At 34.8% G+C, this 70444-nt stretch overlaps 9 protein-coding genes, 1 non-coding gene and 1 pseudogene across 19 annotated transcripts; 4 read left to right on the top strand and 7 right to left on the bottom strand.

Annotated features, from left to right (window-relative positions):
* The first annotated feature begins 4661 nt into the window (after window positions 1-4661).
* LOC103839908 (zinc finger A20 and AN1 domain-containing stress-associated protein 7) lies at window positions 4662-6105 on the top strand. The gene is made up of 2 exons (XM_009116393.1): window positions 4662-4919; window positions 5362-6105. Exon 2 carries the CDS (start codon window positions 5404-5406, stop codon window positions 5929-5931), a length of 528 nt encoding a protein of 175 aa, XP_009114641.1. The 5' UTR covers window positions 4662-4919; window positions 5362-5403; the 3' UTR covers window positions 5932-6105.
* Window positions 6106-21224: 15119 nt separating this feature from the next.
* LOC103839907 (ATP-dependent Clp protease ATP-binding subunit CLPT2, chloroplastic) lies at window positions 21225-22643 on the bottom strand. The gene is made up of 5 exons (XM_009116391.2): window positions 22258-22643; window positions 22145-22183; window positions 21969-22078; window positions 21712-21891; window positions 21225-21527 (listed from the first exon to the last, which is right to left on the bottom strand). Exons 1-5 carry the CDS (start codon window positions 22626-22628, stop codon window positions 21370-21372), a joined length of 858 nt encoding a protein of 285 aa, XP_009114639.2. The 5' UTR covers window positions 22629-22643; the 3' UTR covers window positions 21225-21369.
* A 100-nt stretch (window positions 22644-22743) lies between these two features.
* LOC103839905 lies at window positions 22744-31686 on the top strand. Of its 2 annotated transcripts, XR_004450901.1 has the most exons (6): window positions 22744-26955; window positions 28182-28334; window positions 28461-28597; window positions 28689-28919; window positions 29013-29751; window positions 31351-31686. XR_004450901.1 is itself a non-coding variant. In XM_009116390.3 (5 exons), the coding sequence occupies exons 1-5, from the start codon at window positions 26538-26540 to the stop codon at window positions 29520-29522; spliced, it is 1449 nt and encodes a 482-aa protein (XP_009114638.2). In that variant the 5' UTR covers window positions 22744-26537; the 3' UTR covers window positions 29523-30838. The 2 variants fall into 2 exon arrangements, 1 of the variants encoding a protein (XP_009114638.2); XM_009116390.3 differs by lacking the exon at window positions 31351-31686 and having other exon boundaries at window positions 29013-30838.
* TRNAK-CUU lies at window positions 31374-31446 on the top strand. Its single transcript has one exon. It is a non-coding gene; the product is annotated as a tRNA-Lys (tRNA).
* Window positions 31510-36405, bottom strand: LOC103839904 (protein transport Sec1b). 7 transcript variants are annotated; one of them, XR_004450898.1, is made up of 21 exons: window positions 35729-35801; window positions 35414-35545; window positions 35254-35332; window positions 35124-35174; window positions 34937-35033; window positions 34806-34838; window positions 34542-34667; window positions 34258-34449; window positions 34095-34178; window positions 33900-33998; window positions 33706-33782; window positions 33523-33619; window positions 33294-33419; window positions 33111-33206; window positions 32890-33012; window positions 32709-32786; window positions 32441-32619; window positions 32278-32368; window positions 32112-32201; window positions 31866-32028; window positions 31510-31597 (listed from the first exon to the last, which is right to left on the bottom strand). XR_004450898.1 is itself a non-coding variant. In XM_009116389.3 (20 exons), exons 1-20 carry the CDS (start codon window positions 35799-35801, stop codon window positions 31972-31974), a joined length of 1977 nt encoding a protein of 658 aa, XP_009114637.1. In that variant the 5' UTR covers window positions 35802-36405; the 3' UTR covers window positions 31747-31971. The 7 variants fall into 7 exon arrangements, 4 of the variants coding, with proteins under 4 accessions (XP_009114637.1, XP_009114636.1, XP_033134822.1 ...); XR_004450897.1 differs by having other exon boundaries at window positions 31510-31598; window positions 31879-32028; XR_004450899.1 differs by having other exon boundaries at window positions 31512-31595; window positions 31878-32028.
* Window positions 36406-36828: 423 nt separating this feature from the next.
* LOC103839963 lies at window positions 36829-43560 on the bottom strand (annotated as a pseudogene).
* A 236-nt stretch (window positions 43561-43796) lies between these two features.
* On the top strand, window positions 43797-45759 carry LOC103839903 (putative transferase At4g12130, mitochondrial). 3 transcript variants are annotated; one of them, XM_009116387.3, is made up of 6 exons: window positions 43797-44313; window positions 44461-44687; window positions 44757-44855; window positions 44927-45085; window positions 45157-45422; window positions 45532-45759. In XM_009116387.3, exons 1-5 carry the CDS (start codon window positions 43862-43864, stop codon window positions 45402-45404), a joined length of 1185 nt encoding a protein of 394 aa, XP_009114635.1. In that variant the 5' UTR covers window positions 43797-43861; the 3' UTR covers window positions 45405-45422; window positions 45532-45759. The 3 variants fall into 3 exon arrangements, with proteins under 3 accessions (XP_009114635.1, XP_033134833.1, XP_009114634.1); XM_033278942.1 differs by having other exon boundaries at window positions 45157-45442; window positions 45476-45696; XM_009116386.3 differs by having other exon boundaries at window positions 45157-45667.
* Window positions 45523-47607, bottom strand: LOC103839902. Its single transcript, XM_009116385.2, has one exon. It carries the CDS (start codon window positions 47555-47557, stop codon window positions 46793-46795), a length of 765 nt encoding a protein of 254 aa, XP_009114633.2. The 5' UTR covers window positions 47558-47607; the 3' UTR covers window positions 45523-46792.
* Window positions 47581-49131, bottom strand: LOC103839901 (E3 ubiquitin-protein ligase SDIR1-like). Its single transcript, XM_009116384.3, has one exon. The coding sequence runs from the start codon at window positions 49082-49084 to the stop codon at window positions 48422-48424; it is 663 nt and encodes a 220-aa protein (XP_009114632.3). The 5' UTR covers window positions 49085-49131; the 3' UTR covers window positions 47581-48421.
* A 137-nt stretch (window positions 49132-49268) lies between these two features.
* LOC103839960 (disease resistance-like protein DSC2) lies at window positions 49269-53870 on the bottom strand. Its single transcript, XM_018654752.2, is given in 9 exon segments — window positions 49269-51073; window positions 51075-51186; window positions 51189-51429; window positions 51511-51671; window positions 51674-51797; window positions 51913-52638; window positions 53505-53532; window positions 53629-53692; window positions 53807-53870. Coding segments are annotated over 9 exon segments (2646 nt in total). The 3' UTR covers window positions 49269-49947.
* A 4268-nt stretch (window positions 53871-58138) lies between these two features.
* LOC103839899 (UDP-glucuronate 4-epimerase 5) lies at window positions 58139-60147 on the bottom strand. The gene has a single exon (XM_033278939.1). It carries the CDS (start codon window positions 59777-59779, stop codon window positions 58472-58474), a length of 1308 nt encoding a protein of 435 aa, XP_033134830.1. The 5' UTR covers window positions 59780-60147; the 3' UTR covers window positions 58139-58471.
* Window positions 60148-70444: the final 10297 nt, after the last annotated feature.

Raw genomic sequence — 70444 nt, 5'->3', positions numbered from 1 at the left:
GACTTCATTTTCGAGCACATATTGATCGTTTTCTGGTCAGCTATGTCTGGATTGTTTATAGTTTAGTCGTTTCGATTCAACAATTTAAACAGACTTATATAGATTTTACAAATCAAACAGTTAGTTTTGTATTCATATGAACAACAAACGACGTTTAGTTTCTTGCACTGTGTGTGAAACTGTATGCTTTTGAATTCTACGTCTGTGGTATATTAATAAACACTGATCTGTTGTAATTTCTCATCAGGATCTTTATACCTTCCATATAACTTGCAAAGGCTAACCATTACTCTGGTTCCAAAACTATCTTTACCAACTGTAAATAATCCGTTGCAAATTTAACAGTAGACTGTCTTAGATTTCTCATGCATTCCATTTTCCAAATAAAAAAATTTATCTTCGAGATAAAGTAGCGACAGACTCGACCGTGTATTCCTCGCTCCTTTTAAACTGAAGTCGCTTTGATCAATTAATTATATAAATTTACTGTTCTTAGATCGCTTTCTTCTCCAATCTAAACACAAATTTAGTTTGGCATTTTGGGCTTTTCTTCTTCTCTACACGCTATGATTTCAGCATCGGTTACAGACTCTCTTGATTCTACTATCTCCAATATTATTAATCTTTTTAAAAAAGATTGTAATATTGACCTTTATCATAATGTCTTTATAGATCCAAATCTCCACGGTTTTAAGAAGTTCAAAATCTAAAAATGCATACACCATGATTGATTGGATTACAGTTTTAAATGAAACTATAAACCATCTAAAATCGACATTTAACCAAATTAAGACTATTATCAGATCCAACGACGAGTCTAATTCATGTCATTTGTATTTCAGAATATTTTTTTAAATCTAATTAGGGTCTTAGTTTTTGTTTAATGTTGATTTAAAATAATTTATAGTTTAATATAAAAATAATAAACCGATTAGGCCTGGGCATTCGGGTCTCGGTTCGGTTCCGGGTCAGGTATTTCGGGTTTCAGGTAATTCGGGTTTCGGTTATTCGGGTTTTAAATTTTAGTAACCAAATAGGAACCAAGGTAAAACCGGTTCAGATCGATTTGGTTCATCTTCGGTTCGCATCGGTATGGTTACTAATTTAAAGAACCGACATGTAACCGAAAAAGCCGATTAAACCGAAAAAATTTTGGTTCCTAGACTTATTGGGTACTTTATATCCGAAATAACCGATTAAACCTCAAGTCCTCAAGATCTCAACCTCAACGATAACCTGTTACCAAATTTTAGACTGTAAAGAACTAAAGATTACTAGGTATAATTTTTAAGTGGTGATGTTGAGATTTGAGAAGTTGAAAAATGAAATAAAAGATGTACCTTAACCTTATCAGTAATCAATCTTCAAAATATTCTTGCGGCACTGTATCCTCTGCTTGTCTCTCAGACTCTCCTAGTCCATGCTCCTCAAACTCTGTCATATTGCACAATGCACATTCAAAGTCTCAGACAAGACAATGACATAACTCATAAGCTAGTCGTAACTCATAAGTAAAGAAATAAAGAAATAAAACGTTACTTCTGAATAGTTTATCTTGCTGCTCAACATCAATCATGAGTTGATTATTGAGAAAAATTGATGCTCTCTCACGTAAGTGGATATCACTCCTCATCCACTGCTCAGTACACAACAACACCTCTATCATGTAATGAGTTAAACAGCTTCTATAAGGGTCTAGGACTCGACCACTAGTGCTGAAGGCAGATTCAGATGCTACTGAAGACACTTGCATAGCTAGGACATCCTTAGTTGCACACAGAACTGGGTACTTGTGTTCATTTACCTTCCACCATCCCAACACATCATATTTGGATCCTGGAAGACTATTCCTGGTAGTTTCCACCTTATCTTTCAGATAGATTTCAACCTCATTTGATTCATCTTCAATGCCGATTTCATCAATCATCTCTTTGTAGACAAAGTCCATGCGCTCATAACCCACATCAGTATCTAAATCCATTCTGTTAGAAACATCTTGACCAGTACTTTGAGATGATGTTGCACCAGACTGAGATTGTGTCCCAGCGACCTCATCCCCGTTCGCAGTCACATACCTCAGAGTATATTCCTCAAACAAACTCTTCAAGACATCCGCAACTGAACTTTGCAGAGCTTTAGTTTCTACACTGTCTTTACAATAAACCCACTCAAAACAAAGACTAGCAAACCTCATTTTGTTCCTTGGGTCTAAGATTCTAGTAACTATCAACAACCTATTGATTTTCTTCAACTCTTCCCAGTACTTATCAAACTTTTTCCTCATAGCCATTGCTCTCTTTCTTAGCTCCACATCAGGATCATTGCTCAACTTAATCAGGTTTCTCTCGATCGTGACAATCTCAGTATAACATTTGTATGAGTTAACCGAGGTTGAAGCAGAAACTACCAAGGTCGAGTTGTAAAATATTACAAGAAACCTTACCGTCCTTTCAACTGCATCCCAATCATCACTTGTTGGTGGTCCTATGATTTTTTTTCCACTCACCGTCTCCTCGAAATACTCATTATACAGCTTGTCCTCAGCTTCCATCTTATCAAAGGCCAACCGAAACTTAAGTGCCTTGCTCAGCATGAGGTAAGTCGAGTTCCATCTCGTTTTACAATCCAAAGGCAGGCTCCCTCTGCTCATCTTACCAGATAGAACACGAAACTCGAACGAATTCAACCTTGGAGTAGAAGACCTTACATATGTGATGGCGTTTCGGATTGCACAAACATCAACTTCTTTTAATCCATCTCTCACCACTAAGTTCAGAATATGAGCAGCACACCTCATATTTAGGAATCGACCATCCAACACCAAAGCATCATTCGCAATTGCTCCATACGATTCTGCAAATATCTTCAAAGCATTCGTATTGGCTGTTGCATTGTCGACAGTGATGGTGAAGATCTTTTTTATACCCCATTCAGCCAAACACTCTTCAAGAACTCTTGCTATTGTAAGACCTTTGTGATCTATAACATTCTTGAAGCCGAGAATGAGCTTCCTTAGCAGCCAATTTGAATCAATCCAGTGTGCGGTAATGACCATATAACTCGCAGCTGTAGATGGAGCAACCCAGATATCGGTGGTAAAAGACACACGTTGCTTAGAAGAAGCAAACATATTATGCATGCTTGCTTTGCGCTTGGCATACATCTTCACAATTTCTCTTGTTGCTGTCCTTCTAGAATGTGGTGGCTTGAACTTCACACGGTTGCAGAAATGTCTCCATGCAACACTCTCGACGAAACATAGAGGCAACTCACCCAATGCAATCATCTCATTAGTAGCCTCCTTCACAACATCGTCAGAAACTTTCCCCAACACCAATGCACCCTCATCACCTTCTGACTCTAGCACATGTTGAGTTTGCTTCTTACTACTAAGCCACGTCAAGTGTAGCCTGCATACGGTGAGATGTTTCCTCAGGTTTGATGTTCCAGATGATGTCGGACAAGTCATTTCTCTAGCACAATAGTTGCATTTGTACTTGTCGTAATTCGTGGGCAGCCGCGTATAGTGTTCCCAAACGTCTGCACGAGTGCTTGTGTTCTTTTTCTTTCCCTTTGAGGCTCCACCACCCTTCCTTTTGATACCAACGTTAGGAGATGGAGTTGTGGCATTTTCATCGTTTCTTTGTTCATCAGTTCCATGGACAGGATCATACGGAGATGAATCCATCTTAAAACAAAACAAACAGAAGTACAAAACCCAAATCAGAAAATAGATTCCAAAATAAATCAAAGATAATGATCGATTTTAATTTTCAATTTTCAAAGTTCAGATTTAAACAGAACACATAGATCGATTTTAAAGATTTAAGAGAACAAACTACAAACCTGTGAACAATTTCTCGAAGAGACAGAAGGAGGAGAGTGAGGACCGTTTTAAAGTTTTAGGTTTAGGGTTTCCAGATTTTCGACTTGGGCAAAGCTCTTTTAGGATGATTCTGGTGAAACCGAAGAGTCGAATAGTTACTTTAGTCGTTTAGGTTTGTCTACTCTACGATGCACGAGCTACGAATCAATGTCTCGAAGACTTGAAGTCTTGAATTCTTGATTTCTTCGAGAGGTTATATGAGTTCCCGAGACAAAGTCGGATCTGTTCGGGTTGTCTTTCGGTTTCGGTTATTAACCGACTCGACCCGGAAACCGATCACAAATCATATACGAACCGATCGGTTATTAAGGCATAACCGAAATTCAATCAGACCGGGTATTTCGGGTCAATTCAGGTCGGTTTTTCGGTTTCGATTATAAATGCCATGCCTAAAACCGATTATAATTATAGTCTATATGGGTTTTTAGATTTCACACCTTATAACCGTGGGAATATAAATCTTAATGTGAATAATTAAATCTAAAACTATTATTTTTTATAAAAGAAAGATTGAAACTAATGTTTCTATAGAACAAGATAGTAAGTTTCTTCTATGAGAAAATATTTCGAAGAGAGTAGAAACTGTGGATTGCGGGGAAAATGGGAAAAGATAAGTTTACTTTCTAACCTCAAAATGGATCGGTAATTACGCTTATATCCTGACCAAGGCTAACCGTTTGATTAAAGTCGGCGTACAGATCCAACGGGTAAATAACGATTCAAAAGCACGCCAAGACTGACGTCAAAAAATGAAACCCAAGACCGACATAACCGTGTCTCGTACCCAAATTATATAAACGAAACATTATTCTAATCAAACCAAGTTGCGTGTTTGGTTATCTTTTCTTCCGTGTAACCTAAATTAAGGGATTTGTTCTAACAACAAATCTCTCTAGAATCCAAAAGGAAGAATCCCGTCTCTCTCTCTCTCTCATCTTCTTCTCGGGAAGATCAGAAAACAGCTTTTTGTGAAATTTCATCCTCAAGCTTTGAAGATCGCAGGAAAATTCTCGTTTTGATCTGACCGTTTCTGGTACGTAAACTTTCTCTTTTTAGATCTGTTTTGTTTGTTCTTCGACAGATCTGAACATGTTTTGGGATAAAACTGTCTTAGGTCATGCGTAGAAATGCTTCTTGGTGTTTGGGTCATTTCCTAACGATTGAAAGCTTGAAACTTTCGTGTTTTTTTTTCCCTAGAAATAGAAGCTAGGTTGAATCGAATCGAATCAAATTAATTATAGAAGTTGTGTTAATCGAATTGAATCGGAGCTGGGTTGAATCGAATTAAATCGATCTGATTATATGGAAGTTTGGTTGAAATGGAATCAAGTCAATTTGATTATATCTAATCTGGGCTTAATCGAATTGATTCAAAATGATTAATTTGGAGCTGGGTTGAATCGAATTGAGACAAAATAACATTCTTCTGTTGTTGTCAGAAGTTAATTTTTGTTTTTGTTCTTTGTTTAATGAAGGTGAAGAAGACAGGATTCTAAAAGACAACAACAACAACAACAATGAGCTCTGAGCAAAACAACAGCACGAGCTTCCCACCAACAGAGCCAAAGCTCTGCGACAACGGGTGCGGATTCTTCGGGTCACCCTCCAACATGAACCTCTGTTCCAAATGTTACCGAAGCCTCCGAGCCGAGGAGGATCAAACCGCAGTAGCAAAAGCTGCGGTGGAGAAATCACTTAAGCTTCCATCGTGCAGTCTCATCACCGCACCAGAGCCAAAACAGCCTCTGGAGACCAAACCAGCCTCGGTGGAAACCGTTGTGATTGCTGAAACGTCTTCTGTTCCTCCTGTAGCTACGGGACAGGACGAGGGAGAGCCTTCGAAACCCGCACGGCCGAACAGGTGTTTCAGCTGTAACAAGAAGGTTGGAGTTATGGGGTTCAAGTGCAAGTGTGGTAGCACGTTTTGCGGGAGCCATAGGTACCCGGAGAAGCATGAGTGTAGCTTCGATTTCAAAGAGGTTGGACGCGGTGCAATCGCAAAGGCGAATCCTGTGGTCAAGGCGGATAAAGTCCAGAGGATTTGATTTGATGTGATCTGTTATCTTTCAGTTTATTCCGAGAATGTTGATGTGATGTGGTCATGTTCCATGTTGGGTTTCTATGAATCAAAATGAAAATTGCTGCTATTGGTTTTCTCATGAATCCTTTTTAGTGCTTTTTAAGTATATTGAAATGGAGTCTCTCTCTGCTTCTCAAAATTTGCTTCTTGGTTATGTTTTGATTCGCAGGTTGATATAGATGAGTTAAGAGATTAGTGCCTTCGTGGTCGAATACCATTTACTAGATAAAATGGGGTCTCAATCAGTTTGATGTATTGTGTCGGTGTGAGCCATCAGATAACAGCTGTGACCTGTGTTGGAAAGACGATACAATTTGGAAAATGGAAATATATTTTTGAGATCACTTCATTTATGTCTACTGAATCCACTATTACATTTCGAGAAAAGTTTTACCATCTTACTGGAGAGTTGGTATACCAAATATCGGTGGTGGTGAAAAATATTTGGATCTGTTTGAACAGTTTGGCTGGAAAAAAAAAAACATGTCCATCTACGTGAAAGAAAATGTCCAGAAGAAGGTTAATGGGTGATAAACAAGATTTTTATCCAAAGCTAGGTACTGTTATGCCGGTGTACTATAGAATTGTTATCTACTGCCTTCTGACTCAAAAAAAAAGTGAAGGCCTAGAATTTAGAGATCTCTTGAAATTCAACCAGACCTACTAACTAACCAGATTATCTAAAAATCCAAACCAAAATCCGATCAAAAATATGAACCAAAACTCAACCCATTTTTTAACCCTAAATCATTTTTTCTCTTCTTCTTTGTCTTCTTCTTTTTTTGGTCAAACTATGATTGCATTGCAAAATAAACAGTTTAGCCTCCACTATAGGAGGACGAGTTTACACCTAGAGACACTTTCTCACTTTATAATTACACATCAAGACACATACCACTTGAGACACACTTTTCCTTGTATAAAAGACTCTTATGACCTTAAACTAAAAAGAATAGATTGTCATAAGCTTTTTTTCTCATCACAAGAATTTCTACTCTTCTTATTTCACTTTATTTTTTTTCTTATTCCACCAATGTTTTCAATTACTGTTATCTCAAATTCTAAAATATATTAAATAAAAATAATTATCACAATAAGTTATATATAAAATTCTCTATCTTTTAAGATCCATATTCATATATATATTTTATATATATCAACATATAAACAAAATTAAATGTGGACGTGGATATCAAAACGTGGATAATAAAATTACAGATTACTTGTGGAGATTACTTGTGGACATGGACATCTTGGTTGATACCTTTAATTATTTTTTCTTTGGCATAGTCTCTCATAAGGAAAAACCCACAAAACCATATTTCCACCGTTATTCCTATCGTCACCGGCACCGCTGTCGTCACCACCACTCCAATCCGTTGTGGTTCTTCTTTTTCTTCATTGTGTCGAACTTGAGATTTCAAGCTTCGTCGTTGTCTGTTCAAGCTTATCAAGACATCGTGATTTCACATTGTTTATACATAAAATTATTAAATTTTAAATTGAAGAACATTAATGATTAACAGATGAAACATCATCCACAAAATTTTGTTCACGTTATGGAAAAATAATGTCCACGTGAACTTGTATTCATATGTATATCATCCACGTTTTTTGTATTCCCAACCCACATTTTTTATTTTTCATTTTGCTATTCATCCACATATTTTGCATACATGTCAAAAAGAAATTGTGAAAAGTGAAATTCTCTAAGCATAAGTGGACACTGAAGTAGAAGAAGTTCTTATAACTAGAGTATTTAAACATGAAACTGAAAAATGGCTTTACATACTTGTAGACTTTGAATACTACTTATACGTGTGTTTATTTTCACACCTACTAGCTTTCTTGGTCAATGTCTGCCCCTACTTGTTTACATATAGCTATCCACAAATGTTCATCCACACATCATATGTCCACGTATACTCCATCCATAAATCATCCATCCACACATCACCCGTCCACAATTATCATTTCTATTAAGGGCAAAATTGTCCAAAGTCCGTAGCTGGCCCATAACAAAGTGTGTCACATGTAAGAAGTGTCTCTATGTGTAAGAGAAAGTCAAAAAGTGTCCCTTAATGTAATCAACTCAAAAGTGAAGGCCTAGGATTTAGAGATCTCTTGAAATTCAACCAGGCCTACTAACTAACCAGATTATCTAAAAATCCAAACCAAAATCCGATCAAAAATATGACCCAAAACTCAACCCATTTTTTAACCCTAAATCATTTTTTCTCTTCTTCTTTTTCTTCTTCTTTTTTTGGTCAAACTATGATTGCATTGCAAAATAAACAGTTTAGCCTCCACTATAGGAGGACGAGTTTACAGGCACAAAGCTTATTTTGCCACTAGATTAGCCTCAACATTACATGACCGAGAATTTTTTTTCTTCTTCATTGACGCTTCTTCCAACGTAGAAACAAAATCGAAAATAAACAATCATTCACCAGGTTTTTGTTTTTTTATCCCAAATCGATCAACTCATAGTGTTTTTAATCAGTTATTTCTTATATGAAATCAAATTTCATCATCTACGTATAAGATTCATGATAAGTAATAATGCAAAATATTACTAGTACAACTCCAACTAATACAATTAGAACAAGTATAACTATTACAAATAAATTATATATAACTGATACAACTAGAACATGAATAACTAATACAACTTTGCAATTAATATGGTGATATTTGATTATTTTCATCGCATGAATGATGTTAGAAAAAATGATGTTGTAGAATAAGTGAGACATGTTGGTCTAATCTTTACCCGCTTGCATGTCCCAAAATTCATGAATAACCCGTATTTAATAATATTTGATTTGATGATTATTTTTTTATACGTTGTACTAGTTATACTAATTATACTATTTTTAGAAAAAATCATCTTCATTTTTTTTTGTTCTAATAGCCGAAGAAAGTAGCTGCGTAGCCGAAAGAAGTTGCAGTAGAAGAGGATCTAGAAGATTATATTGCAGAAGATGATGTAGAGGCTATCACGAGTTCGAGAGGATGCATAAGAATTCATGTTTGGTATTTGGATTACGACAATAATGGCCTAAGTGGGACAACTGGTTAAACAAGGTGGTAATATTACCAGTTTAATTGTTGCAACAATTGAGTTGTGTTTTTTTAGTATTGGGTGGAAGGCTTCTCGCCTCAAAGTCCAATATTATCTTGATATCCGCATGAAAATAAGATAAGAGATATACATGTAAACACATATATAAGAAGAACACGGTGAAACTTGCATGTTTTAATATATTTGCATAAAAAGCAGTGAAAAGTGATGATATATATGATTTTCTATGAGATGTTGCACATGCTTAGACTTTTTTTAAGATTACCAATAGAAATATACTTCCATCAAGAGAAAGAAAGCAAAATTAGAAAAAATAAATTATGTATGACATGTATAACTGGTACAACTAGTACAACGAAAAGAAAAATAAGTAAGATTAGTAATTGGTACAACTAAGTTATTTAAATAATACGTATTGTACCAAATTTGAGTTGCAATACAACAATACATCAGGAGTTGCAGTGTTTGTCAGCAATGCAAATATGATACTTCAGCTTATCCAGGACTATTGGAACCTTTGCCGATTCCGGAGTCAATTTGGTCTGATATATCGATGGACTTCATCGATGGCCTTCCTCTGTCTTGCGGTAAATCAGTCATTCTAGTGGTGGTTGATAGTTGAGTAAAGCTGCTCATTTTGTCGCTTTGGCTCACTCGTATTCTGCTTTTTCAGTTGCTCAAGCTTTCTTGGACAACGTTTTTAAACTCCATGAGTTTCCTCAATCCATTGTCAGTGATCGTGATGCAATCTTCTTGAGTGACTTTTGGAAGGAATTGTTCAGCTTAAAGGGCGTGGCGCTGAACATGTCGAGTGCGTATCATCCGCAGAGTGATGGTCAAACGGAGGTTGTGAACAGGGGAGTGGAAACGTATTTGCGTTGTATGTGTAGTGACAGGCCGAAGTTATGGAGTACGTGGTTGCCTCTTGCAGAGTGTTGGTACAATACCAACTTCCACTCTACGATTCAAACTACGCCTTTTGAAGCAGTCTATGGTCGTCCACCACCTCAACACTTGCCTTATCTACCGGAAGAGTCGAAAGTAGCAGTGGTTGATCAGTGTTTGCGTGACAGGGAAGATATGTTGTTGATGCTTAAGTTTCATTTGTCACGAGCTCAGCATATGATGAAGCAGTTTGCGGATCAACACAGAACTGACAGGAGCTTTGAATTGGGGGATTACGTATACATGAAGTTACAACCTTACCGTCAACGCTCTATGGTTGTTCGCTCTAATCAGAAACTTTCTCCGAAGTATTTTTGTCCTTACATGATCGTGGACAAGTGTGTGAGTGTTGCTTATAAGTTGAAGTTACCGACGGGTTTTCAAATTCACCATGTGTTTCATGTTTCACAATTAAAGGAGGCTGTGGGTAATGTGGAGACACTACAGTTCTTCCTTCGATCGTTTCTGATGTGTTGATCAAGGACCAGAGCTCGTTCTTGAGAGGAAGATGGTCAAACGCCAGGGTAGAGCGGCGACGAAGGTCTTGATCAAGTGGCGTAATCAACCGGAGGATGAGGCAACATGGGAGTTTCTGTTTGACGTGGAGAGGAAGTTTCCTGCTTTTAAACCTTGAGGTCAAGGTTTTGCAGACCGGGACTGTGACACCCCCGATCTGGTCTAAGTATAAGTTGACTCGACCAGCCGTGCAACAATCAAACAAGAACATGCACAGCCGATCACTCGTAACTGAAACCAAACCGAGAAGCCACAATGTGTACATAAACGACTAACCCGAAGTTCCCGAAATAAATCCAGGTACCTTAGGCCAACCGCCTAAGTACACATATCCTATTAGGTACAACCCGAGGCTTTACAACCTTAAGAGTAATACCCAATAGTTGGTTCGTCCGGACAAGGACTAATATCATTTGGAACCCGTACTTTAAAAACATTCTTTATACACTATATACTTATTCATTTAAAAGAATCTTACAAAATCTTATAGATTAACCTCGAGGTTTTCGGTCAACAAACCTTATACATAAAGTATATCAAAACGACTGCAAGGATAATAAAACTACCGCTGGCTAATGTCGTTCCTTCCCGTCCTAGAGTAAAGGTCTCCCACCTACTGGTTACCTGCATATCAAATGAGTCATGAGTAACTAGTTTACTCAGTGAGTCTAATCCCACACCCAAACACATATCAATAGTATCCCGAGCAAGCGACACCATTTGAATGCAGTGGAATTATATTCCATAATTAATATAATTATAAGGCCTCTCAATCCATCCATGTGAATCTATCTTAAATATCACCTCCACGATACCCGCCAATCACTCACTCTTAATATATATATATGCTAAACCCGGAAAACCACCAAGGCTAACCGAGCTTAACGGGGAATAAATATAACCATCATCTCCATCAGATATTCCAAGATAGAACATCCAACACTGCATGCAGTTACACGGCCTCCAGGGTGCGACCCCATCATCGTGTCTTCATGACCTTGATCCATATCGCAGGACCAATTCACGGCAATGCGGGACTTTCAGGAGAGTGAGTATACAATAAGACTTCACATGATTCACACTTATTAATAGAATACTTATAGATTAGTACTTAGTACTTGAGAACAAGTACTAAGGCTCGGGATAACCTCAAAGACTTATTCTTATTTATTCTTAAGTATTTAAACTAGATAAATAATTCATATATAAATATAGATCAAGGGATAATACTTAATCAATCAACCATAATTACTCTTTAATTAATCCATGATTAATCCTCAATTAATGAATGATTATCCCTTAATTAATTCATGATTAATTCCTAATTAATCAACCATATTCAATATGCAATCATGCATACTCATTCATAATTCATTCATCATCTATCTAGACTCACCTTTAAATCCATGAGATTGGCTAAGAAAGACTAGACTCGAGCTCAAGCTAATCACACTTCACTTCTGGATCACTCTCGGTTCAGAACCATCACAAGGATCCGGCTGATCCGAATACTCTCCTTGGCCATCTGAATTCAAAACATAACAGTTGGAACATAAGGTTCACTAGTCTGGTTCAAGAAGAAACTCAACTCAGTTCATAACATTTCAGTTCAGTTCTCTCATACCAGTTCGGTTCAAGACAGATTGATACCATGTTCAGCTCGGTTCAAACTTTAACAATTTAACTCGGTTCATATCAGCTTAGTTCATGCTCAGCTAACTCCGGTTCTAATCAGTTTCCAACAGCTTAACTCGGTTATACTCAGACGACATCAGTTCAAGACAATTTCAGACCATAGACAGCTTGGCTCAGATCAGATCAGATCATACTCAGCTCAATTCAGTTCTAAACAAGATCAAATCAGTTCGGTTTAATTCCCATAATTCTTATCAGTTCGTCTACTGGTTCTATGAGACTGATTAAATCATAGACCAACCAAGACTGAAGAGAACAAGACCTTAGACAACTGATCCTGACAGGTTAACCAACATACAGCAATTGGTTCTCATCAAAACATGGCTGAATCAAGAAGCTGAAGCTTACCGGTTTTACTCAACTAATTAAACTTGACTGGTTGTCTCTCTTCAAGCTAACCACGAATTAACCTGATCAACACCACAAGAATCCATGGTTGGATTTATTCAGAATTTATCTCCAGTGTAGGCAAACAAACAAAACTTCTCACAGAAACTGATCCACAACCATCTTACCGATCAAAATCAAAGGCTGAAGAACATGGGTGATTCTCAACTTCAGGACACCAAATCTTCAGCTCTTAAACACTCCAAAACTCACTGATTAAAGTCACAGGATGGTGAGAAAGAGTTGTCCATGCTCACTCCTCTTCTCTGAATATTTTTCTGAATTTTTCATGAATCTTTTCTCACAGATTTTTCTCTCTTCTTTCTCTCTTTCTCTCTGAATTTTTCTCTGGTTTTTCTTGCAGGTTATGAACGTCCAGAGGAGAGAAGAGGGGTCTTTTATATCATAAGGAGTTGCTTCAGATGAGGGTTTGCTCCCACAAAAGACAAAGATGAGGTTAGACAGCTGGTGACATACACTACAAGAAAACGTATCTTTACCGAGGAAGTTTAACGAGGAAAAATAATCCTCGTAAAAAAACGTTGATTTTGCGAGGAAAGTACGTTGAGAAAGAAAAGCATCGTTATTTCGTCGTAAGTTAACGACAAAAAATATTCGTCGTAAAGACGATGTAAATTGACGTGGCTTTTACGAGGAAATAGTTTTTCCTCGTAAAATCCACGTAAATTTCGCGAGTGCTCTACGACGAAATATTTTACGTGTACTTAACGAGGAAATTTTGAATCCACCAACTTGGTAGGTGGCTCACGTTTTTTTTTTGGCCATACAATTAATTTTCGTCGTAATTTCATAGTAAAATTACAACTACCAGATTCGAAATTTTCTATAAATATGGATGTTGGAACATCATTTTAAACACACCAACAACAAAAAACGTGAAAGAAAAAAAAATGGCTGGCTCTGGGACTATTTACGAGTTGCGGAATTGGATGTATATGCATAGAGATGCTAACGGGAGAGTGACGAAAGAATACCTTGCGGGGCTGGAGACATTTATGCACCAAGCAGATTCAACACCGCTCGCCCAAGAAAGTGGTAAGATGTTCTGTCCTTGTCGGAAATGCAACAATTCGAAATTGGCAAACCGTGAAAATGTTTGGAAGCATTTAATAAATAGAGGTTTCACGCCAAATTACTATATCTGGTTTCAACATGGGGAAGGTTATAATTATGATCAGAATGAAGCTAGTAGTAGTAATAGCAATTTTCAGGAAGAACCGGTTAATCATCATTTGCATAATGAACATAGTTACCATCAGGAGGAGATGGTAGATTATGATAGGGTTCATGATATGGTAGCTGATGCATTCGTAGCTCATGATGAAGATGAAGAACCTAATATAGATGCAAAAAAGTTTTACGGAATGTTAAACGCGGCGAATCAACCACTTTACAGTGGTTGTAGAGAAGGTCTCTCTAAATTGTCGTTGGCTGCTAGAATGATGAATATTAAAACTGATCACAATCTACCTGAAAGTTGCATGAACGAATGGGCGGACTTGTTTAAAGAGTATTTGCCGGAAGACAATGTGTCTGCTGATTCTTATTATGAGATTCAGAAATTAGTTTATAGTCTTGGGTTGCCTTCGGAGATGATAGATGTCTGCATCGACAACTGCATGATCTATTGGGGAGATGATGAGAAGCTAGAAGTATGTCGATTCTGCAAGAAGCCACGATTCAAGCCGCAAGGACGGGGACGTAATAGGGTACCGTACCAAAGGATGTGGTACCTACCAATTACAGACAGATTGAAAAGATTGTATCAATCAGAGCAGACTGCTGCAAAGATGAGATGGCATGCCGAGCATACTCAGACGGATGGTGAGATGACTCATCCATCAGATGCAAGAGCCTGGAAACATTTCAACAAAGTACATCCGGATTTTGCTAGCAATAGCCGGAATGTGTATCTCGGATTATGCACAGATGGATTTAGTCCGTTCGGAATGTCAGGGAGACAATATTCATTGTGGCCAGTCTTTCTTATGAATAAGGTAATGTGAGAGTTTGTTTTATGAATAAGGTAATGTGGGAGTTTGTTTTATGAATAAGAAATTGTGGGAGTTTGTTTTATAAATAAGTAAATGTGGGAATTGTGGTTTGGAATGAAAATAAAGATGGGGTTTGGAATATATGAAGTAGAAGATAAGGAATATGGGTTTTGGGGTTTGGGGTTTCGGATTTTAGGGAATTAAAGGTACTGCTCGTTAATTCCTCGTAACCTGACGTCGAATGTACGACGTAATCCTCGTTTATTCCACGTAGGACAGAATCGTCGTAAAGACCTCGTAATGTAAATTGACGTAAATGCCACGTAAAGTAAATGACGAAGGAGGCACTCGTTTATTCCACGTAGGAAAGAATCGTCGTAAACACCTCGTAAGGTAAATTGACGTAAATACCACGTAAAGTAAATGACGAAGAAGGCACTCTTTAATTCCACGTAGGATGATTTCGTCGTAAACACCTCGTAAGGCCACGAGGATTTTACGACGAAATTAAAAAAGAGGGGCACGCTAATTCCACGTAAGCCAAAATCGTCGTAAAAGAGTCGTAAACTAACAACGATATTACGACGAAAATATTAAAAATACTAAAAAAAAGAAGAGAAGAAAGATGCTTGAATCACATTTGGCGAGACTTACGTAAGTCTCGACCACATGAGTTCCAAATATCTTCTTCTCTTCTTTTTTTTTCCAAATTTTCTAAATTGGTGAAAAGCGGGACTTGCTACTTCCTCATAGTATAAATACTAGAAAAAAAGAAAAAAAGAAAGATACTGGAATTATATGTGGCGAGACTTAAGTCTCACCCACATAAATTCTAATATCTTCTTTTCTTCTTTTTTTTTTCAAATATTTCTAATTTGAAAAGTATTTTGGTGAGGAGTGTGATTTGAGATAGGGTGTGTTTTGTGAGTTTGTGTGTGTGGTTTGAGAAGGAAAGTTGTGGGTATTTATAGAAAATAAAGGCTCGCTAATTCCTCGTAACTGGTTAACTCGTTAATTCCACGTAACCCTTTTCGTCGTAAAAACGTCGTTAACGAAAACGCGGGCCTTTGTATTTCGTCGCTATTTCGTCGTAACTGAAAACGCGGGCCTCTGTAATTCCTCGTAAGTTTACGAGGAATTTACGAGGACAAGTAATCTTATATATATCCCGAGCGAGCTCGCTCCGTCTTTCCTCTCTACTTCCTCTCCACTTCCTCCCTAATTCGTAGCAATGGTAAGTCTCTCTAATTCCTCTCTAGTTTGATTAGTTTAGGATAGATTAGGTGGTTAGTATAGGGAATTTAGATAGGTTTACGGATCTTATGTTATTTAGTGTTGATTAGGTGGATAATGTTGGGAAGTATATGTTCACGAAAATTTAAAAAATTAAATTTTTTTCTCAGGTTCGAAAAGGTAGACTTACTGCCCATTACAGAGAGATGTTTGGTGAGCCGGGTAGTCGTTTAGACCCGTCGTCTTCTTCAGCTCCCGGTTCTTCGGGTCAGGAGACTGTCCCCGAGACTCAGTACACTCAGAGAGTCATTGGATCTCCTTCTTCTAGTGCACCATCGGTTCTTCACGTGCCTCCCCAGATGCCTCCTCCTCCTCCTGTGCCTCCTACGATGCCGGCACCTCCGATGCCCGCGGGCGAGATTCATCCCGATTTGATGGTGCCTCCGAGTGCTCCTTACTCGCAGTACACCGTAGAGGACATTCTCCGTCTGCCAGGCAGAGAAGGTTTACCAGTCATCGACCCCGACCGACCGGACGGAACTTTATGGTATGTTTCATTATTTTTTTATTCTTTTTAAATTCTTTTATAACTTTAAAAAATAATTTATATTTTAAATTTGTATTTTTCAGGTGGGGGATTGACGGATGTCTTGCATCGGACGTAACCGATACGATAAAAGGTTACTTCTCCATGGCACATCCGAACTGGAAAATGACGCCCCACTACGTCAGAAAGACGTGGTTCAAAATTTACGCTGTAAGTTCTATTAATTAAATATATATCTTTAAATTTTTTTATTATTTATATATATATTTTTTTCTAAAAAACTAATTATAAATTATTTTTTCCAACAGCAAAAATATAATTGGGCCTTGGGGATCACTGAGAGGGTGAGAAAGAAGTTTGAAGCGAAGGCGAAAGTTCGCTTGTTGGACACGGTCTCCAACTGGAAGGGTGACTGGATCGTGAAGGGGTATGAGCGTGGCAAACCCGCTGAGCTCACCACGGATGTCTGGGATGGCCTCATCCGATATTGGCGTCTTCCTGATTCCATTAGAATCGCCCAGTCTTGCTCTAACTCCCGTAACACAGTCGATGAGCACGGGAACGGGCCGATGCTTCACACTACGGGCCAAAAACCCCACGCCGGTGTCCGTTTGGAAATGGTAATTAAAAATTTAATTATATTAAATTTTTAGTATATTTTTATATATATTCTAATTAACAACTTTCTTAAATGTTTTTTTAGGCCAAAGAGACGGGAGAATTCCCGTCTCTTATGCAACTTTACGAGAGGACCCACAAGAACAAGGCGGGCCGATTTATAGATGGCAAGTCCGAGCAAATCTACAACGATTTGGCTGCTCGGGTTGAAGAACGCCAGACCCAGCTGACCCAACAGTCCACCGATGGATTACCCGTCACCTTATCCACACCTGAAGTGGATAAGCTTTACGAGGAGGTAAATTTTCTAAAATTTTAATTTTTTTAAATATTCATTTAATTTAACTTTAAATTTTTACTAACAAAATTTATTTTTTGTTTTTAAGGTTGTCCCTAAAAAAAAGGGACGGACGTTGGGGATTGGTTCCGTCAACGATGTTCCGAGAGCGACATCGTCTTATGTTCAGCGACGGGATGAGGAAGTCTCTCAGCTGCGTAGGGAGTCCGAAGAGCTGCGTAGAGAGTCTACTCAGCTGCGTATAGAGTCTACTCAGCTCCGATCTCGTATGGGTGGACTCGAGGGCTTCTTGGACGTTGTAGCGGCCACAAATCCGGAATGGGCGACTTTGTTGAGGACCATGCGACAACAAAATCCTATCCCAGGCCAGTCACCGACCGACGACTCACATGCCGAGGCGGATGTTCAGGCGAGGAGTGATGAATTCTACGAGGCGATTAATTAACGACCACCCTTAGTTCTTTTTAATTTCGGTTATTGTATTATGAATTCAAAACTTATTTCTATATAAAATATTTTGGTTTTGATTTTTTTAGAATTTTAATTTTATTAATAATTTAAATTATATTTATAATTATATTTATAATTATAATTTTTTATATTTCTATAAAATAATGAAACGAAGTAAATTCGTAGCTAATTTTGCGGCTTCTTTACGTGGAAGCTTAACGTGGTTTTTACGAGGAAACATTTACATGGAAATAACGTGGAAATCTATCAAGGTTTTTACGTTTTCTTTACGTGGAAAGCTCTCAAGGTATTTACGTTAATTTTACGAGTATTTATTTACGTGGGTTTTACGAGGAAAGCTTTTCGTGGTATTTACGAGGAAACTTAGCGACGTCCTTACGTGGAATCTTTACGTGGTCTTTACGACGAAATATCCTCCTTCGCTTTTACGACGAAATTATTTCCTCGCTAACTTACGACGAATTAGCGAGGATATATGCGTTACGACAAACGTATAACGACGAAACGCGTTTCCTCGCTAATTCGTCGTAACACTGCTTTTACGACGAAGTAACGAGGAAAACTGCCCTCGTAAAACTTGTGTTTTCTTGTAGTGCATGCTTCAGCACACCAAGCAGCACAAGCAGCTGAACTTTTCCTTCCCATGAAGAAAGCTACAAGCAGCTGAAGCAAGTAGCTTGTGACCAGCATGTGACTTCTAATGAGCAAGCAGGCAAGCAAGTAGGTGCAGGTCATGTGACCTAATTACTGAGGAAGCAAGTAGGCTAGAAGGTGCAAAGCATGTGACTGTTCAGAAATAATTTTCAGAGTTTTGTCGATATTTTTTTCGGACTGTTTCGACTAAATATTTTTCATCATTCGAATCTCGTTCTGCTCTGAATAAACTCACCCAGCATGAATAAAAATCGACAATAATAATTAACACTTGACCAGAACCATCAAGAGATGGTTTTTCGACCAAAAGACAGCCCCGTCGAGATTAATTCACCGTGTCGATTTTTATTTAAATTCTGATCGATCAATCTTCAAACTGATCTTAAAGAATTTTCTTGACCAAATATATATCTGCTCGTGAGGGTTATTACAGGGATGATTTGTTATAGTAAATGAAGTAAGAAGACACGTCACGGGGGACACGTCACAAGGAAGAAGAGAAATACAAAGATATAAACCAATTTACTTTTCGTTTTTAGATTCATTCGAAATTTGTAAGAGTTTGTTACACTTTCTCTCTTATCTCTCTCTGTGGAACGATTCTCATCTTTGTTGATTTCCATTGTTGGAGGATCATCACTGTGAGTAGGAATCGGTGTTTACGAACGTTGGATTCCATTTCTATCTTTATAATACAAAAGTGACGTTTATCTCTTATCAACCAACAAGAAACTGAATCTGGAAATCGAGTTATATGTGGAACCCCTGGAACACAGGAGGTCGAGACGTCGAAAATTGTAGTTTGAAGTTGTGCTTGCGGTGAGGTTGGAGACGGGTGACGGGAGGTTCTGTTAGCCGGAAAAGCACCAGAATGGAGACGTTGAGATTTGCAGATCTGAGGTTTAGACACACAGATCTTAGTCGTAGTGGGGACGGGCCAGAAAGGAGGAGACAGTGAGCAAATGATGTAAATAGATTCACATATCGGGAGCCTCCATAGAAGAAAAAACCGGTTGTAGAAACCTTCGACCAAGTTGGGATCCATCGGAAAAATGGTGGACCGAAAACGTGAGCTTGAAACGAGAAGAGCTGCGAGAGGAAGACACGGAGGTGGAGAAGCCCGATGCCGGCAAGCCGTGGCTCTACCGACATCATAAAGCAACGGGCGAGCTTGCACCAAAATATTCGGACCTGGCAGAGAGTGTATGCAAGATGATTGATTAGATCTAATTGATCTTGATATGTAATTGATCAATATTTTGGACATGGTCGATGGGTTTACTCGAAGGACCCTTGATTGTAGCACGAATTCACTTCCCAGGATGGTATAATTAAAGTATGACATCAACTTTTCCATACTAACTTGTCCACGCGATTATATCTACACGGCCTGTCAAGATGAACTTGTTTACATGAATCGGTTCACAAGAACCTGTCCATAAAGATACCAAAAATTTCTCAACCCACTGTCTTTACAAACTGATAGAAAACATATCAAAAATCTCCCGATCACTGCCCAGATCCACAACAACTATTATGTACAATTCAGCGTCCATAATTTTACTGTCCATATTTTATTTGTTCACAACTTCTCCATCCACAATTAATTTGTCAAAATTCTTCCATATACACACATTATCTCCAGTAAATTATTCACACTTTGTCCAATATACGATGTTCATCGTATTTTAGTTTTTTACAATATTAATTTATATTTTTAAAATATGAAAGTAGATATCAGTTAAAGATATAAGAGCATCTCCAACCCTACTCTATTTTTCACTCTAAAATAAAGTTTAGAGTAAAAAATGCTCCAATGGTACTCTATTTCTCACTCTATAATAGAGTAAAAAATAGGTTTACTCCAAATAGAGAGTAATTTTTTTTTTTTTTTTTCATCACTCTATTTTCTAGTCTAAAATAGAGTACCATTGGAACAAACTCAAACTCTATTATAGAGTTACTCTATTTTAGAGTAAAAAATATAGTAAACCATTGGAGATGGTCTAACAGGAAGTGTAGCTCCATTATTACTTTGTACCAATTATTTTATTTTTATTTCTATTTTACATCTTAGCCACACAATACTACTAACTAATTCTAAAATCAAGGTTTAAATCTCTTGTTACCTTTTTTGAACAAACCTTCATTAAATTAAAAAAAAAACTCAGACAGAGTGATGGAGCTCTAGCAGAGCTACCTTATCTAAAGCATCTGCATTGGCATTGTTAAGTCTTGGTACATGATAAAATGTAATAGGTAAAAGAACTTACATAGTTGAGATATATCAAATATTATTCCTTGAGCTTACATTATTCAGTTAAAATTTAACTACAAAATTAATGATTTTTCACACAATGTCTCTAGCACAAAGTGACTATAAATGTAAACTCAAAATGTACGTGCACTTTTTATGTAGTCATGTTTAATTTCAATTGTTCGGTTAATTTTTATTTTTGTAATGATTCGGTAGAAATTGGTATAATTTGGTTAGAATAAATTGAAAAAATACAAAACTAACCAAACCAATAACCGAGTTAATTCTATAAACTTTCTAATCAGTTCACAACCTATAATCCAAACCTAATAAGCCGTAAACTAAAAAATTTGGGTTCCTTTCCGCAGGTTCAGTGGGTTGGTTCATAACCGTGGGATTAGTAGTCACGTTTACATTGTGCAACTGTTTCTAGTCTTAAAAAAAAAACAGGCTGCAGAAAGAAATGGCAAAGGCGAGAAGATTACACTTAATCTCAAGGATCCAGTGCTCGTAATTTTTGTGGAAGAGCTTAAAGTCTGTTAGGCAAAAGCAAAGAAGTGAAAATAAAGAATCAGTAGGATGAACCGATAAGAACATCATTGCAAACTGCAACCATAAATTTGGAGGCTTTAGTATGAAAATTAAGATGGCATAAATGGAGGATGATAAATGTAACAAGACACTATTCATCTAGAAATCCAGATTCAGAGGCAAAGGACTCTAACTCTTTAGCTTTTTCATCAGTGAAACCAAGAGTTGCCAGTATCTTGTGACCTGGAGATTCAACTTCAGACCAGACTCCCAGCAATATATGGGCTGGCATGATTTCCCCAGCACCACCTGTAACAAAAGAGCAATGAAACAACGTTACTTAAGATTGTCTTAAAATCTTGCGGCCAAGATTAAATTATCTAAGGACATGAAGACTTGTAAGCTAAGAGATAAACAAGTAATGTTGGTGTCATAAAACTCAGCTGTCATAAGAGGAGATTCACCAAGTTTGAGTAAGAAGGGAGAACAAAACCTGCTTTGAGATTCTGATTGACAGCTGAGTCAAGAGCTCTTTGAGCATCGTGGGTTAAAGGAGGATGTTCAGGGCTGAAGGAATACAAATCTGCTTTCCCTAGTAACTTGATTGTTTCTTCACGAACTTTGTAAAGCGTTATCTTATGCGCCCTCAAAAACTTGGAAGTAAAACTAGTTCCTGCCCATCAGATTCAACACTAGTTTTAACTCCAATCAAGATTCGATTCACAACTCAAGAAGAAAACAACAAAGTACCTTCAATCAAGATACCCATGAGAAGTGATTCAGTACCAGTGTTGGGATACTTGAGCTTCCTAGCTTCGAGCTCTCCCATTGCAAATGATTTGATTCCTCTCCACGACCATCTACATCATGAACTTTCTTAAATGAAACCCTAAATCAACCTCACGAACTTCAGGAACATGACTTACTTTGGCTTTTTCGCATCAGAAACCGCAGATTCTGGATTCCTGTAATCATAATAAAGTCTTGTAAGTTAGGCGAGGGAGAACTAAGATTGATCAACGAAATCGAAGAAACCTACGCGGTGGGTAAGCTGGCAACGACGGCGATTGGGATCTTTCTGCGCGTTGTCGAGTTAGTTCGCAAGACGGAGGCGGAATAATCGAGAGAGAGAGAAGAATCACCGGCCATCCATGGATTCGTCAGGTTCAGGGATTTTACTGGATTTCTAGTGGAGAAGAAGTGTATTGGAGAAGATGGGTTCTGACTGTAGAAAGAACCGATTTGGGAGATCCTTAGATTCGCCAAAGTAAAAGATTGAGAAGCCATTTCTATCGCCAAGAAAGGACTGAGAAGTGTGTGTTTGGATAACGCAAGATACCTGGGGATGAAGAAGACCACTAAACGGTGGCGTTTCGAACTACCACGTGGGGGTGGGCGTTCGGTACCCATTCGGATTCGGTTTAGATCTATTCGGATCTTGAATTTTCGGATTCAAAGATTTTATCCCATTCAGATATTTCTACATTTTAGTTCGGGTTCGGTTCGGATCTTTTCCGTTCAGATAACCCATTTAAATTTTTTTAAAATTTTAAAATTTATTAAATACTTTAAATTTTTCAAAAGATATAAATGAAATAATATATTAACTAAAATTAACATATAAATTGGTTTGGTTTGAATACTTGGATTAAGAATCAATAGTTATTTTAAGTATTTTTGTTATTTTAAATATACTTTAGCTACTTTAGATATGTACTTTTGACTTTTTGTATATATATTTCAAGTATTTTGGACAATTTAAACATATTTTATATATTTTGAATGTTTTTAATATACATTAAATATAAAAATAATTAATATATATAGTTATATAAATATATTTTGGGTACGTGAAATATTTCGGTTCGGTCGGATTCAGTTTCAGTTTTCTTTTTTCTTTTGTCATCAATAATACAGACTCATAACTGAAATTTTGAATCTGTTTAGATATTTAATGATATTACTTTTTCGAATTGGGTTCGGTTCGATTTTTCGGATTTGTGTTTTCTGACCAGCCCTAACCACGTTATATAGTTTGATTTTCATAAACGTTTGAAAGCCCAAAAAGATAAATAATGTTTCTTATTAAGGTTTAAACAAACCCTGAAACGGCCCATTTAGTAGAGCATGATCCTTTGATACTCCGGCGCATGGCACATTTTTTATACAATTTCAATCCTTCTTTGAACAATTTTGCTACAATGTGTGTGAAAAGATTATGTCGCAAACAGTTATCACATGTGGGTATAAAAGTCTTTATTTTAGACGAAAATGAATGCATGTATTTTCAAATACTAATGCTTTCCATGTGTTTTCCCCCTCTGTCCTTTAGAATACTACTCTTCATTTACTAGCTGATAATAAGTCAACGTCTAGGGAGACAAAGCATGAGTGAGAGAAGTTCATCACCTCTTTATCTCTGTCGTATGTTTTACTAGATAGTGGTGTTCATGCATGATCTGTTAAGTGAGAATAGAGAGAAAAACAAAGAAAAGTGCTATTTAATTAAAGGTAAATTACGTTGAAATTTTTCATTTTTTGCTGTCGTCAGTTGCATAGTCGATTACTCATCTGACTTTTCATCTCACCTTAATTTAAATAATGGTCTACTGTCTATAATGGATACATATATGAGAATGAGATCACAATAAAAAAATTATATGATATGACGATTTTTCTTGCGACACAAAAATCTATATGAAACATGTTTCTAATTACACCTCATTTATGTACACACATAACCGAACCGGTTTTAATTGTTCTAATTAAACCAACATTTTCAATGAGTTCAACAACTTGCATCAATACATGTGAACAAAATTATGTAGCAAAATAAAATTCAAATGTGGGTATAAGAGTCATCATATTAGAAGAAAGTGAATGCTGCATTTTAAATACTAATGCTTTTCATGCTTTTTTACCTTTGTCCTTTGGAATAGTTCTCTTCATTTGTTAACTACTAAGTCATTGTCTAGGGAGATCGAGCATGAGACAAGTTCTTATTTTCTCTTTACTCTTTAATTCTTTATCTCGGTTGCATGATATTAGTAGATAATGTGGCTTTCCATGCATTTTCTGTTAGTAATTAAGGGACACCAGCCGGGACTTTTGCAGATCCAGCATCGGAGAAGCTATTCAACGACGTCGCTGCTTGAGTTAAAGAGCGTGAAATGCAGTTAATCCATCAGTTTCCCGATCGATTATCCATCCAATTGTCAACAGAGGAGGTTGACAAGATCTTCCAAGATATAAACTTTTAAAATATGTTTATATTTTAATAATTATTTTATAATTACTTAAATTAATTTTTTTTCTTTTTGGTGCCTCCTAGAAAGAAGGGATGGACAGTAGGCATAGGCTCCGTCAACGAAGTCCCAAGGGCAACTTTGTCCTACGCTTCGAGACGAGATCATGAAACTTCTCAGATGCATGCTTGGATGGATGCCAACAGGTCCGTTTGGACTCCCTTAAAAATCTTCTCGACGTTATGGTGATTGAAAAACCGCTTCTGCATAGAGCGTTGGAACATAGATGACAGACTCTCGGGATGGGACAGCTTCCCCATAATCTAGGGATCAAGATTCTCCGAAAACGAGCGGGCCCAACAACTACTTCGATGGTGTGTTCCGTAGTTTTTTCATTTTATAAATTATAAATTTAAATATTATTTTATGACATTTGTCTCTTAAAAATATATATTTCAAATTTCAAATTTTCGTTTTCTAATTTAAATACTTTAAATTTTAAATTATAATTTTAATTTCAATATTATTTCATACATATAATACGACAATGAGTCGTATAGTCCTCGTAAAATTAACATGGAGTTTACTTGGATTCTTTGTAAAATCTTTGTAAGTTTTACAAGGTCTTTTCAACGAAATACTTGTAATTTCCTTGTAAATTTTACAAGAACATTACATGCAAAAATTTGTAAATTCGTCGTAAGTTTAACAACTATTTAAATACGATATTACAACAAAGTTTAACTCTAACACTTACAACGCGTTTACGACGAATAAGTTTTCGTCACTTTTACGATGAATAAGTTTTCTTCTCTCTTTCGATGATGAATAAATTTTCTTCGCCTTTAGGACGAATACTTTTCCTCGTAAATTTTACACGGAAATTATGATGAATTTTCCATTATGACGATCGTTTAACAATGAAATGTGCTCCCTTGTTAATTCGTATTAACACTCCTATTATGACGAATTAACACAGTTTTCTTGTAGGGTAAAAAAAACAAAGAAAGTCGTATCTTAGATGTTTACATTAAAATCTTTGATATTTTCAAAATTGAGCAACATGAAAACAACTTCATTTAGTTTTCATAGTTACGTAATCAATTAATCATTTGACTTTCGGTATTACCTTATTACAAATAATAATATATTGTCTAAAATGGACACATTGGTACGATCACAATAAACAAATTCAATGACAGACGAAATCTTGATCAGTTATGAAAGTGGCTTCCACAAAAAGAAAAGGTATTTCTTTGACAATTGTTTTCATTATTTTTTATTATAATTTTTAATGATAATTTTACTATAAATTAGAAAAAAAAATACAAGAATAGTTTTTTACAACTAACAGTTTATACTTACTCTATTAAAAAGGAAAGGTATGATTTAAAATTTTACACATCGGAAAATATATCTTTAGTTTTGATTATAGTGCATTATTTTATGAGATTATCTATTTATTATAATTTTAAACTAATAAAAAATCATTATTTACAATTAACTTTTTGAAGGTTACACTTTTTCAATATCACCTTATAAAATGCATAGAAATTGTATATTTTTGAAACAATTTTTTCAAAAGTTGTATCTTTCTAAAGTGGAATGAATATATTTTACGAGAATTAATAGAACTAAACTCTAAACCAAAAGAGTTTCCACCACAACAAGTGACAGTGATTAAGAATTAATCATTCCAATAATCTAGTAAAGAATAAGGCCACTTGGCCTACTGTGTTTTAACGCTGTAAAACATTTGAGTTCTCATGCAAATTTAAATCGAATATCTTTTTACAAAAAATAATAATCTAGTAAAGAATATAAGCTATTAAGCCAAGTACGACTTTGTATATTCACTTTGTATTGTCTCTCAAAGATTCCGCATACTGAATCACTTTTCAAGAAAAAAACACCTTCTCTTTCGTTCTCTCTCTCTCTCTCTCTCTCTCTCTCTCTCTCTCTCTCTCTCTCTCTCTCTCTCTCTCTCTCTCTCTCTCTCTCTCTCTCGTGCATAGTTTGCATACAGCTTCAACAATATAAAGAGTCCAAAGGACAAAACCCGGTTACATCTCCAATGGATCGCACCCACCAATCAGAGTCCACGACCCGACCCGAAAACACCGTCGTCCTCTCCATCGACTGTCTCAAAGGAAGCTCAAAAAGCGAGGAATGGAGCGGCGATATGCTTCAAACCGGAGACATAGTGGAAGAGATCCGGATCGGTTCAGGACCCGGTTCGGCTATTTTCAAAGCTCCGTTTAAAGGAGGTAAAGCTTGGCTCCAGAAGGTTCTTCACAATTCGTACAGGAACAAAGAAACTTCGATTGTTGTCAGAGTCAGGCGTGGCTCCGAAGATCTCTCTGATCTTTCTGCTTGTATTGTTCCTAACGAATCCGCGGGTAAGAGACAGTACATGCTTAGATCCATTGATGACCCGAATTATACAGTTGGGTTCTCGGATCGTACTGAGTCTGTTTGCCTCGGTATACAAGGTGAGTTCACTCGGTCGGTTAATTATCTTTTTGGTTCTTGTGTTGACTTTTCTGGCTTACTTTTTGAATTTTGCCTTGGCATCGTACGTAATCGTACACTCTCATGCTTCTCAGTAGGTGAAATATAATTAATGCAGTTATTTTTAATACGAGTTTTTTGTTTTTTTTATATTAAAAAGTGTACCAATTAATTTTTAACAGTTACTCCCTCTATATTATTTTTGGTGGTTTTTAAAGGTTGTACACAAAACTTTAAAAAATACAAAATTTTATGTAATTTATTTTAGTTTCATAAATATAAAATTAAATAAAACTAATTTAACCAATAAAAAATTACAGAATTTTGTTATCAGTTATAAATTTTAAATGATATTAAATTTTATCTAAAATATTGAGAACATCACTTATTATATAACAAAATAAAAATTCTTAAACAGCACTTAAATGATACGGATGAAGTATTAAAAGTGTACCAATTTGTTGTTTATCAAAAAAGATGATTTTTTTTTTTTGGTAATCAGAAAGATGAGTTTAATTCTAAATTTTGTAGTAATGATATTTCTTCCAAAACATACACAAGTTTTGTGAGTTAAAACAACAAAAAAAAACCGAAACACAGAATATTTTTACATTTAAGAAAAAAATATTTATACATTATAAGAGTTATTATTTGATCATTAACTATACACTAAGAATGTTTCTTTTTCGTGGTCCTACAAAATAAAAATAAACTAAAGAAAGCTTCCACTCAACCAAAATTTGCTACTTTGACGCTGGGTAATATTATACGACTCATATTATACTAGCGATGAGTTGATGTAGTGGCTAAAATTCTGGATTATTCAATTGATGATTTTAGCAAATAACTACTTAAATGTGATAAATATTATAGATTTAAGTTTTATTGGAATACTAAATTAGTTGTCACTAAATAAAAGACTTATAAAACAGTTATTTCTTAAAACATCTCTAATGGTTGCCTCTATTTTTAATTTTAAAATAGAATATTCTAAAAATAGAAGAAAGTTTTGCTTCAGTGATTACCTTAATTTCTTAGTGTCAAAAATATTTCAGAAAGATTATTTATTTATTTATTTAAATATTATTTTCACTTTTTTACTTTTAATATATTACACTTTTAACTAAAACCATAATTTTGAAGAATTAAAAATTCTATAACCTCGCTTATTGGGAGTACAAATAAGAAATGTTAAAATGATTCACAGCTTCAAGAGGGTCAAGAATGGTGGAAGCATTGGGGAGAGCTAAGCTTCATGATGGCTATGTTTCATATCCATGGGAAAGGCGGATGCAAGAAGCTTTACCAATCTCTGGATCCAGCAACTTTCTCTCCATTCTTTTTCTTCCTAAAGCTTCTGGTAAGAAACATTAATTAAATTTTCGGTCACATATTCATTCGATGAAATTCTTTTTACCATGTATCTTGTTTTTTTTTTAATTCATGTATCGTACATGTGTGAATGTTAATATACTTTTAAAAATAGTTCATGGAAGGGCGGGTTCTCGGTATAATGACTTGGAAGACACACTTGCTCGTGCAAATGCTTGGCTAAGTTGTTCACAAGCTAATGGCGTACCTATCGTCTTTATGAATATTCAGACTGAATCTCTGCTCACTAAGGTCAGATTATGATAGTTTGTGTAATATTTTTATTTGTGCATAGAGAGTTTGAATATGAAAAAGTTTTTTTTTCTTTTTTTACATAGTAAAGATATCGGGAGAGACCGCCTCAGCAACGGTAAATACGATGACTTCGCTTTCTGACCTGTCGAATCTCGCAAACGTGAGTTTCTATGGGTTTGAGGATTATCATGGAGTTGATATTGGTGTTGTGAGAGCGGTTCGGCTTTGGTATGCTCCTCTTGGTGTTGAGTTGCCACTTGAAATCAAACTCAGAGATGATGACACCAAACTTGGTTTCTCCATTAGCCGCACTGAAGAGGTGAAAATATCTATTGAGGTTTTTTTTTTGTCAGCATCTCTTCCAAACAACACTTTAAAGTTTAAACTTTAAATTGGAATATTTCTTCCACAGGGTTTCGTTTATGTCTCCTCAGTAACGGACCACGAAGATGAGAGTGCACCAGCTGCAAGATCGGGCCTGAGCTCATTATACAGAGGTGCAGCCAAGGCCTCGCGTCGTCTGGTTGTTTCACGTGTCGGTAGCCAGAAGGTATTGCCGTGGATGGTTTCCTCTACAGGAGCCATTCGCTGCTACGACACCGTTTCGCTCAGCCAGAAACTGTCGCTTCACCGTCACGCAAAGGTTTCCATCATCCTCTACGTTATCCTCTGGGATACCTCTGCCACCGCGGCTTTCTCCTCACCGCCAAGGAGCAGCAGCCACATGTTGTTTAGTAACCAAACACTCGACTCGAGCGAGTTTTCGTGGCATCGAATGGCTTCGCCACCACGACAGGTCGGTGACAGACAAGTGATGCCATTGCCCGATGAAGAGGATGATGTGTTCAGGTTGGAACGAGAGAATGTGGGTAATGCTTCGTTTAAGTTCCAAGAGATCCCTTTTACTAACGAGTCCTTGTGAGTTGTGATGAGATACTCGCATTTTGTGTGCTATATTTTTGGGGATATGTATTTGTACGTGCATGTAAATAATTGGAACACACTAGGGATATTATACATAAAAAAGGTCACGCTGTGTAGATTCAATAGTGGCTCACATTTTTACAATTAGGATTAAGGGCTGGTTGAAAGTTGAAACCATTGTTCGTATCTCTCTTCTTTATTACAAGTTTAGTATATTAGTAATATAAGTTACCCGGGGAATCGGCCATTTCCTACATCAACAAGGACCAACGGTCCCGATCAGTACATAAACATGTTACCTGTGCGAAAACATACATCAACTACTAGAAAGTTTAATTTTCATACGCAAACTTTCAAAATTTAGTTTTATCATACATTGACTTAATTTCCGTTAGTCAAACGTTGAGCTGTCGTTAACCAGTAACAGAAAATCGGCTAATTCCTACATCAACAGTGATCAATGGTCCAGATCAATACATAAACACTTCACCTGTACAAAAACATACATCAACTAATACAAAATTTAAATTCAATACATGAACTTTCGAAATCTGTTTTTAACATACACTAAAGCTTGACATGCGCGTCCGTGCGGATATTTGTTGTTAATTTTTTTATAAATTGTTTAGTGACATTCCTAAATATATAAATTTTTGTTAATTATTATGTGCCTATACATAAAAACCAAAGCCATCCGGATCTGAAAGACCCTATTCGAATCTCACCCAAAATTTTATAATACCCGAACAAAGCATAATTTCAAAACCTAAAAAAATTTGATATCCGAAAGAACCAATCCATACCCAACCGTATACTTGATATCCATATCTTAATGAAGTAGTTAAGAAGTATAAAAAAATGTAAAAGATATAATAAAACACTTAAAAATAGGTAAGTTCTGTTTTATATTTTTATAAGACATGCTGTCAAATTATTTGAAAAAAATACAATTAATAAAGTAGTTAAGTTGAGTGAAAATAAGGAAAGAAAATATGTAATAAATCTGTTGAAAATAATGTTAGTTTTATTTTGTAATTAAATTTAATAAAATAGATTTACCTAATTTCCACTAGTCAAATAATACCGAAAATAAATGGTATGTCATGTATTGATTAAGTAAAGTTTTTTATTGTATTATGTGATAATTAAACCATAGTACGTAGTAATTGACAGAGAGAAATGAAAATGTTTAGCTTATCGAAGAAATTCTCTTTTCTCTTTGTTCAATTTTATCTTCTTTCATTTTTTTGGTGTTAGTGTTTTCTGTTGTCGTAAAAGTTGAAGAAAAAATTAAAGAGAAAAACTAACTAATAAATTACACACAAAAAAAATCGTTTGACATACATGATTTATTTTTCTCATTCAATTACCGCGTAATACAGTTTAATTACCACATAATACATTAAAAACCTTACTTAATCAATACGTGACAGACAATTTATCTTCGATATTATTTGACTAGTTGAAGTTAGGTAAATATCAAGCTTTAACGTATGTTAAACCAGATTTCAAAAGTTCATGTATTGAATTTGAATTTTGTATTAGTTGATGTATGTTTTTGCACAAGTAAAGTGTTTATGTATTGATATGTATCATTGGTCCCTGTTGTTGTAGGAATTAGCCGGTTTTCTATTACCGGTTAACGACAACTCAACGTTTGACTAACGGAAATTAGGTCAATGTATGATAAAACCAAATTTTGAAAGTTCATGTATGAAAATTAAATTTTGTACTAGTTGATGTATGTTTTCGCACAGGTAACATGTTTATGTACTGATCGGGACCGTTGATCCTTGTTGATGTAGGAATTAGCCGATTTACCAAAGTTACCCACAACGTAAGTCATCAAGCCCGTCTAGCTCAGTTGGTAGAGCGCAAGGCTCTTAACCTTGTGGTCGTGGGTTCGAGCCCCACGGTGGGCGTATTTTTGTTTTTGTTTTACTTTTTCCTTATATTTTGACGGACAGCACTTTAAGAAAAAAACAAATAATCAACCAGTTTCTTTTGTTCGTAGTCAAACTAAGGAATCAAACAAAATGTGTTTATTACTTTATTTACATAGTGAAGACATATCGGGGGTGGTTGGTAGTTGCTGTAGGTGCTGTCCACAGCCCTATTTATTTCCACAGCACCAAATTCAGAGCAATCAAGCTTTAAATTTTTTTTTGAAACCACAGCTCTTAAAATATCCTACAGCTGTACAAGTGCTCTGCAGAGCCAAATATCCAAAGCAATTTTTTAGTGCTTCAATAAAATTCTACAGCAATAAAATCTAAAGCCACAACAAAAAGTCTACAGATTTTTTTCTACAGCAAAATATTTAAAGCTACAGCCATTACCAATCGGACCCGATCATGTCACAGTTTTTTATTTCCAAAAGCACAAATCAATACCACAATAAGTTGTCTAGATGGACAGAGAAACCTCTCCAAAACAAAATCAAGCGATTAGATGTCAATATCATCCAGTGAAATCTCCTCTTCTTCATTAATTTGTTTCATTTTCTGCATACACCATAAACACATTGTTAATCATTAGTGAAACAGAGACACAAAGAAAGCTTCTGGGCGTACGAAAGAGTTCATACCGTAAGGAAAGTTTGGGGATCAAGGAAGCTGGAGGAGCCTAAGATAACTTCTCTGTCAAGCTTCTCCGTAAGTTTGTGGCAAACCCTTAACTGTAACAAATGTATCACTAATTAACCCATTTGGTTACCAATTGACGAATCCTCAGTCCATAATAATTCACAGTACCTCAGATCTCGTTGCTCCTCCAACTATGAAGACGAAAATCCTCTGCCCCTTTTTCTTGAATCCGCTAGATGTTCGTCCTAGAAATGAGTCACTGAAACACACATAGAGAAGGCGAATAAAGTCAATGTTTGATTTCACCATTATCATCAAAATAACATCTTACCTGAAATATCCATCGTCAGAGAGATGGCGTCTTGCCCAAGTTGGCGTCCGTCTTGAATGAGGTAATACTGGACTCCCTGATGGAGACTGAGAGGCTGAATAAAAGGTTGGTTTTGGTTCATTCATACAAGGATAGTCTTGCTTTGGCAAATGACCTTTGTTAAGTTTCTCAACAAGTTCCTGAATAAAAAAGAGAAAGAAACCAAACATGTTACCGTATCTGTCTGAACAAACACTGCTGAAAGTGATATAGAGATGAAATTTAGAACCTCTACGATTGGATAAAAACGAGACAGTTGCCATGTTTGAGTTTCACCAACCCGGTCTTTACGAGCAGCTCGCTTCTTCTGATTCACATAGATCAAAAGATTTCCAGTTATTAAATTTTCAGGTAAGGTCTCAGTCTTAAGACACTGTGATAAGAAAACAAGAATGAGGAAGAATACGTACCTTAAGGACATCAAACTTGAGAGAAAAAGATCCTGTTGTGCTCCTTTTAGATTCTGTATGTACTGGTCCAAGTAATCTCAAATTGTTCACAGCTACTACATCATCCCCCGACAATTTTGCTAGCTGAAGGATTTAATCAAACATGTAGAAAAGCTCAAAAATCATAATCAATCATCCTTAGCTTCCATCAAGCCTTTTGAAGGAGGAATAGTGTTCTATACCTCCATCATCTTTCGCCCCTTTTCACCTTCAAACTTCTTGGGGTATATTGCGGCAAGAATCATCATTAACCGTAGCTTGCTTTCTTGGTTTATAACCTGGAAATGTTGAACATTTTCAGCACAACATCTTCTGATGTCTGAAACTAAAAACGAAAAAAAAAAAAAAAAAACAGAGAAGTTTACATTGTTGGTGCTCAAGAATTTGATAACGTCTTTTCTTCCAGCATCCCCAAAAACAAGGTCCTGCTCTAGCTTCCCGAGTTCTCTTAGACCTTGCTCCATTATTGTTCTGTTAATTGTTCTAGCAATCTGCAGTGACATTAACCTTGTCACGTTAAGCTAATCAACTTGCAAGATAAATATATTTAGTCAAACTTTCTTCAATGGTTTATGTTATAAGCTTAAAACTGACCTCTACATGAAGTGAGAGCTTGTCAATTTGCTCACTGTACTGTGGCAGAGCGTGAACCACCTTCGTCAAATCTTTTGTTGAAATGTCACCAAAGTCTCTGGATACAAGAAGCCAATAAATTAATCAGAATAGTTCTAGTGGATCACTTGAATCGATAAAAAAAAAAGTCAAACCGGTAACTACTTTGAACTGTGTTTCAATTGCGCGGCTTTGTTCTTCGACACGAAGTTTGTCATCTTCTCATGCAATCTTTCACTTGCCTGAACAAAAAACAAGAAGAGATTACTCCCAAACAAATCCAAATAAATGACATTACCCACATGTGAAACATAAAAGTCTGAGAAAGAGGAGGAATGATAATATAGCAAGAGAATTACATCTGCAATATGAACATCACGAAGCTCCACCCAAATGGGGTCTTCTTCATCTAAAAAAACCTCTCTCATTTCAGGATCACCACCACTGTTACTCGGAACCTATACACTAAGAAATAAAAGACAAAATTACCATATCCTGTAGTGATGAGCTCCAACAAAATTTTATAAGATCTGAACGCAAAATCAAAATGTCACCTCGTATGTATATTTATTTCCTTCCATCTTAAGCAAATCATGGCACATTGCATCATATGTCCACTCATGAATGAGAGGTGCGATCTAAGAAACAAAAAAAAAGGAATAACAACAACATTTCAAGTAAAAACTGAAAGATAATTGTCTCAGTGAAGATCCAGACCTGGTCTATGGATCGATCCAGGATAAGTAGTTCACATGTTTCAGTCTGAGGAAAATCTTCGATTGTCTGTTTGTATCTTGCCAGACAGTTCCATACACCAGCAGCAAGCTTTGTAGGAATCAACTCTCGGTAAGTTGTCATTGTTGAGGCATCAAGAGCTTTGGCTCCACGGTAGCGCACAAAGGGGTATTCCTGTATACCAGACGAGTTTAAAGATAAGACTGTCTTAGTAAATTCATCCTAAATCAAACAAAGAAGGTTTTGATTTTGTGCCTCGTACGTACCTTTAGCGAAGCCAAAACTGTAGCAATGCGTTTAGCTACCACATTCAAGCAAGCATCTGCTCTCTGATGGTTCTCCTCGTCGCTGTAAAGATCTTCCAGAGCGTTTTCGTTATTCGTAACGAACCCCTGAAAAGACAATACATAGAAATGTAGTTAAAACACATTCATTTTCCTGTAGACAAGTCAGTTCTAACTTCTAAGCTGTGTGTAAGTTTGGGCTCACGAGAAGAAACCAAATCAAGATTATAAACACTGAAGATAAACCTGAATGTCCATGCTAATGTACTCCAAGTTCATCTGCATATAATGAAAATCAAATTTACGCAATCTTGTGAGATTGTACGTGACTAGTAAGGAAAGTGAGAACAAAAGTAGAGGTGGCATATAAAGTCGACCTCTTTCAATGCGCTAATTCGTTTCATCGCTCTCATGTCCTTCCGGATGAGAGTAACCAAGCTTCTCGAAACAGGAGAGCTAAAGAAAACGAAAGCCCTAAAGCAACATTAAAAAGAAAAAAAAAACAGTTAAAATCATTTCAGACGAGAAAGTCCATAGGTATAACTGAAAGACTTGGTCACATACTTTTTGTAAAGCGGTGATTTTCCAGTCATATCAGACAAAAACGCATTGACACTGAAAAAAAACAAAGAAAAACCTTCAGGAAATCTAATTTAATTTGCTAGAAACTGATCACAGATGGAAGAGGTTTTACTTTGATTCGGACGGTTGAATAAAGTATATGGCATCAAAGGAAGTCATAGGTTGCCTCCGTCTAGTTATGAGCTCAACCACTAAAAAAAACGAAACAAAAAAAACATGAAAAAAAAAAAGCAAAGCCAAGAAGATTAAAACAAGGGGGGTAATATACTAACAAGAAACGCCTTGTTGTGAGATCTCAGACATTTTGGCAGCAGATGACATAATCTTCACTGTGAACTTGTCCAGAACAAGCACCTTCCTGGGGGTCCCATTTTTCTCTGGCATAAGCATTTCATACAGTAATCCTGAAATCAAAATACATTACAAACCAGAAAAAAAAAAATGACACACGACTTGTTGTCTTGATTTAAGGTTAACAAAGCATCCTAAAAACAAACATCTAATTCGAAATCGATAAACCCTAAAACCCGAACACTAGAAGCTTCCAGATTGAAACACAATAGGATTGGTAAGAGAAAGAAGCTCACTCTCGCGGGTGATTTGCCTGAAACTCTTGTGATCTCCGCCATTTGAGTAGGATCCAGAATCGGAGAAAGACATGGCGTATGATTAAAAAAAAAAAAGATTTTGATCGAGGGAAAATAAGAAAATTACGGTTGACTCGAAGGTAAGAGACTCCGAAACAGATTCTCGAAAGATGAGGAGAAGATAGTGTTTGATTTTTGTAGATCTTCTGGATCGAAGAAAAAGGGGGGAGAATCTAGGGTTTACTTGGTGATGAAGAGAAAAAGTAAAAAGAAGGAAACTTGGCGCTTCTTCTACACTTTCCGGGTCGGCTCCGGCTCCGAGAGCGAGCCCACGATTTTTCAAACTCTGAACGATTTTTCTCAGAGAACGTGTGTGAAAGTCAAACTTTGGGACTCAAGAATGGTTATTTTATTAAAAGAAGTTTTATTTGTGAAAGTAACCCTCAATATAATCAGCACTTTCTATATAAGCCCACCATCTAAATAACCTTTCAATAACATCCCACTATGATCGGGACAAGCAGGGACGGAGGCAAAGGCTCCTACCGGTGACATGTAATATTCAATTTGAACCGTAGTGTGTATTGTAATTTGATATGATTTGCGGTAAAAATTATGTGATAAAATACGTTACATTTATGTGGTAAGTTTGTAGTAGAAATAAAAGTTATCATTTCATTAAAATTGATGACTGGTAACATTTTTGATATATAAGTTGCAGTATAGTTTTTTAGTTAAATAATTGAAAATAAACATATACATAATGAATATTTATTAAAAACAAACAACGTAAACTTATTCTAAAATAAATAATAATGTATTTTTTTATTTTAATGTGAAATAATATTTGACAAGAAATAAGTTGTAACTAGATCTCGATCCGCACAACCGTGCGGGTTTTATTTTATATACTAAATCATTTTAGTTTATAAAACAAAATTTATCAATAAATTAATATAGTTTAGTATTATGTATTATGTAACTCTATTATACTTGTGTTTATTTGATTTATGATATTATTATTATAAGAAAATTCAAATTTTGTATTCTTGTAACAAATTTTGTTTTGAAAACATAATTATGTAACTGTATTATCTTACATATTTTTTATTTCTAAATTTGAAATATATATAAAATTTAAATCAAATTGGACCTACTGTTAAAAACAAAATCAGATTGGTAATAGATAAAAAATTTGGGACACTGTTAAAAACATTAAATTTTTAACACTATAATATATTGTGCCTGTAAAATATTGCGGTGCAATTAGTTAGTATGTAATTCAGATTTGGTGTATATAATTTGTTTTATAAATGCAATATACATATGGTGATTAATTAAACCCATTTGGTATAGTGTTCGTCGTTAGTCTAAGGGGTTAGTCGAAATTTGATTTATATTGGATGTTTAGAATAATAACAACAGGGTAATGTATTGGTCCACAGACTGGTTTGATAATGGTTTACATTATCTATAAATTTGATAATGGTCAAATTTGATTTATACTGGCTATTTATAAATTGATTTTACATTTAATTAAGATTAAAAATTGGTCATGTTTACCATTCCGGTTTTGTAGGAGTTATAGTTATATTAGTTATGATATATTATTAAACCATGTTATTAATAATAAATGAATGATAACTGATTTCTAATGAGGGTCCGTTTTAAAAAAAAATCACACATGAATCAAAGTTGTGACTTCTGTTTTAATATATAAGATATGTATTATATTTTCTAAAGAGTTATAACTCTAACAACATTATTTCACATCTTAAAATTTAAAAATATTATTATTTATTATTTATTTTAAAAGTAAAATATTATTATTTATTATTTTTTCTAGTGACATTGTGTTTTATAATTTTAAAACAATAATTTATAATAAAAATAATAAACATAAGATATTGTTAAATTTTTGGGTTTAACACCATAAATAAAATTTTAAAATTTACAAACAAAATAGCATACAAACGTAACTTAATTATTTACACTAATATTTGAAATTATTTGTTTTTAGTTTCCTAAAGATATTGTTAACTTTGTGGGTATAAAACCATAAATACATTTTAAAATTTACTTACAGAGGAATCTACTAACGTGACTCAAATTTGACAATTCTATTTGATTTTTCCTTTTCTGTCGTTATTTTTTTTTAAATAGAAAAAAATCATTAAAATGCTAACTCAAATTCTAAACACATGGATTTTTCCTTGATGTTGCATTAAGTTTTGATGTATCAAATTTACAAAAGGGTGTAACTCAAAATCCTTACTCAAAGATAGTACATGTTAACTCAAACTTAAAATCAAAAAATAAAGTTTAATGCATAATTGGTGACATTTTTGGTTACTAATGATCTAGACTCCTAACTCAAACTAAATCAAAGATACCACATGTTACCAATCAAAGCCTAAGAAAGACTTGTGGGATCACATGACCCCTATAAATTTGGAGGAAAAAAATTTAGCTTATATTTTTCTTAAATTACTTTAATATTTAGTCAAATTTTGACATTTTACCCCACTAATTTATGTTTAAACTTTTATATGCCCGTATTAATTTTATGAAAAGAGAAATATTTTTGTTAAAGTTATCATATATTATCAAGTTTTAATATTAATTTTTTATAGTATAACCCAAATAAAAAAAATTCTAGCTCTGCCATCGGGATAATTATGCGTTACTTTCATCTAATTCATAGGTAACTCATTTTTGAGAAAGAAATATTTAAAACAACAAACACTCGTTTTTAACAAATCAAGTATGAAACTAAATTCGTATTACTCTTACAAGAAAAATTCATTATGATGTACATTTAAATAGAAACTGTCCGGTTTTTGTCCATCCCCACATCCAACTAATATGCAAATTCTCAAAATGTCCCCTATACGTTACTATCAATGTGTATTTTGACAACGACTGAATAAAAATTTGTTGACATTTGGAGAACATAGTAAGATTTGACTTTTATTCACCAATAACCAAAACTATTTAAATTATCGAATCCAAAAGACAAACCAAATTTGTAGCTACAACTAATGGTCTAAGTCTAACTTAATGTAAGACTTTATAAATTAAACCATCGGATTTACGATATAAATTAACTCGTTGAATTTCTCAAGACTTGTATTTTGGATCTATGTCAAGCAGCAGCGGACCTAGGTAGCAACTGGGTGGGGCAAATGCCACATATAATTTTATTCTTCATTAGTTTTGTTGAAGAAAAACTATAAATTCTGATGGTTTCTTCATTGCCCCATGCACCTCTGGTTGAAAATCAACTCTAACAACTATAATTTTGTTATATAATATATTGTGTCCCATATTATTATAGATGCTAGATCCGCCATTGAGGTTCAGTCTACTTGATATGAGCGATGACCAGGGTTCGATCTTTGACGGTAGCTTATTATTCTTGGGTCAATGTCCCCCTTTGCTTGATGTCGGTGGCTTAGGGTATGTCGTGTTGGATGTTTCTAGGTTTGGGTTTTCAATGGTCTGGCTAGGCATAGGATTAAGATACACATAGTGGTTGTACGTGTTTTGTTATATTTATTTCATTCTTTGATAGTTCAAAATCTTTAGATTATTATAAACTCAATTTTTGTTTTGCTTTATTTGGATCAGCCCAACAAAAATAAGATATGTTCCCCATAACTATTTGTTAGATATATTGAAGATCATGTATTATCAAGGAAAATTACTCAAAAACAATTTAGGAAATAGAGCATCAATCATCTCACCAACGAATCTTGAAAATAGGATAACATCGCGATATGTGTTCATGTTTGTCCTAACAAAGAGAAACTATTCATATGTTACATTGAACAATCTACCACAATCAATCCTATTTAATGTCTTATTATTACCAAACACACAAATCTCACATCCCCACACTTCTTTTGCTTGATTCAAAGTTGTCAAGCCTGTAAGAACCAATTCGCTTCTTGGTTCAGGTATCTTCTTCTTAGACCATTTCCACCGCAAGAAACACACAATCATGTAAACAATAATAACAAATATAACCCAACCAATACTGAACGGTAAGTACCAAATTGTATCTGGGGATATAACAGACACTGAGACTAAGTAAGAGACATGGAGAGGCACCATTATCCATAGAAAATACCACATATATTCTTCTCCAGCTGGTAAAAAGGTAAACGCCATGAGACCCGCACTCTTCCTACCACTACTTTGAAATAAGTTTGGTTCATCACAACTTTACCAACACTCTTCCTACCACTACTTTCCTCAGCATTGCTTTGGTACACACCTCCAGGTGGTTGAAAAGCTGTCTGATAAGTAGTAGTGATTATTAGTGCAACTATCACTAGAAGCGCGCTACGTGATCCATCTGATATCTTTTTCTTATACCGGGCTGCTTTTGTGTACAAATGCTCTTTGAAACGTATAGGTGATCTCAATATTTCTGATAATTTCTTCGAGAGTTTGCGATGTCACCTCCTGATTTTTGAATGGTTTCTTCGACCATTCCTATATCTCTGATTTTGCAAAATAGCTAGAGCGGTTAAGCCTTCTGGTTATAGATGTTTCGGTTAACCGTTCGAGAACCTAGCAGAATCTTTATTACCTTGATTTTATCTTGATATGCTGCCATCTGCAAGGCTATGTTACCATTCTGGTCACATCGGTTCAATACTTGCATCTCTAGCAATTCGGCATCTATTTGACGCAATTTCTGCACCCATCCCACGAGTACTTCAAGTTCTTCATGTTGGAACAATAAAGCCAATAGGCCTTATTAAAATGTGAATAACAAATGATATGGGTCTGAGCCCATCAGAAATGTTAAATAAATGAAATGGTGAAGTGGGAAAAGTTTCACATCGGCCAGAAGAAGAAAGTCTGAGCTGTTTATATATGATCCCATGATATCATGAGTTAAACAGCTTGAGAGAGGAGAAGGCTCCCCACGCGCGCGCCGCCGCCGCCGTCCAGCCGGCTCGGCGTGGGCTTGGGCTTGGGTGGAGGGCCTTTGACCCGATAAGAACCAGTCTTTTTGGACCAAGTTAAGCTCAACGTTTTGCCATTTATTTCTGGAAAAAACAGCATACAATTTTATTTAAAACGACAAGTAGTTTTAAACGAGATAAGAGAGAGGCTTGAGGAAGAAGTTTCGGAACTCAACTTCCCTCGATCTCCGCGAGATTCTCGCCCACGTGCAGCAGCTGTTGCGGGAAGTGGATCGTCTCCGTCTCTTTAAATATCGCCTCTCATCTTCATTCATTTCTTAACTTTTTCACTGCAAAATACCAGCAAAAACTCCTACGCGTAAGTCTAGAGAGTGTTTCGTAGATTATTAGTTCGTAGAGGTTCTTCACAAGTGCCGCGTGATAACCTTATATGGTTTTATCCTGGGACTCATATTAGTACAGATCTGTCGCACTAACGGAGCGAATATTAAGAGTTAAGGAAAGAGATTCGTCTCGACTCCATGGTTTCGTTTCCATTTCGGTTTTGAATCGTCTATTTTTTCCTTAACATCGTATTTATATTATCGTTTAACTCTAACCGGTTTTACGGCTTCTACACTTCATATCTATCGTTCATAACCGCATTGTGTAGAGGCGTCTTGCCGTTATTTGTTCACATCTTTAACACAACGAAGACAAGCCAAAAGGAACTCCGTCATAAGATCAAGTTCTCCTCTTCTTACAAGCATACGAAACGGGGCTGTACCTATTTTCAAAATAAAACATGTTTACACAAGCTGCACCAAAACAAGAGATCAAACACATGCAAGCTGTTTTATTTTGCTTCTCACACAAGTCACACCAAACAAAACAAAAGATCAAACATTTTCAACAAAGCAAACACATACAAGATGTTTTGTTTTGTCTTTTATGGTAGAATCACAAGAAATACTGTATACCTTCTTTTCCTTGAAGACGAACTAGATCGGGATCAAGTTTGAATAACCCCCTGATCCTCCTCTATAGAAACATGGGCTTGACCCATAAGTGGTAATTAATTTTCCTAGCAAATATTTCCAAATCATATCCATGGCAAAAGCAAGATTTCCAAAAGCATAAGCTACATGAAGAGGAGTGCTTATGAAAGGTATGACATCGATGGTTTCAAGAATGTAGGGATCCTCATGGATTAGAGCATACAAGTCATATATGCTTCCTATTTGAGCGGCTGAGATCAATCTTGGATCCATTTGGGAAATGTGAATTAGCAACTCTGATCTCGGAAAACATACATACTTGTTTAATATATGGATCGTTGGACTTGACCCATCATTATTATATGATGTGAACTTGTTTTTTTTCTGATGAAATGTTAAATTTACTGATCAACTCTATAAAGAATGATTATGTACAAGAACTTTGATGTCAAAAACTTAAAATTTAACTATGTATGAGCTCGAAACCAGAGTTGCATAAGACCTCTAAGGCGAGGCTTCTTCGCATAACCCGTTGCCGTGATCCGATTCCGCACAGTTTTGTCGATGAGCTTGGCCAGTTGGTTAAGCTGTCGAGGTTTCTTTAGATGCTTCCTGTCATTACGCTCCCTCCAGATCATATAGACAGTAGTTTGAAACGCCAGCCTCAGAAGAATGTAGCTGAGGTAACCCAGTCTATGCGTTATGAGGTGTTGAAGATTTATTTCCCAGTCAGGATCGGGAGGTCTTCCTAGCAAGGTACCAACCATTTCAATCCAAATAGTATACGTGTAGGGGCAAGCGAAAAACAAATGATCTCTTGTCTCGTTTGGCTCCCCACAGAACAGACAGCTTTGACCTTGACCCCAAGTTCGCATTCGATCACCTGTGGAGAGTCTGTTCTTCACTGCCAGCCAGATTATAAAAGCAAAGCGAGGTACTCCATGATGTGAACTTGACCCATCACTAGTTTAGTTTATGGTAAAAGGATATAATTTGGCTGCACAATAAAAGATAAACACTTAAAGAACTCAGAAAACGACGTGTCAACAAAGTCTTTTCTTGGGAAGCTACATACAATACGTTAATACGTTTGACCTGATCCATTACTTTAGAATCCAAACTCCTCGTTGGTTCTCTACTGCAAATAAACTAATGAGCACTAGACCTCTCTCTCCATAAAGAGTATACCACAACCTGAAAGGTTATTTCTACTGTGGTATACTCGTTATGGCGAGAGAGGAACAATAGGAGACATGGCAAAAACTGGTCCGAAACCGCATCGACTCACTACCAGGACATGACAATGGACGATATAGTAAAATAATGGGACTGAGGTTTGCTACTAGATGAAAGTTTTTTTTTTCTTTAGTAGTTTCAAAAATTTAGATTTCTTAAAACATGACACATATTGTACAAAAGTGTTTCTTTTTGTCTTGAATCATTTAACAGTCATTCAAAAAATGAATATATTCACAATCTTAATTACTTTAAACAAAACTAAACTAAATGTTCAAGAATTTGACCATCTTTATAATTTTCAAAAATGTTTGAGATTTTTAGTTTAATTCATATTTTTATATCTCTAAAGTTTATGCCGATTTTCTTTCCAAATGAATATATGACTATTATTTTTATCATATAAATCAGCCAAAATTTTGGTCGCCTCTTAGTTAATTTAACACTTAAATTTTAAACGAATGAAATTTGTTAACAGAAAAAACAAAACTCAAATGTTAATTTGTAAGATTTTGTCTAACTTATCTTTATAGTTTTCCTAAAAATATAAGAATAAAATTGAGTGTTTCTCAGATATATATCTATATAATCGATAAATGCTATTCTTGTGAATATACATAAATACTTGTTTTTTTTACAATATAGATGCAAAAGAGGTTTTATTTATATTCTTTTAGAAAATTATATTTATTTATTAAAATACACATATTAGAGAAAAACTTAATTTAATAGTAATAAAGTTGTTATCTTTTTCAAAAAAATAAAATAAAGATCTACTGGAATTGGTCTAAACGCAAACGTCGAATGAGGCAAAAGAAATGCTGACCGAACACTTCCTAGGCAACACGTGTCACAAAGCAGAGGTCAAGCTCAACGCACGTGTCATTCACGTGGCTTTGTCTTAGAGCTTCTTCCTCCAAAGCAATCGTTAAACCGCAGAGACGAAGAAACAATACGAACAAAGCCTTCACACGATTACAATGCTCCGATTCAGTCTCCGCCGTCAAATCTCCAATTCAACCGGCATTTACCGCCGGTACATACACAGCGGTCTCGAAGATGCCGGTCCGATGGCATCTAAGCTCAAATCCCGATCCGTCGTCCGGTTTAGCGGACCGGATACGGTTAAATTTCTCCAGGGATTGTTGACCAACGATGTACGGAGGTTCGGTGAATCCGCCGGCGAGAAAAGCTCCACGGTTCCTACTCCGAACATGCCTTCCGTTTCCACGCCGCCTATGTACGCGGCGCTGTTAACTCCCCAGGGAAGGTTTATGTACGATTTTTTCCTGTACAGCCCGACGAGACCCGACGAAAAGCTCGATAGAACCGGTTCCGGACCCGGGTCGGATCCGGGTGGTGATGGGTCTGTTGAGTTGTTTGCAGATGTTGATGTCTCTGTCCTCGATGAGTTGCTTGAAACACTAAAAAAGTAAGCTTTTTTGCCATCTCTATTATTAGGTCTTTTAGACAATCTCCTTACTGATTAGGGTTTACATTTAGATTCGTGTAGAAGAAGGAACCTTTTTCTTGTTAAGGGTTTAGCTCTGACGTGTAGTGTTTGTGGAATGTTTGATAGATATCGTTTGAGGTCCAAAGTTGATATTGAAAACGTTGGAGAGGAGTTCTCGTGTTGGCAGCGTTACGGTAGAAACCTTTCTGGATCTTCGTCTGTTGGTTGGGGAGGTGGTGTTGATCGTGCTGGTGAATCTACAGCTAGTGGTAACAAGTATGGGTGGCAATGGTACGAGGATCCAAGGTTGGAGTGTCTCGGTTACAGAAGTATCTTTCCTTCTGATGCTACGCGTAAGGTTCTTGATCGAATCAAAGCTTTAGTTCTTGAGCTTTGAATACTGATTTTACTTTGCTTTGCAGCGCCTTTGGTTGAGGCGGATAAAGAAACAGATGAAAGCAATTACCTTTTGTGGAGGTTAGAGCATGGAGTTGCTGAAGGATCATCTGAAATACCTAAAGGTATTATCTCTCTTCTTTTCTTTCTAATTCATTGATGCCCTCTTCTTTATTATATGTTGTGCAACCGACAGGTGAAGCGATTCCGCTTGAGTATAACTTCGTTGGTCTTAATGCGATAAGCTTTGACAAAGGCTGCTATGTTGGACAAGAGCTTATAGCTCGTACTCACCACCGTGGTGTCATCCGCAAACGCCTAGTCCCTTTACGATTCGTTGATAGCAATGGGAAAGGTCAAAAATTTTCTTTGAATCTTTGTGGTCAAGAATGCAAAAGATTAGTAATTGGTGGTTGGTTAATGCAGAGGCGAACCAGAAAATAGCAGCTGGAGCTGAGGTGGTTGAATCAGGAAGCGGCAAGAAAGTGGGGACGGTTTCAACGGCTTTGGGTAGCCGAGGAATGGGAGTGATGAGAGTAGAGGAAGCCTTTAGAGCATCAGGTGAACTGTCCGTAAGCAGCGGGTCAGAGGAGGTGAAGGTGGAGGCGATTAGACCGACGTGGTGGCCTGCTGAGTGGTTCCAACAGAATCAGTCAGGGGTTGCCTCTGCCTAGTAAACTACTTCTTTTGAGGTTATAACAAAATATTTGAACAAAATCTTGTGGCTATACATAATATGATTACATCTACTATTAGATGCTCCGGTAACAAGATTCCTGTTGTCGGTGTTTGTTTTTGTAGTTTTACAGAATAAAGTTGAATACTTTTACGGCGAGAAGCTGCCCTTTAATGTTTCTGGCAGGCAGCAAGCAAGTTCGTACCTTTGTTTTTGTATTACACTGTTTAACAAGTAATAAAGGTTGAAACTTTCCGGCCAGTTATAGTCGCTGGATGATTTTGTGCTAACTGCTATATGAATACTCTCTGTCAAAATTCAAGTTTATTGAGTTTGGCGGTCTTGTAGATGCATTTGCTAACAAGTCTGATCTTAGTTCGATTCTGAACGGACTCCACCCAAAAGACACTGGTGCACTAATTATAATGAGTTAGATCAAACTAATCAAAGGCTGGTGAAACAGTTTACTTCTGCATAGGTCTCGGATTTTTAACCCAACCACCCAAACCGAACTGAAGCTTGGTTCCAATCGGCAAGTTTGTAAAAAACTTTGGTTTTAGTTTTTGGTTCGGTAATCGGTTAGTTCTATTTTTCGAGAAAAGAACAAAACCAAATTTTGGACCGAAAAAATCAAAAATGTTGAATCGAATCATTCAAAATTTTGAATCAGCTAACGAAGCTAACAAAATTATTTTGAGTTTAACCGATTTTACTTAAATTTTTAAATGAATTATAATCGAAACAAAAACTTTGGTTTGTTTTAGTAGAACTAAATCGAAACGAACCAAATTTCGCGAGATGTTAGTTTAATTAAATTACCCAAAAAAACGAACTAATCGAACCGAATTACCCTAACTATCCGAACCTGTCTGCCTAATAGGAACTGTGAAGCTGAACGATTGTCTTGGCAAATGCAAGCTACACTTCCAACTTCTCTAGAACCTGGTTTCAGTGGGTACATTTGTATTACGAGGGCTTACATATATATATCACTGTAAAATGGTGTGGTGAAGATTGAACGGGGCTTCAGAAAGACATGATTAGTACAACATAGCACACAACAGAGCTTTGTGGAAGTTCCTATAGTATGAATGCAGGTGTCAATTTTTTGGTGATTAAGTTGATTAAACAGAAAAAGAAAGGCGAGTTCCTTTGGGCGTCGATTAAGACTATTTTGTATTAAGACTTTAAGAATTGTATGTTAACATAAAACCATTGAATTGTGAATGACTGGAGATTTATGTAATAAGAAGTAATGATGTTATTCAAAATTTAAACATCTTGAACTGATTCAAACACACACAAATTACAAATCAGTTACGGAAATTATAACATATAACAATATATAAAACGTGTCACCCAAGTTTTGAATCAATAGATGAACCCCTAATTTCTACTCCCTTTGTTCCCAATCATCAATCGATCGTACAGCACAGTCCGACACAAGGGGCAAGTGTTTTTGCGTTGAAACCACACCAATAGACATTTTTCATGGAAGACATGGGAACAGGTCATGCGTGTAGAGACACCATGTTTATCGGAGACAAGATTATCCAGACAAATAGAACACGGTTCTGTTTCCATCTTAGAAGTCTTCAACTCCTCTTTCCTCATCTTCCCTAGTTGAACCATCCTCGTTAACACCTCTTCCTTCAACGGAGAAGGGATTATCTTGACAGTGATGGTCACAATTAAACCGTTACAACCAAAACCTAACCTTGCTGCAATCTCTGAGATCCCTGGGGCTAATTTATCAGACAACCAACGGTGGCTAGCGAATTGATCTTGGAGAACCTCTCTGCGGCTAAACCCTAACTTGGTTGCAGTCCTTGAGATCTTCGGGGATAACCAACGACGGTTGATGAGTTGATCTTGGATGAGCCTTCGGATGCGGTGACGACCTAAGAAACTAGGGAGACTTATATCTACGCGAACGCTTGGAGAAACTTGAATCTCATCAGATATTGTGTCGACGACGATGATGATCGAGTTTACGTAGCTTCCTGAACGTCTCTCATGTTTGAGGTCGCTCAGCTCCACACGAGGACGAATCATGTTCTGAAAACAGAGAAGAAAGAGAGAACTTTTTTTTAAAGAATGACTTGTGAAGCTTCTTAAGGTTATGTAAGTGAGATATAAGCGTGTCGTCATCGATCACTTTCCTTTTTTTTTCTTTCTGTTTGGTTAAAAGTTTCCTTTTTTGGCTTTTATGGGTCGAGGACAATTATAAATTAGTTATTGTAATTTCAGGTGGTAGGATATACAATTTTCATTTTAATTGATTAAAACCTTTAAATTTGTTGTGTTTTCTAATTCGTTTTGGTGACTTTAAAATATAAATAGGACACTTCTGATCTTTAACTTTCTGTGTGGAGAAGGTGATCCAAGGGTTGACTGTGAGACATAAACTACTCATCAAGTGATATAGGCTGTTCAGTTTAGATAATCATCATGAAGAATTACAATTACACTACCTACCATATACAATTTTCATTTTAATTGATTAAAACCCTTAAATTTGTTGTGTTTTCTAATTCGTTTTGGTGACTTTAAAATATAAATAGGGCACTTTTGATCTTTAACTTTCTGTGTAGAGAAGGTGATCGAAGAGTTGACTGTGAGACAGAAACTACTCATACAAGTGATATAGTTTGTTCAGTTTAGATAATCATCATGAAGGATTACAATTACTCTAAGAAACGACTCTCTCAGCATGAAGGATTAGAATTACACTACATATGCAGCTTTGTGGGATGATACTTTGGTGTCTGTGTAGGTGTCAAATGTTTTGGTGTGTAACAGAAAAAGAAAGACTTAATTTGTTACTTGTATGTGATCATAAAACCATTTGAGTTATGTTTGACTTTGGAGATTTATGTAATAAGAAGTAAGTACTGATGCTATTCAAATTTCATCACTCTTTCAATCGATTGAAAACCCTAAATGAAAAAAATAAAAACAAAATTACATATTTTGGGAACTACGACATCCAATGTCCTCTTCAAAACCTTAATTTCAATCCACATTGTTCAAAATCGTAGACCGATCGTACAGCACAGTCCGACACAAAGGGCAAGTGTTTTTGCGTTGAAGCCATTCCAAGAGACAACCATCGTGGAAGACATGGGAACATGTCATACGCGTAGGGATACCACGTTTCGAGTTCGAACGACCGGAGACGACGAGATTGTCGAGACATATAGAACACGGCTCTGTTTCCATCTTCAAACCCTTGGTTTCCTCTCTATATCTGACACCCCCTGATAGAACCAACCTCAACAAGGAAGCCCTCGACGATAACGACTCGTCTCGAGGAGGATGATCAGACCTAACCACCACGTAAACAACTTTGTAGTCGATTTCCATGACAAAACCGTTGTGTCCAAAACCTAATGAGGTTGCAGCCGTTGAGATCTGTTCGGCTAAATATGCTAATAAGCGAAGATGGTTAGTATCTTGAGTCTCTTGTTCCATGACAAGTTGTTGGAAAATGTAGCGGGGACTTGAACTATGGAGACTGATGTTGATGAGAACGGGTGGATAAACCGGAGTGGACCGGTCAGATTTTATGTCGATGGTGATAGCGACTAAGTTTTCGTATCCTTCTGATGGCGAAAGAGGTCTCGACTGCATTACGCGAAAATCCAGTTGTTGAATATTCATGTTTGAAAAATGCATAAGAAAGACTGATGAAGATAGTACAATTTACTGTGAGAGAAGAAAGAGAATTATACGAGTGTAGCAATTAAGAGAATGAGATTGTGACGTGTAGGGTTATGTTAATGAGATTTATAAGCGCGTCATTGTTTTTTTTTCTTTTTTAATATAAAAAATTTCCTTTTTACTGTTTGTAATTGTTATAAATTTCCTTTTTCTGGTTTATTAATTAGTGAAAAGAACTTTCGTTTTTTTGTTTTAAACAACGAATTTCATTTTTTTTAGGTGTTTGGGTCGGCCACATTTATTTCAGGGGGATGGGAATATTTTTAAAATTTTTACTTTTATTTTTGAGATTCAAAACTCTCACGTTTATATTGATAAAAAAAAAAAACAAAATTCTCACGTTTACGAAATAGGCCTATTGTCTTCACCCCATCGGCTTTTGAAAAGATATAAATTCGGATTAAATGAAATCATTTGAAAAGTTGCGGACTCCGATGATTTTATGAAATCAGGTAGTCTTCTACTTCTTTCTCACTGACTGTTACCTACGGTTAGTCATTTCCATCAGATTCACACGAGAAGGAGAATCAGAAACGTATGAAACAGATCGAGTCAGCTAAAGGGCATTAAAGAGTGAAGCCTGTGGGCAAAGTACACGATGAAAATTGAGAAATATAAAAGAGCTGTAGTTTTGTTAGTGGCAGGCAGTAATCAAGTTTGTAGCTTTGTTTGTGTTACAAGTTCTCTAGAAACCTGGTTTCAGTGGTGAAGATTAAACGGGGCTTCAGAAAGACATGAACAACAGAGCTTTGTGGAAGTTCCTATAGTATGAATGTAAGTGTTAATGTTCCAATTGTCTACTCTATCGGAACATCTCATCAGTCGTGTTCATGAACATGAGGGAGCTCCAAGAGTTGAAGACCACACTCTTTTATCACCCAAAAGTAATCGTGAACCTTGAAGTCAAAGACAAGTTCGCTTTCTCCTTCAGGATTGCTGCACTCGTCTAGAGAAAAAGAAGCTTCAAATACATAGATATGGTCTGTGAATGCACGTGGAGTTGGTAATATATGCACACTCGATCCATATCGAGTAGTGACCCCATTCTGTTTGCCGTCGACGCGACAAGATAGCCTCATAGTATCCTGTTTCTTATAATGATCGCTATGTGGGTAAGTATCATAATCACCATAGACTATGACCTCCTCGTCATAGTCATAGTCATAGTCATCATCCTCCTCATCAACATCGCCCTCGTCGTCGATCATTAAAAGACAAGCCTTAAATTTCAAGAACATAGGAAGATGCCTCTCTTTCAAATGGATTGTTATGGAGCCTCCAGTAGCTCGATGAATGAAGTGTCCGGAAACTTCTCCAGCGGGTAAAAGCGCATGTTTGCAAACCGATGTCTGGATGAGCTCTCTCGCCTCATGATTCAACTTGACGCAGTTCAAAAAATTCAGACGGATGTCTGGATTGTGAAAGGAGCCATCTATGGTCTCAAGTGAGACACAGTTCTCCGCATCTAAAGATGAAAGGGAATCTGGAGGCTGAGGTAACGATACAAGACTTGGACATTCATAGAGTGAAAGCTGTTTTAGTTGAGGAAGTTGTTTGATGTAATCTGGAATAGTCTTGAAATCATTACGGATGAAAAACAGTGACAGTGGAGAAATGTAAACCGTCTCTGGCAGACAAATCTGTAACATGTCCGTCTGTAAAGTCCACTGGTTTAAGAAGTCAGAAAACCACCTGATGTTTACTTCCACATACCTAGAGGTATCCTTATCACCACGAGTAATTTGCATACAAGAAACACCTACCATCTTGGATATTCTTGATAATGAAACATTGTCCAGCTTCCAGCATCTGAACATAGCCAAGTGTCGAAGCTGAGAGAGATTCTCGATCCACGGAGGAACTTGTTCTATTAATGTATCACTCAAGTCCAGCTCTTCAATTCCTTCAGGAACAGGTGGAAACACCTTCAGGCTTCTGCATCTCTAGTTTATAGAGACAAGACCACAACCTGAGAGATGAAGGCATTTCTTCGATTGCTGTACTACTCAGATTGAGTTCTTGGATGTTCGTGGTGATCTCTGGAAAAGTTTTCAACCACTAAGGACCAGTTTCTCGAGACTAGTGGCATTACAAATAGAGGATGGGAGGTTCACAAGACTTGTGCAACTGAGATCCAGTGTCTTAAGACTAGTACAGTTTCCAACAGAGGAAGGAATTTCCAATAGACTCGTGCAGAACGAGAGAAGCAATGACTCGAGGTTAGTGGCGTTTGAGAGATCTGGAATATCTTTCAAGCTCCTGGCATCACTCAAATCAATCCGCTTGAGATTCTTAAGTGACTGCACAAACAAAGGGCACACACACACTTCATGTGTTTAGAGTCAAGATGTTTTTTTTTTTCAATACAAAAAGTATTTTACCTGGATTCCTTCCCACAGCTTCTCAAATTTGCTCCCCCGCATTATAAGTTCAACGAGAAACTTTGTGGAGAACGTAGAGGGCCAAACTCTCAATGGACAGTAGTCCCAGTGCAGTAACCTGAGTTTACGAGGAAGACAATTTAGACCTAGAGGGAAGTTTCCCTTAAACAGTGGTGAAATATCAAAAACTGAAGATTAGTCATCCCATCAAACACGCTTTCTTCTACCACTAATGCGTCCTCGATCTTAGAGATATTGAGCATTATGCCTAGGATAGTCCCAGTGCCCTGTGTTGTTTCCAAAGCAAAGACGTATATATGATTTAGTTAATTGACTAAGTACGTAGTCAGTCAGCTGTAGATATATATATATATATATATATATATATATATATATACTTACTGCATTGTCTGTGATAACATCAGCAATGTCATCAACATCTACTAAAAACTGACGTTTTCCAGGCTCTCTGATAGATTCTTTACGGACAATGTCAACGCCCAGTTGTTGCAGCAAAGAATGCATCCCTAAGAAACCCACATTTGAAGTTATGAGAGATTTACGAGTTAAGACTTCCAATCCATGGTTAACGTCCAAACCGCTGTTAGCAAGCCACTGTTTCACATGGTCAGCTCGAAAACCGTGGAACAAGCATGCTATGTGCAGAAAAAGAGCTTTATCTTTATCGCTTAAGGCGTCGTAGCTAAATCTTAGAGTTCTTTCGATCTCACCAATCTCACCGTCAAGGCTTGTCCTTAACCTTGGTAGTGCGTCTTCCCACTCGCCCAAGGACATTCCTCGTAGATAAGATCCCATAACTCTAAGACCCAGAGGAAGTTCACCCGCAAGTTGAGTAAACTCCATAGCAAGTTTCTTAAAACCATCATGTGGGAACTTTTGGCCGAAAGCGTATAGACAGAAGATCTGGAGAGCTTCATCCGTAGCTGGAAGGTTCAGCTTGTAAATATGGCTGATACCATGTGCACTCAAAAGTCTTTGATCTTGTGTTGTGATGAGAATCCTACTTCCATAGCCAAACCACTGAGTTTCTTTGGCCATTGCATTTAGTTGCTCTAACTGATCAACCCCATCAAGAATAACAAGAACATTGCATGTGTTAGTGTTTAACTAAAACACATGTTTAAATTATGAAAATAAAATTTCTTAAATATATATGAACTAATTTTCATTTGCTAATAAAATGCACAAACTATTTTGGATTTCCATTTAATACACGAATTAATTTTTGTTTCCAATTTAATACACAAATTTTTGAAATTTGCAGATTTTACACATTGATTTAGACAACATTAACTATATTTAACACGATTTAGAGGATGCCAACTATGTTTAACAGAAGTGAAGACGGTGTTAGTGTTTAGTTACACATGTGGTTAAACTGTGAAGGAAAAATTCCTTGAAAATCCGCTCGATATATTATATTGTTTTCTTTTCCATTACGCTTCCGTAGTATAATTAACCTTGATTCAATCATTAAATTAATATCTTTACATATTTACTATTAGTTATTATTAATTACTATACCACATTAATATCTTTATAAATTTATTTTTAATTGAATTCAAACATTTACAATAAAACATATACAAAATAGAATATACTTTTAAGAAAATAAACGGATTATATAGATAAAAGACTAATTAGAATATGACAAAACAATAAGAAAATAAAAGTACCAGTCTTTTATTTTTACAAAATTAAAAAGGTTGACTTTTATTATTTAATATTTTAGTATATCAATTTCAAAGTAAAGAAAATAAAATCTTATTAACATTAAATTTTAAGAACAAATGCTATTTTATTAGAATATACTCTTAGTTTAAGAAAAAATAAAATGATAAAAATTCATAAAAAGAAGAGAGAGAAATTCTTGTTTAAGAAATCTTGAGATCCTGGTAAAATCTCTTATTCACAGCTGTCATTTCAATTGGTTTTATGATTTAAAACATATTCACATAACTATAATAATATACTTTTCCTTTGGAAACTGAGAGGGTTTCCCTGCAATTATATTGCACTTAGGGTATAGCTTTGCATTGTTTTTCACATCTCCTTTGGCTGTCGTTGCAATATGCAAATCCAGATGGGTAGCAGCACCATTTACCATTCGCTGTTGGAGAGCACGGTCTTGGTACGGCTAAAAGATGTCTATGGTTGAAACCTATATAAAAGAAAATAAAGAACAAACCAATTAAAACATAATGGAGGATATGATTATGTTTATACTGGTAATGATAGTAAATGATTGAACGAAACCTAAACTTAGATGACATACCTTCATGAAGGCTAACGAAAGAAAAAAGCACAATACAGAATATAGCAGATTTGGATGATGACATTGTAATTCTTCTTTTCAAATAAACGTTTTGGTATTTTACGATAGAAAACTATAAATGTGAAAACGTGTATATATAAAAAAAAGTAAGTAGTTTTTTGTAAGATGATCCGAAAAATCTGAAATTAGACATTTTTGATTGGTTTTATTCTAAAATATTAGTGTCCAAGTTTTCTTTTCACCATTTTTAGTCTTTTTTTATATACCACCACCTAAAATACCAATCAACCACAACCAAAAGAGTTGTTGAAAGGTCTGTAGAGAAGAAAAAACTTTATCTCTTAGACCTCTCAATTGCGACTCTTTTATGCTTAACAAACACAATTTCATTGCGAGAGGAGAAAACTGAAATATGTATAAGTCTAAGTCATTATTTGTTAATAACTTAAGTAAAATTTGCCTAGTAAACAGTTTAGATGGTCTATTAGTTGAAGAGTTTACTTCAAATGAAAAATATAATTCAAGTTTTTCATATATATTTCAATTATATTTGGTTTTCTCACTGCAACAGAAGAAAATGAACTATATATTTGTTTTGTTTTGCAGAATCGATACTATGCTGCCTTCTGGATGATGAAGAAGAAATGTGCAATAACAAGTTAACCAACATATATAAAAGTATTATATTTTGTTATCCTTTCAACCGAATTAAAGGAACTGACAAGACTGAAGAATAAATCTTTCTCTATTGTGTTTATTCCCATTTCTGAAAATGTTTCTTTAGAGTCATTAGCAAAGATAGCAAGAACTTTCAATAGGGAATAGTATTATACTGGTTGTTTTGTTTCTAGTCTGGTTCCTGAAACAACATCAAGTTTGAGAAATATAACCGTTGTTTGATGAAAAAGAAAGAAAAACTATCATATTCATTCTCGAATTATTTTTGGGTTGCATCTTCATTTTTATTTATTTTTGGATGAATACGACGGTCCAATATAAAACACTCAATTTGTGTTCTGTTGTTATGAACTACTATCCGTTGTTTCTCAAAAGCCGTGGAAACATCTTTTATCCTTGAAAACTATACAACAAGAACGCTTTAGACTTTACTTTAGCGGTCCTGAATATATACGTAACTTTACTTTAGTGTCTTGATTTAGGAATATATACACGCATATCTTTAAAGGGTTTTCACTTTAGAGGTAAAAAAAAAAAAGTCAGCAGACTGAGTGGATTTTGGATGCTACTTCCTCACGATGCCATTTAGACTGTTACCATCCTCTGAACATGATATCAAACACACACAAAAATCACATCCATTTCAATGAATGAGGATAACAAGAGTATGACACTAGAACAATGTGTAAAGTATCTATCTATAAAACGAAGAAGCGTATGGAACAATCTGTACCGAACTCTCAATGGACAGTAGTCCCAGTGCAGTAACCTGAGTTTACGAGGAAGACAATTTAGACCTAGAGGGAAGTTCAGCTTATCCCATTTTTAACTCTTAATTAACATACGTTTTCTTCATTTTTATTTCATTTCGATTTAATTTTTCGTTTTAATTCGGTAAGGACGCGGTTTGGGACGCCGATAATCATGCCCTTATATTTTAAAAAGCGATCCCATAAAAGTTATAATTCATAAATATAACCAAACAACGGACCTAAAAATAAATTTGTATCACTGTCTCAGAATTCTATTCATTATTTATTCGTTTAATAAAATCGTTTTCATTCCATGCTGATTTTTTAAATACTTCATAAATTAATATATATTTATATAAAATAGCTTTTTCACGGGCAGGCCAACCCTAGGTGTTTATAATTGATACATATGTTGTTAGCTGTTAGAAATAAATTATGGCTAATTAATAAATGACTGATTAGATGGTACAAAATAGATTTCTTTAATTTTTACATGGTTTAGTAAACAATACAGCTGATACATTTCTATGATACATAATTAATTAGTTGATGCATGGATCGTTACATGATATGTTAGTAGATACGTGAATTGTTATCTGATACGTGATTTCTTAGCTGATATATGATTTGATACCAAATAATAAATATTCATTTTTAAGTGTAGTATTGATTTTTTTAGTGTTGATAATATTTTTGTTCGTTGTTTCCCAAGTGTTATGTATTTCCTAAAGAATCGTCATTTTCTTATCCAACTAACATGAAAATTAACCCATAACAATTAAGTTATCTTCTAAGTATATTAATAAACCAGTGTATGTTGTTATTATGTGGATTGAGGTGATATTAAAACTAGAGCGGAAAATGACGATGATTAAAAGATTCATAAATGAAATTGGTTAAAGTGGATTTGAGGAGTTTATTGTAACAATGAAATTCATTGCAAGGATTAAAATATGAGAGTTTCTGTGGAGGATCCAACATATATGCAGGTTTGAGAAGAAGTGAGTGAAAATTATTACAGTTGATATGAATGTTGAATTTTTGTGGAAGATTCGACATCGGCGAAACTAGAATAAAAATTTGTTTGAATTTGAGATGGAGAAGATATGAAGAAGAAGGTATAGGCAATTTTGGCATTTCAAGGCACAAAAAGTACAATAATTTACTTTTACGTCTTGTCAGGTGTATATATTAATAAACCAGTGTCTACTGTTATGATGTGGATTGAGGTGATATTAAGATTAGAGCGGAAAATGACGGTGATTAAGAGATTCATAAATGAAATTGGTTAAAGTGGATTTGAGGAGTTGATTGTAATAATGAAATTCATTGCAAGGATTATAATCTGGGAGTTTCTGTGGAGGATCCAACATATATCCAGATTGAGAAGAAGTGAGTAAAAATTATTCCAGATGATATGAGCGTTGAATTTTTGTGGAAGATCCTACATCAGCAAAACTAGAATAAAATAAAATGTATGAATTTGAGATGGAGAAGAAGATTAATGAAGAAGGAGAAGAAGAAGATAGGGCAATATTGGCATTTCAAGGCACAAAAAGTATAACAATTTACCTTTACGTCTTGTCAAGTGTGAGACTTTAGTTTTAGCCTCCGATTGATGTATTACGCTAAATCTCTCTTAATATTTTAGGGTCCAAAATTTCTGAAAATTTACAAAATAGAATCCAAAATTTCACAAAAATAAGTAATACACCATAGTTTGTTTCTGTTTTATATATCATTGCACAAGGCCCAAACAATTTCTAAGCCGGATCTGCATATATTATAATATTATTAGAAAATAAATGATTAAATAAGATTGAAAATCATAATATATGTATTTTAAGTACATTATAACTTAAAAAACCTAAAAAATAGAAATATAACTTTGATGATTTTAGTAAAACTACAAATTTAGGTAATTTTTTTTTGAGTTTTTTCCTATTCGTACAAAAAAGAAAAATTCTAACTCAATTTCCTAAATTTTTTCCACCAAAATTCCAAAATATCACACCCCGCCAAACTAACCTAACATTCTATGTAAACCATATATTTGAGTTTTCCCCCATTTCTTCTGTTTTCCCAATCCCTTATCCCCTTTCCTCTCATCCATTTTCTTCTTTTGTAATCTTTTTTCGCCTAATGAGTCAAATTCCGGGTTATTCCCACATGAGTGGGATATATGGTTGCCAAACAAGAGTAAAAACTTTGAGAATACCTAATATGTGTTGGTGCAGTGACGAGAAAATAAGTTTTTGCGGTTTTTACGAAAATGTGATTTTTTAGTTTTTGTGGGATAATGCAAATTTTCAATTTTAGTGGAATATGGGGGTTTTGTAGCTTTTTGAGAAAATATATAATGATTATTTGTTTATCTAAACATTGTTCTAAATATTTTATATGCATAAGAGTTTTTGTACAGGTTCATTTCTATCCATATGGATCCAATATATTCACTTGGATGAGTCATTTGGATAAGTTTCATTTTAGGTTAAGATTTTAAAATTCATTTGGACGGATCATTTGGATTGTTCTCATTTTAACACAAAACAAACATTAGTTATCATCTCTATATAAATGCTCTATTTGGATGGACATCAATGTTGAAGAAGCTGGAATAGACTTATGATTCTGCTTTGGAGATGGCGAGAGGTTCTTCATGCGGCGTTTAGAGTTGCGAGTTTGATTCTGATGATGATGAGAGTGTGAATGGAACAGATGTGGAATCAGTGGAGATCAGAGATGGATAATGAAGATGGTGTTGGATCTTCAAGGCCTTGTCGATAAAGATGAATTAGTAGAAGGCTATGAAAATCATTCATGGTGATTAACAGTGTACAGACTTCAGGCTAGAGAACAATCTTGTGAATCTATAGGCATATAACATTATAAAGATAGGCAATTCACAAGAAACAAGTTAACAAACATAATAGATTGATTTACTACAGAGTGCATATGCATCAAACTCTCAAAGCTGATTTATTCTTCCGATATTGAGACAATTAAGTTTCCAAAACACACCTAAAGTCCTGAAGCTGTACATTGCTCAAAATCTACTAGCAAACAAATGAAGAAAAATCTACCAATACAGAACCAATGCAAAATACGTAGGTAGCTTTTATGTTGAGAGAACCAAATGTTTGTCCATTAAAAGTAGAGCCAATCTTCCTCAGCGGATGCAAGGACTCGAAGTTCAACCATAAACTGAGACCATGACTTGAGAGTGAGAGAGAGCTCACCAAGAACTCTTCTTCTTCGAGCCGGAGTAAAACCCCATATACCATTTCACAAACTTCTTCAAACCCGTCTCAAGATCAACCGCAGGTTTATACCCAATCTCAGTCTGCGCCAACGTGATGTTCGCATGAGTGAACTCAACGTCCCCATTCCTGGGCAAAGGCATGACCTTTTTCTTAGCCTTCATCTTCAACAGCTTCTCCAATATCTTCACAAGCTTAGTAACAGGAACAGGGGAAGTATTCCCCAGATTATAAATCCTAAACATAGCAGGACCTTTCTTCTTGCCACCACTACCAGTACTCTTCTCAGCAGTATCCAACGCACCTAAACAGCCTTTCACAATATCATCAATGTAAGTGAAGTCCCTAGCGACACTACCTTTATCAGGAGACTCGAACACCGTAATCGTCTTCCCTTTGAGTATATCCTTAGTGAAGAAGAAGTAGGCCATGTCTGGTCTCCCCCAAGGCCCGTAAACCGTGAAGAATCTCAAACCGGTTAGCGATAAACCGTAGATGTGGTTATAAGTATGAGCTATCCCTTCACCTGCTTTCTTGGTGGCCGCGTATAAGCTCGCGGGGTGGTCCGTACGGTCTTTCTCCGAGAAGGGCACTTTCTTGTTGAGACCGTAAACAGAGCTAGACGAAGCCCAGACAACCGCAGGCTGAGGATTCGCCGACTTCGAGACTTCGAGCAGATTCACGAACCCAGCGATGTTGCTGCTCACATACGATCCAGGGTTCTGCATCGCGTAACGGACACCCGCTTGAGCGGCGAGATGCATCACGTGCGTGAAGAGGACGACGTCGTAGAGCTTCTTGAGCAAAACGGCGTCGTTAATGTCTCCCTCAACGACGAAGACTCCCGATCTCTCCAGAAGCCCTTGCCTCGCTCGCTTCAGCTTCGGATCGTAGTACCGGTTGAAATTGTCGAGGCCCAGGACCCCGTCGCCGCGTCTCCGCAGCGCGATCGAGACGTGGGTTCCGACGAATCCGGCGGCGCCGGTGACGAGAACGGTTAAACCGCCGCGGGACCTGGGATGGGCGGATTTGCGGACTTGTTTCTCCCACTGAGAGCCGCCGTATTTAGCGGAGGAGAGGGATGAGTCGTTGAGGCTGCGGCGGGAAGGGGTCGGGGGAGGGGATAAGAGGAGGTAGAAGAGGAAGAGAGCGAGGAAGAGAGAGGCCCAGAGCGTGGGTTTCGAGAGGCGGAGGTAACGGTGGTGGTGGAGGATCCCGTACGGGAGGGCTTTATCGGTTTTGTACTTGCCCGGAGTGGAAGGAAGATCGTCAAGGTGAGACATTTCCGCCGGCGAATCGATTAGGGTTGGTAGAGAGAGCAAAGATGGAGGAGCAAGTCAAAATGAGGATTTTCCGGGAACGAAGAAGAGACTTCTTTTACTTGTACTTACTTCTCTCTCTCTCTCTCTCTATGTGTGCCTTTATTCATAATTGATTTATCTATGATCCCTTAAAACTATATATATATATTTTTGGTTAAATCTTCAAGTCATGGTAATTTAGCTGTCAGAGATTATATTGGATTTAATCCTGTATCTTGATTACCTTTCAAGGCTAATGATTTTAATGTGTTCTTAGATCTGGATATTCCGTTCGGATCACTATCTGAATTCTGAGTATTTCAATACTATAACTTAATTGGGTATTTTAGAATTTTGGTTTGGGTTTGGTTACATCTATATTTAGGTTGGATTTGGATACGCAATTGCATATCCAATTACATTCTGTAATCGATCATGCATGTACGTTTATTTATAAACAATCACAAGGGTTACTGTACGATATATGTGTATTAGGAAACTATTGATCTGTGATAAAGAAAAACTTTTCATATATGACACTAACGGCACGACTGGTTTTCAAGATAACACCCGCGAACACATCTTTTGCTGTTGATAACGGTTGTTAAGATTTTGAAACAATCACAAGAGTTACTATACGCTATATGTGTATTAGGAAACTATTGATCTGTGACAAAGAAAAACATTTCATATATGACACTAATATGCTAGGAAATTGTCGACAAAACACGATTAGTATGCACAGTACTTTGCATAATATGGATCTACTCTATTAAAAAACTTAAAATTTAATATCTGTCGTCGTAAAGTAGTCTCCGCGAAGCTTTCGGGAAGATAATATATATATCTTAAATCCCGTACAAAATCTTTTAAAAGTTTTTATAATCAAAATAGCCCATAAAATGATCAAAATAATATTTATTAAAATTAAAAAACCAAAGTACCTTTAATAAATATTTCATTTAATAGAATTAATTTTTAAAAATTTATAAAAATATTATTGTTTTAAATTTATATTATAAATCTTACATTCTAATCTAAAACCCTAAACTCATTCCCCAACAACTAATTCCTAATTATATATCAATTAACTTTAGGGGGTATATGTGTTTTTAAACTCTTTAATAGAATTGTTTTAGTCACTTTTCGCCTTAGAGATTTTTTATGACAAAAAAGTTTTAAAAAATATTATAGGAAATTTCTCATATATAATTTTGGAATTTTCATTTACTTTTATTTATTTCCCAATGGAGATGTCATTTACTTTTATTTATTTGCCAACAGACTTGAATTTAATTTAGTATTTTAAAGTATTAAGACATAATGAGTTTTAATTAATTGTTGAATGAACCAAATTTTGATATATTTTTAATTAAATAGCTTTAGAGTTAAAATGTAAATATATATTTTATATTCTCCCAAAATCTACTACAATAAACTTAATCACAATAAATCTTCTAAAAATTTAATATTTATTATCTTTTAATAACTTTACTTTTTAAATACATTATAAAATCATAAGTGCAGTAAAATTTTAAATTTTAAACTCATATTCAAAAAATATATATTTGTTTTTACTATAACTCACTCTAAATCATAGATTAAATACATTATCTTTAAATATTTGAAAACATTCAGTGGGGATTTGTCTTATTCCATAAACTAGATGGTCATTGTATTTGTTGATACGTAATCATCTACTTTTAATGACTAGTATGGGGTCGCGAATGGTTGTAAGTAGATGCTCTAGATAGGTAAAAATAATATACAATCATATATGCACTAATCAAACTATTTTAATTTTTTTAAACTACATCCAAAAAACCTCAAAAGATAAAAAGCAATTGTAAAAGCTTTATTTATATAGTAAAAATAGTGCATTACAAGTTTCTTGCAAAAAAAAAACTACAACAAAAAGATCTACACCTTAAATTCTACAACCAAAAATATAAAGATATAACTTATTCTAATAAGACCCTATATTACTAAATAGGGACAATGTGTCAAATATACCCAAAGATAGACTAAATTGGCAAACTACCCATAGATGTGGATAACTCAAAAAAGAGTAGCCTTTTGATATTGTGCGGATGAAAAAGCCCTTCAGCTTTATCGAAAACATGTAACTCTAAATTTAGCGGGTATACATTATGTTAACTGAACACTAAGAGATATTTATCAGCTAAATATTTATATATCAGATAACAAACGACTAACAAATCATATATCGGTTAATGAAACAATTAACAGCTAATCAGTTATCTATCAAATAGCCCTAAATCTATTTGTAACAGCTAACACTTTATGTATCGATTACGAATCCATTAAATATAAATAATAGTAAATAAGTAATGAAATAGCTGCTAACGTGCATGTTATCTAAATAAAAGAATGTAGATTTCAAGATTTGAAATTGGAAACAATGGAATTAGTGTGAGATAATAACATTAGCATTATGGGTGTCAAAAGAATCAGAGTAAAAAAAAAGGATTTATGATGAAGAATGAGAGCATAAAAACGACATGTGCGAGAGATAAAGGGATTAGAAGATAGGGAAGAGAAGAGAGAGAGAGAGAGAGAGAGAGAGAGAGAGAGAGGGACACCTTAGCCTGTAGGAATAAAATGGCGAGACAAAATAGTTTCCCTTTTATAAGGGTAGATGACAAAATATGTATGTGTTTGGGTATATTCACGCCAATTTCTCTACTAAATAACTAGAAAAAGTCATTTAATACTCAATCTGTATTTTCTTTAGGAAACTAAGTTTATCAATACTATTAAAACTAAAGTACAGTTTGAACCTAACTTGGTCTACCATATGATATTACCAATTTAGACACTTATATAAACTATGCATCATAACATATCACCTAAAATTTCAATTACTTAACTGATTTGATTAAATATATTTCATATATTTTTGTTGAAATTTGATGTTTATTGATCAGCAAAAGCTTATTTACAAAATATAATACATGGAATACTAAAAATAGAACTCCTTTAGAAAACTCATCTCTTATATTATTTCAAACCATCTTCTCAAAATAATTTCAAGCATATGAAGAGACAAGTATCCAAGAAATAGGATCCTGTTTTTTTACTGCTTTCACAATAAGCTCAGATACCTGCAATTTTAAAGTCTAACAGTACGCTCCCTTCATAGAAAATAAATTGTGGTTTGGAAGACCATACGAATGAGAGTGGAGCTGATAAGTTTTCTCCCACCATTCAATATAGACTCCAAAGTACTTGCCCAATCCAGACTGGCTCTATTTTGCAGCCGACCGCCACCCACTGTCTTGTCAGGTTCGCTACACAGCATAGACCCCTTAATTTAGCCCCTAAGTACACATTATATCACCTGTTGAGAGATAATTTCATATCGCTAGACTATCTCCAATGGTTCACCCTATTTTTCACTCTTAAATATAGTAATTTTATAATAGAGTTATTATATACTCCAATAGTACTCTATTTTATAGTGGAGAATGCATTTTTTTAGTTCTGGCCGAAAAATGTATATGCAAAAAACGAAATTTACAGTTTGAAAATAATATTTTGATTTTAAAAGATCATTTTTGTCATTTATTATTTTGGACTGAACTAGATGCATCTGCATCCAGATGCACCATCAAGACTCATCTTCATTTGGATGAGAATTTGAGATGAGTTTTTAAAAATTCAGCTGGGTGATCCATCTGGATGTACCATTCTAATGCACAAAACGAACATCGATTTGCCTCTTCACCCAGATGGATCACTTGGGTGAGCAACGAACAACACCATTAACAAAAAAAACAACTTATTCTAAATATAGAATAAACCTATTTTTCCTCTATTATAGAGTGAAAAATAGAACACCAGTGGAGTATTTTTATTCCAAACTCTCTTTTAGAGTGGAAAATAGAGTATAGTTGAAGATGCAAACCATGAAATGAAATAGTAGCATGGTACTGCCTTAACAAACAAGATCAGCCTATCACATTCCACTCGATCGAGGTTTCCTGCGTCTAATTTGTTTCCATGTTTTGAAGGCAGAGAAAGTATTGCAATATTCGTTAACTGAGTGATGCCACAATACATTATCCCTACTCTCTCCATCGCTTTGCTGCGTAAATGCAAGAATCTTGTCACACAGTGTTGGCAATTTCCTACTACGAGAACACAGTGTTCTCCACCGAATATTTCCCACAGCATCGGCCACTGTCGCTTTATGCGGCAGTCCCATGAGAGTAGTACCTGCCGGACCTTTAGTGTCTATTAGAGAATTCATTTGTAACAAGTTATTATACCAGAAAAGTTGTTTTTACCATCATGAACCTCAATACATAAAACCTTGTAAGCTTGGTCACGAATCTTTAGAAGTTTCTCCATACCCAAGAACCCTTGCCCCCACTCCTAACACTCTGAACCTGTAATATTTCAATATTTTAAATTAAAAAGAACTAAAAAATATTCATTCAAATATTTCTAAGATTATAAATTAATATAATCTTACTCTATCTTAAAAAAAATACAAAAATGTAGTGTTTAAAAAATATTAGAACTCTACAAATATCTAAATAATTAAATAATTTGGTAATTATTATAAATTAATATTACTTTAATTTTGAATTATATACACAATATAAAATTTAAAATAATATTCATAAAAATTTATAGGATTGTTAAATATTAAATTATATGATAAAATAATTATTATATAATATAGAGGAACGAGTTACAATTATATTTCAAATATTAAATTATATGATATACGCATAAAATAACAAAACAATTCCTATATTTTACAATATATTTCAAATTAATAATATTATAAAATTAAATATTAAATCAAAGAAAATTAATTATAATTTTTAAAATTAAACTATGAAACTTTTTAAAATTTAAGATATTAAAATTTTGTAAATAGTTATTTACTCAATAATAATAAAAATATTTAAAATCAACTCATATTTGTATTATTATATAATATAGAGGAACAAGTTACGATTGATATTTTTATAATTTTAAAGTTTTATGAGTTATTTCACCAATCATACAAAATATTAATAACAAATGAGACGATTTAACACACATTACTCATTTATATAACAATTTTATAAACCAAAATTCGACTATTGAGACACATGTTAAAGGATGTATTATTCCATTTTAATTTGTTAAAAATAAACTAAAAATGCAAGAAACACCAAATGTATGAATTATTCTAATTTGAATCTATGATTATTATATAGTTATATTTATATAAAATTTTAATTTAACTATATAATATTAAAACCCCAAATGAAACTTTATATGATTGTATGTTATTACGTGTTCAACAAAAAAGACTATATGTTATTCCGTAAAAATAGAACAAATCAATGAAATAAGAACTAAAATTACAACAATTTCTTTATCAGAGGTAAATTTAAGAAATTGTTTTATGATATCACGTTCTAATATGGGTTAGATAATAGAATAAATTATTACTTTTTTTGCAATTTGTATTAAAAATTACTATTAAAAAATCTAAATTATGAATAAATTAACATCTCAAGTTAATATTTTCGCTTTGTTTTATAAATATAAGACTGAAATATAAACTTATACACATGTAATAAAACTAAGAAAATGATATTTATCATAAATTATTTTTAGAAATTTTAAATATTTTAATTAAGAAAATCTTTATATAATATTGATTATAATATTTCTTAAAATTCAAACTTAACTTAAATTTTTTTTTAAAATAAATAATATACACACATTTAAATAAAATATTATAAAACTTAAAATACATAAATTGTGGATATAATCCCTATAATTTTCACTAAATATAATTTTGTAAACAATTATAATTCAGTTTTGATAGCGCAAATGAAAATCTAGTAATAAACTAAAATGTGCTTTATATTTGGTTCATGAATGTTATATCTCACCTAACTAATATTGTTAACACTGGAAGAAAATCCATGCCATAAAAAATAGTAAAACCTTTAATTGACATTCATCTGATGCAAATGTTATAGTACCATATAATAATCTTTGCAAATTTGTAATAACCAAATCAAAATCCATCAGACTTATCGACATTCTGGAGAAAATCAATGTACTACAATATCATAGTTTGTGATTGTTATATTATTAAATATTATTTGCAAATAAATACAAAGATGAGTGAGTGTAAAAAGAAAAGGAAATGTGACTTGTTTTTAAATCCAAGCTAAATAGAATTCTCTAATAACAGTTAAAATGCACATGAAACCTTTAACATAATTTACTAACCTAACCAGATTTCTCATGATTCACTTCCAAAGCTTCAGTTGCACGCATAAATTTATGTCATATAGTCACAAAAATTGCATCAGAAAACTTAACGTAAAGTGTGGATGTGAGATAGCATTTTGATGTTAACTTCTGAAATTTTTAATAGTATGAATTCAAATTCGCTTGTTTGGTTATGGTTTTCTGGATAAAATCCTCAATTGATTATTATCTTATAATTTTAATTATACTATCAAAAATCAGTGGCGTATCTAGAAAATAAATATAGTAGGACAAAATAAAAATACAATTAATTAAAGTGAAAATTAATATTTCATTAATTTGCAACGATTTTCTTATAACAAATATGATAAAAATCTCTTATAAAACAACTCTACCCTCATTCATCATTTCAAGTAAAGCAATCAAACAACTCTACACTTTTTTTTTCATTTGAAACTGAATCAAACAACTCTCTTTCAGTAAAGCAATCACACAATCATTTAGAAACTGATGTCCAATTTCATTTGGTGCAGATGTATTCACTAATTTCATTGCTAAAAACACACATTTCAACAAAAATATTCTAATCAAACTCATCGACAAGAATGTTCGAAACAAGCTTAGCACTCTCACGGCAAAGGAGAGAATAAATATGAGAACATCCTTTAGTATTGGTTTAGTAGTATATAGTTTTTCTCAGTAAAACTTAGTTTCTTTTTCAAACAATGTTGCACTTGATGTACCAAAATGTTTTTTGATGAATATAATTTAACATTCATTCAATAAAAAAAACACATTTCAACATTTGTAGTGGCAACCGGTAAAATTAGAACTAATTTCAAAAGCATGTAAACAAAAAAAATGTGCAAGATGCTTTGAGTTTTCACCATCAAACAAAAAGGTCTCCAAGATTCTCTACATTATTGCACCAAAATATCCTTGTCAAACCCATGGAATGAACAAATTTGGCTTAAAGAAGCCATCAAAAAAGTAGATCAATCGTTACTTCTAAAAGCCAATCGTTAAACTCTTGAATAGGCAAATTTAAAACTGTGCAAAAGTAGTTGACTTTATAATAATGCATATGGGTTATGTTGGTCTCTTTCTTGACTTCTTAAAATCAACAAAATCTTCTTTCATGATGAGAACTTTAACATTATGTTTTTACAAAAAAGAGCAATTTTAACCATAAAAATTCTTAACCATCATCTCTATGCTTCTGCAGCTCTAGGTTAGTGGATTTTACCAGTAACATAGCATTCAAAATATCTTGATCTTTCTTTGCATTACCAGTGACATAGCATTCAAAATATATTGATCTTTTTGTTGCAAAGCCAATGAAAAATTTGTAGTGAGTCACAAAGTAAGTAACATATGATGCAAATAGAACACATAATCAAATGTGTGAAAGAATTTGAGAAGATCACATGCTTGACATTTCTGTAAGTCTTCTAAACCTTCATCTTGGATATACTCAAGAACTTTAATTGTAGTAGAAAATAATTTTTCTAACCTCAACTATGTTTTGTGATGAGAACTCCAACTAGTATTTATAGGTCTTCTGATACACTCAAATTGCCATAAGGAGTGATTATACTCTTTCAAATAAGATGTTCAGTTGTACTTTAGGGATCGAATCCACAAGAAGCGTGGGCACACAATAATTCAATACAGTAGCGATTAAGCTAGGTAATAAATATGAAAGCAATAACTAGCAGTAAATAAAAGTGAACAAGGCAGTTGTTCAGTCTATTGATGAGTTGTTTGATGAAATGAGGGTTGCTAAACTTAAGGTTTCAGGCAATCAAGATTATAGAGATATAGAATGCAACGGTATTTCAGAGATACCGCAAGCTGATTTCCTCAATCGATGACATATAAATACAAGGTAAAATCGTGATTATCTCTCATTGATACCGCCGCCTTCAATTATGAATCATATTTCATTTTCAATTCTCAATAATAAGAATGTTCTTGCGAATGTTCAATTTTGTTAGATGTTTATGTTAGCCGATATTTTTTATTTTGTTAACATTTATGTTACCTGATATTAACTCAATTACTCAAAAATAATAAAATTTATAGTGGATCTTCAATTTTATCGGTTCTTATATTTTCTACTCTTTAGAAATACATATCTTGTTAGTTGTTATAACATTGCACCGCTAATTGATAAATGGTTGGTAAAATTTTATAAAATACTTGTCATTATTCGATACATGGTTTGTTACCTGATAAATATTTTGATAAATGGTTTGTCAGCTTATACTTGTTTGATACATTGTTTGTTAGTTGATAAACTGGTTGATAAATAGTTTTTTGATTTAATACATTGTTTGATACATAGTCTTTTTATCTGATAAATATTTGTTATCTCGTATATGTTTTGTTAGCTAATACATAGTTTGATACCACAAAATTGATAAATGGTTGATGTGATGTTACAAAAGACTCATCGGTAATTAATACATGGTTCATGTAGTTGATAAATGGTTTGTCAACTTGTACATTGTGTGATACTTGATTTGTTAGCTGACAAATGGGTTGATACATGGTTTGTCAGTTAATACTTTTTTTGATAAATCGTTTATTATCTGATAAATGATTTGTTACTTGATACATGTTTTGTTAGCGGGTATATAGTTTGATATCAAAGAATGATAAATGGTTAGTATGATGTTACAAAAGACTTATCATTAATTAATACATGGTTTGTGTAGTTGATAAATGGTTTGTCAACTTATACATTGTTTGATACTCCCTCTGTTTCTTAATGTTTCATATTCTAGATTTTTCATACATTTTAATAAAACACATTAAATTTGTATAATTTTTTGTGTTTATTTTTGTTCCATAATTTTAAGCCAATAAAAATTTAGTAAATGCAATCAAGTTTTTTGAAGTTTGCAATTAGTTAATAAAACATGTCTTGAAAATGTAAAAAATAAATTTTTTAAAACAATTTTTTTTCTAAAATATGTAATATTAAGGAACAGAGAGAGTACTTGATTTCTTAGCTGAGAAATGGGTTGATACATGGTTTGTGAGTTAATATGTTGTATGTGGTACATGTTTAGTTAGCTAATGCATAGTTTGATGCCTAAAAATGATTAAGGGAGAAGATTCAAACATTTGAAATATGGTAACGAGGACGAGATAAAGAGGAGGAGGAGATCAACGGAGGTTTGGGGCTGAAAAAAATTGAGGTTTTGAATAGAATCTTCAGTATTTAAAATATTTATTGAAAACATATTCTTTCTTATCAATCTATAAGACATACATATATTCTTTCTTATCAACGGAGGTTTGGGGCTGAAAAAAATTGAGGTTTTGAATAGAATCTTCAGTATTTAAATTTTTTTATTGAAAACTTATTCTTTCTTATCAATCTATAAAACATACATATAAGTAGAAAAGTGTCTCGCAAATGTGTAAGATATTTTTTATAAACTCATTGGAGACTGATAAACGAAAAAAGAGATATGAATTCAATTTTTCTATCAAATTGGGTGAACTTAAAAAGACAATTTGTGTAATAATAGAAGAAGATAAACGAGAGAATATAATGTTCTTTTGCCAAGAAAAAAAATTATAGGTAAAAGATGTGTTAGAGGAAAGAGAATGGAAGTAAAAGAAAGATAAGATAAATAGAAGGAAAGAGAGTGTAAGAAAAGATATTTAAAAAGAAAAAGAGTATAAGAGAAAAGATAATGCAAGAAGAAAGAAAAGGGAAGTACGGGCTGTTTCAAAAATTTAAGGAAAAAAAAATAGTAATTTATGTATAAATCAAATCAGACGTAGTTTCTTCATATTAGTTCTATTTGAGGATATTGAACTAAATATCTAAATTTTGTGTGGTAACAGGTGTCATCTCCTTGACCACAATAGGCCAACCCCTGTCAAAAACTCACATTTTAATCATCAAATATCCATCAATGTCGGCAGGGAATATCCATCAATCTCTCATCTGCTCTTTGCAGATGACAACATTTTCTTTTGTAAGGCAGAAAAAGAAGAATGCAAAATCATCCTCAGAATCTTAAAGGAATACGAAGCGGTATCGGGTCAAGTGATAAATTTTCAGAAATGATCTATTCAATTTGGACAAAAGATTGAGGAAAGTACTGAACATGAGTTGAGAGATATTTTGGGAATACAAAATATAGGAGGAATGGGATCTTACCTGGGATTGCCAGAGAGTCTTGGAGATCCAAGATACAAGGTTTTAGCTTTGTCCATGATCGGTTGAATAACAGAGTCAATGGTTGGACTTTTAAGTTTTTTACTAAAGGAGGAAAGGAAGTGATCATCAAGTCAGTGGTTATGGCCTTACAAAATCATGTGATGTCTTGCTATCGGCTATCTAAGGCTACGACAAATAAATTGACGAGTGCG

The sequence above is a fragment of the Brassica rapa genome, chromosome A09 (assembly GCF_000309985.2).
Source record: "Brassica rapa cultivar Chiifu-401-42 chromosome A09, CAAS_Brap_v3.01, whole genome shotgun sequence".
Taxonomy (NCBI): Eukaryota; Viridiplantae; Streptophyta; class Magnoliopsida; order Brassicales; family Brassicaceae; genus Brassica; species Brassica rapa.
This window is presented reverse-complemented; position numbering and strand designations above follow the sequence as displayed.

What these genes read in the sequence shown, in the direction of transcription:
- LOC103839908 (XM_009116393.1), top strand. Translation starts at nt 5,404, where the DNA reads ATGAGCTCTGAGCAAAACAACAGCACGAGCTTCCCACCAACAGAGCCA.
- LOC103839907 (XM_009116391.2), bottom strand. Translation starts at nt 22,628, where the DNA reads ATGGGTACCGAACGCCCACCCCCACGTGGTAGTTCGAAACGCCACCGT. An exon ending in CATGGGTATCTTGATTGAAG is followed by an intron (nt 21,892 to 21,968) that starts GTACTTTGTTGT and finishes TCTGATGGGCAG; the next exon opens with GAACTAGTTTTACTTCCAAG. An exon ending in CAATCAGAATCTCAAAGCAG is followed by an intron (nt 21,528 to 21,711) that starts GTTTTGTTCTCC and finishes CTTTTGTTACAG; the next exon opens with GTGGTGCTGGGGAAATCATG.
- LOC103839905 (XM_009116390.3), top strand. Translation starts at nt 26,538, where the DNA reads ATGGATCGCACCCACCAATCAGAGTCCACGACCCGACCCGAAAACACC. An exon ending in TGTTTGCCTCGGTATACAAG is followed by an intron (nt 26,956 to 28,181) that starts GTGAGTTCACTC and finishes AATGATTCACAG; the next exon opens with CTTCAAGAGGGTCAAGAATG. An exon ending in CCATTAGCCGCACTGAAGAG is followed by an intron (nt 28,920 to 29,012) that starts GTGAAAATATCT and finishes TTTCTTCCACAG; the next exon opens with GGTTTCGTTTATGTCTCCTC.
- LOC103839904 (XM_009116388.3), bottom strand. Translation starts at nt 35,801, where the DNA reads ATGTCTTTCTCCGATTCTGGATCCTACTCAAATGGCGGAGATCACAAG. An exon ending in ACATTAGCATGGACATTCAG is followed by an intron (nt 34,668 to 34,805) that starts GTTTATCTTCAG and finishes TTGTCTTTTCAG; the next exon opens with GGGTTCGTTACGAATAACGA. An exon ending in TCAAGTTTGATGTCCTTAAG is followed by an intron (nt 32,787 to 32,889) that starts GTACGTATTCTT and finishes TATGTGAATCAG; the next exon opens with AAGAAGCGAGCTGCTCGTAA.
- LOC103839903 (XM_009116387.3), top strand. Translation starts at nt 43,862, where the DNA reads ATGCTCCGATTCAGTCTCCGCCGTCAAATCTCCAATTCAACCGGCATT. An exon ending in ATCATCTGAAATACCTAAAG is followed by an intron (nt 44,856 to 44,926) that starts GTATTATCTCTC and finishes TGCAACCGACAG; the next exon opens with GTGAAGCGATTCCGCTTGAG. An exon ending in CGTTGATAGCAATGGGAAAG is followed by an intron (nt 45,086 to 45,156) that starts GTCAAAAATTTT and finishes TGGTTAATGCAG; the next exon opens with AGGCGAACCAGAAAATAGCA.
- LOC103839902 (XM_009116385.2), bottom strand. Translation starts at nt 47,557, where the DNA reads ATGACGACACGCTTATATCTCACTTACATAACCTTAAGAAGCTTCACA.
- LOC103839901 (XM_009116384.3), bottom strand. Translation starts at nt 49,084, where the DNA reads ATGCATTTTTCAAACATGAATATTCAACAACTGGATTTTCGCGTAATG.
- LOC103839899 (XM_033278939.1), bottom strand. Translation starts at nt 59,779, where the DNA reads ATGTCTCACCTTGACGATCTTCCTTCCACTCCGGGCAAGTACAAAACC.